Below are 72,089 nucleotides of genomic sequence, written 5' to 3'. Positions count from 1 at the left end.
TATTTCTTGTGGGTCATATTCTACTTCCTCCGTCGGGAATTCTACTAGATCCACATTCAAACAATTTTGGGAGATGTGTCCTTCTTCTCCACATGAATAGCATGACTTAGTACAGGGTTTACTCGGGTCTTCTTTAGGCGTGTCCTCCACCTCTTCCTTCATCACAGTTTCTTCTAAAATTTCCATAAAGGCTCCTTTCTTTACTTCTTTCTTCTGCTGGATGGTTTGTTGTACCATGGGGTAAATGTGATACTGAGTAGGGTAGTGGGTAGTCCCTTCACACAAGAAACAAGTAATCTGCCTAATTGGGCATTCTTCAACTGGGTGACTTCCTTCACAATTAGGGCATTCATCCTTGTGTTGTTTATGGGTGTGTCCTATTTCTCCACAAATCTTGCATGCACAAGGTTTCTTCATATCCTTTCCATAAGGCTTCAACTTCTGGGACACAAGCTGAGACTTTGGCAGAATCAACTTAAATTCTTTCCAAGTGGTTACTCCCTGCCATCCATTGATGGTTTGGTACATCCTCCACCAAGTAGCAGCACCTCTTTCAAAGCACTGAAGAGCATGCTGGGTCATATCATTTCAAACTATAGGGTTATTCTCCATGTGATCCTCCATGTTCTGAATCCATCGGTCTGTCTCCAACTGACTCATCGGTCCAGAAAATACAAGCTCATCTCCATTCATCCTCTATTGGGTCCATGTGGGTTTGGGGTAAGATAAGAGAGATAGAGAGGGATACACACAATACAAAAAAAAGTTTTGAAAAGACGGATTTTATTTGTGTCTATCGGAAAAATATCAAACAAATGACAGCTCACAAACGTCGCATCTAACGTAGGCATATAATAGGGGTTGGGTCTTCTAAAGGTCAATAAATCTTCAACGTCTCCAAACTCTTCAAGCCTTGTTCATGCCTCTGATGGCTTCTTCCAATCATGCTTGTCTTTCTCCAGTTCTTTTGCCAGATCAACTCTGTTGACGCGAAGTCTCTCGTGACGTCCTTTAATATTCTGGAGTTGTATTCCAAACTGCTGGGTTTCATCAAACTCGACCTGAACCATGATCCTGCTGTCCTTCAGTTCTTAACGAATCTCCGGTATCTCGAGGTTGTAGCTCCTCCAGCTTGGCTACTTTCATCTTTTGGTTCCTAAGTTTCTTCACGAAATGCTTCATGGTCTAATACGGCTTCATGGAGCTCCACCTTAAACTTCTTGATGTACTACTCCAGATCCTGGCGATACACCAGCTAAAGTTAAAACTTCGTCTTGCTGATAGGTGTTTTATTAGCCTTGTACCATCCAGTCCTTTCATGCATATGCATGCTTTAACTCAACACGGTGACAATAGCATAAGCGGGCGATAACCTCATGGATAGCCGTGTTTCTGCTCTTTCCATTTCCATGAGCTATCATTCCATAGTTGATATCTCCTGCCTTAGGGTTTCTTGACAAAAACTTTGAGTTCTAATGCTCCATGCTCCGGTCTTTCTCCGATACACCTTGATCTCGGGTATTGACAACTTCCATAGTTTGTCAAGTTCCATCAGGGGAGTCTTACTAGGTCATACAAATCTGGAAATTCTTCATAGCCTCCAATTCTCCTAGTCTTCGGAGTCTTCAGCTGTTGTAGTTTCCATTATTCAGATGCACGGAAAATACTCTTCATTCCGAAGTGGTCTTAGCTGTCCGATATCTTGTACTTCTTGGAGTAGTCTCATCAGTCGAATCTTCGTGTGGTCAAAAGGGGAAAGGGGTATGGTCTCACTAAAGGGAATTTTTTGAATAAGCTCAGAAGAGAAGAGAGGTAAAAGATCTTTTTGAAAGGGAAAGTTGTAGAGAAAAATCTTTGCTATGGGCTTGCCAGTTTCTAGGGTCACGTCCTACAGTCAACATGTGCTCTGATACCATCTTGTAGCGACCCGACATGAATGGATCAAGTCTCTGTGCTTAAGTGTCATCCCTGGATCGGTATGTTGACACACATAGTACTCAAGGATTTATAACAGAGGTAAATCACATGTAAAAAGTAACGTAAATAATATTACCTCAATCCAAAATAGCGGAAGTAACAAGGTTGTGGATTCCCATCAACACCAACGGCAAAGTTGAGTGTAGAAATCGTAACCCTAACGTATCACTTACTCGTCGTAAGATAATCCTGCAACATGAGACGTTGCAGCCACAAAGGGTCAGTACATTGAATGTACTGGCAAATTCACACCATAGAGAATGATGAACAATGGCTATCACTACATGCATATTTGGCTGGTGGAAAAGCTCTATGGTTATAAGGTTTTTGCGAAAAGCCAATTTTTCCCTACTGCAAAGGAATAAATTTTATTTCACTATCATGGTGGTTGTTGAACATTGAGAATGGTTGACAGCATTCTCAATCCCAATTAAGTGACATCATTAAAACCCAACAATATTCATTTAAAGTAACATGATGAGATCAACAGGATAATCCAAGAACTAGATACTCAAATTGTCCATAACCGGGGACACGGCTAACCATGATTAGTTTATCCACTCTGCAGAGGTTTGCGCACTTTCCCCCACAAGACTCAATCGCCTCCGTTTGGTTTCTCGCACTACATGGTGTTTGAGAAGACGGATGACCGAGACATAGTCTTTCAGAAGTGCTAGCACATTACGATCGGGTAGACCGTACCACCTACATCCCCTACATCTGCTAGTCTACCACTGTAAGAGTTCGCACGACTTAGTCAACTATGCTAGAGCCCATAATAGCTTGTGGATGCACACGGAAGTTTCTAGCATGAATAATCTCATGATCCCTTTGAGCCTGGGTGACGGTCCAAAAGAAAACAGGCAATCCTGGTCTACCCAGGTGCCTAGACAGGCAATCCTGGAATAACCAGGTACCTCAATCCACCCAGATGTGTGTTTAAGTTTCCACCTTAAGTAAACCATTAATTAACAAACTCACATCTATCATGAATACTCTCAAAACCCAATCCACGTCTAAGAGCATAGCATGGCACTATAAGCATAACGTAATAGTAACTCCCAATGGGTTTGACAATAAACAGGTAATAGGTACTACCTCAACTACTTCCCATCCCACAATTTAATTAGATCCTAATCATGCAATGTTTGGGGATTTGATCTAATGCAATAAAACTGGGTAGTAGAAAAGGTATGATCAAAGTGTGAACTTGCCTGCAATGTTGATGAGGATGATTCGCACTCATAACTCTTGATAGTTCTACTCGTCACACTCCGGTCAATCTATCGTAATCAAGCAATAGTAACCACACATAAGCAATCACTCAAAAGATCAGAAAGAATGAAGAAGGCGATTTAGAAAACTTCAAAACCAAGCAAATAACTCTTGCAACATAAAACAATTTCTAACAGTACCAAAATTATGTGAATTTGGCCTTATTAGAATGTTTAGATCAAGAGCTTTGATGTGCAAAAAGAATCAACTCAAACGGAGCTACGAAACTCAAGTTATGATCAAACGAAGTTTGAATTCAAATCTGATCTAATTCAAACTTTAAACTTTTCAAAAACATGTTTGAGTTGGATTACTGGATAGAGGGGATCGTAACGAAGACGTGAGCGTTGGTTTCGTTGGATTTGGATAAACGGGTAAAAAGTAATGATCATTTGAAAACCAGGGGCTGATCTGTAAAGGAAATATTCACGGATGGGTCCCTGGCTGAAAACTATAATAAAAAGAAAAAGAAAAATTCTACTGTACGAACGTTCGCTATGAAACCCTAACGAACAAAAATCGTTCACTGTGAATACCTAACCAGTGATCGTTCGTAAAATAAGTCTAACTAAAAAAATTAAACCGGCTAAAGAGAAAACTGAAGAAAACCTAAAAGGGATAAATCGGACCGGGACGGTTTATTACCGGTTCAGGGGTTTTCCGATGAAAACCAGGGCGGGCGGTTTTTGATGGGCGGTGGGGCGGATCCGGCCGGCGGCGAACTCTGGCGCGGGCGTCCGGGCGGCAGTGGCATTCGGCGATGCGGGGCGAGCGGCGACAGGCAACGTAGCAGAGCAGCGGCGCGGCGGCAGAGTGCTGCACCGGTGTAGCAGCGGCGCAGCACGGCGAAGCAAAGCGGCGGCGGCGACGAGCAGCAAGCAGTGGCAGAGGTGGCGGTTGCGGGGAGGGCGGCGATGCGGCGAGGAGGAGAGGAGAGAGGGGGTCCGGCTCCTTTTAAAGGGCCCTCGGGTGCGGCGCCTTGCGCGAGGGGACAGGGAAAGTCTGGCCTCGGCACGGACGCCGAGGTCGGCGCAGTGGCGCGCCGTAGCGCGGCTGGAAACCGAGTGGAGCTCGGGGATGAGCGGTATGGGCCGTTGGGCCTCGGCCTGGCTCGGGCGCTAGGCTGGCCCAGTCGGCGACGGAGAGAGTTTTAAAAAAAACATTTTCCAGACAAATAAAAATAATAAAAGCAAAATAAATAAAATATTATATAGGCATATAATATATCAAAAAATTTAGAAAAATATTTTCTACATTGTGGACATTTTTCTAGCATTTAATAAAATACCCACAAATTCTAATAATTCAAACAATGCTCCTGCTATAATAAAATCCAACAAAAATCATTTTAAAAATACCAAAATGATTTCAAATTAATTTTTCTCCAATTTTCTAATGTAGGGAATCATGTTACCCTATTTTCCATATATTTTGTTTTTTTGGAGAAAAATAATTTGAATAAAACTCAAATAACCCAAATTGAAAAATAATTTCAAATGGATTTTGAATTTGAGTTTCTTTGAAACTCCCAACTCATATTTCATATCATTTGAAGAAGTCATTTTATCTTCTCTCATGAAAATCATTGAGTTGCATAAAGTTTCAGAATTGGAAATGTTCTCCAATGGAATTCAAATATTTTTCAAACACCCTTTTCATTTATTTAAATGGAAGAAGTCATGTCATATTCTCTCTAGGGTTTTGTATTTGAAAAGAATTTGAATTCACGAAGATCAAAAATGAAAAATGAAAGTTTGGGAAAGTCCTTTTATTCCCTCTCATTTAACTTTCAAAAAGTTTCGAATTTCACTCAATCAATCACACAACAATCAAATCTATCTATTTAATATAACATTCCAAAATTTAGAATTTTGGGATGTTACACGGCATCTTCACTAGGAAGGCCGGTGAATTGATCTTCCATAACAAGATTCAACAAAGCAGTATTAATTTCACAAGATTCAGCATCGGTAAGAGGAGCAATCGAAGTGCTAAGGAAATCATTATTATTGGTATTGGTGAAGTCACACAATTTAGTAGTATCTTGAGCCATCGCGACAAACAAGCAATCTAACGCACGAGCAAACAAAAAGCAAGCGAAAAAAAGAGGCAAATAGAGAGGGAGGATAGAGAGAGAGGGTGAATAAAACGGCAAGGGTGAATTGGGGGGAGAGGAAAACGAGAGGCAAATGGCAAATAATGTAATGCGAGAGATAGGGGTTGTGATGGGTACTTGGTATGTTGACTTTTGCATAGACTCCCCGGCAACGGCGCCAGAAATCCTTCTTGTTACGTCTTGAGCTTGCGTTGGTTTTCCCCAAAGAGGAAGGGATGATGCAGCAGAGTAGCGTAAGTATTTCCCTCCATTTTTGAGAACCAAGGTATCAATCCAGTAGGAGCCCACACTCAAGTCCCTCGTACCTGCACAAAGCGATAGCTACTCGCAACCAACGCGATTAGGGGTTGTCCAGCCCTTCACGGTCACTTATGAGAGTGAGATCTGATATATATAATATTTTTGGTATTTTTGATATAAATATGCAAAGTAAAAAAGTAAAGGCAAAGTAAGTAGCAAAACAATATAAAAGTGATGGAGATTGATATGATGAGAACAGACCCGGGGGCCATAGGTTTCACTAGTGGCTTCTCTCAAGAGCATAAGTATTCTACGGTGGGTGAAAAAATTACTATTGAGCAATTGATAGAATTGTGCATAATTATGCGAATATCTAGGCATGATCATGTATATAGGCATCACGTCCGTGACAAGTAGATCGAAACGATTCTGCATCTACTACTATTACTCCACTCATCGACCGCTATCCAGCATGCATCTACAGTATTAAGTTAAAAACAGAGTAACGCCTTAAGCAAGATGACATGATGTAGAGAGATAAATTCATGCAATATGAAATAAACCCCATCTTGTTATCCTCGATGGCAACGATACAATACGTGCCTTGCTGCCCCTTCTGTCACTGGGTAAGGACACCGCAAGATCGAACCCAAAGCTAAGCACTTCTCCCATGGCAAGAACTACCAATCTAGTTGGCCAAACCAAACGGATAATTCGAAGAGACTTGCAAAGATGACCAATCATGCATAAAAGAATTCAGAGAAGATTAAAATACTATTCATATATAGACTTGATCATAAACCCACAATTCATCGGTCTCAACAAACACACCACAAAAAGAAGATTACATCGAATAGATCTCCACGAGAGAGGGGGAGAACTTTGTATTGAGATTCAAAGAGAGAGAAGAAGCCATCTAGCTACTAACTATGGACCCGAAGGTCTGAGGTAAACTACTCACACTTCATCGGAGGGGCTAGGATGATGTAGAAGCCCTCCGTGATGACGGCCCTCTTCCTGCGGAGCTCCGGAACAGGCCCCAAGATGGGATCTCGTGGATACAGAAAGTTGTGGTGGTGGAATTAGGTTTTTGGCTCCTGTTCTGATCGTTTGGGGGTACGTGTGTATATATAGGAGGAAGGAGTACGTCGGTGGAGCACCGAGGGGCCCATGAGGCAGGGGGCGTGCCCTAGGGGGGGCGCCCCCCACCCTTGTGACCACCTCTTTGATCCCTTGCAGTAGGGTCCAAGTCTCCTGGATCACGTTCGATGAGAAAATCACGTTTCTGAAGATTTTATTCCGTTTGGACTCCGTTTGATATTCTGTATATCCGAAACACTGAAATAGGCAAAAAACAGCAATTCTGGGTTGTGCCTCCGGTTAATAGGTTAGTCCCAAAAATAATATAAAAGTGGAAAATAAAGCCCAATATAGTCCAAAACAGTAGATAATATAGCATGGAGCAACCAAAAATTATAGATACGTTGGAGACGTATCATGCATCTCCTAGATAGATCTTGCGTGATCGTAGGAAAATTTTGAAATACTGCGTTCCCCAACACCATGTGCTTCCTTGGCTCCCAAGTTGTCTTCTGGTCCAAAACAAATCTCCAAAAAGTTTCGTTGCGTTTGGACTCCGTTTGATAGGGATATTTTGTGAAGTAAAAAAACAAGCAAAATATAGCAACTGGCACTGGGCACTATGTCAATAGGTTAGTCCCACAAAATGATATAAAGTTGCTATAAAATGATTGTAAAACATCCAAGAATGATAATATAACAGCATGGAACAATAAATAATTATAGATACGTTGGAGATGTATCGCACACCCGCTCGTATGTGCGGTCGTATGAACCTTCCACAGAAACAGAGGAGAAGTCCAGAGCGTTTGACGGTGTCTATGCAAGCATCCATGCTCGTATGAGCGACTGTATGACACCTTCGACCAGAAGATCAAATTCAACAAAATAGAAGACAACGTTCTATATGAGCACTCGCATGACTACTTGTATGAGGTAAGCACAGATAGAACTTTGGCTCCAGAGAGAATGGCATCATTCTACGCGAGCGGTCCCGCTCATATGAATGGACGTATGGATCTATGGCAGCCACAAAGAGCGCGAGGCAAGAAGTATTCCGCCCCCATCTCATATCTTTCTTATTCTTATTCTTCCTCCAAACCTCTCCAAACCCTACCACAACTTTGCTTGATCTCCCTATTCCTTTGATTTCAGTTCAAACTCTTCTACGTGATCGAACTACGGTATGTTTCTCCTCCGAGCCCCAACTTAGTTTTCGTAAATCCATGTTCTATGTGCCTAGCATTTCCGAGGGTATCCATATTTTTTATATAAATTTTGAGTTTGGCTTGGATTTGTTGATGTTTTTATAGGAGTATGATGTTGTAATTGCCACAGGATCACTATTGTATCCTTCTATTGGACTACAAAATTATTTTTTTAGATGTTCACGAGGAGGTCCGCACATGTCGCTCTCGGTGATGCATTGGGTTCATCCGCGAGTGTCGCATTTCAGCAACAAGTTTTCACGCACGGGATCGTCTTCACAGACCATGATGCATTGAGGAAATAAAAGAAGCTTCATGCAAGGAAGATGAAGACCACCAAGTGGTCTTGCGAGTCCACACTAACCAAGTTGAGCATCGGTAATGATTTCAATTTGCTTTGTGATAATGCTGGTTTGCATCATTTTTTTTATCAGGGATGTGATACATATGAACGAATGACGCTTGAGTTCTTATTAATCTCTTGCATAATGTTGGTCTCATGCCAAATGCTTATGAGGAAGAACGGATCACTTTCTACCCCATGGACCAAGACTTCAACATCACTCTAGATGAGTGGTGTACACACTTTGACATCACCAACAACAATGAATGCATCTGCAATGTTTATGATTTTACTGAACCACACTCGAGGTAACCCTTCTACCAGATGAGTTACCATGGTTCCAAACAAAGGGACAGTTGCATTGAAAGTCCTGCTATTCGATATTTCTATTATGTCATCACCAACTCATTGTAGGCATGAGGAGAAGTTTCTAAGGTGAATGATGAGAATATTCTAATTCTCGGGAAAACAACTAACCTTGGCATCGGTTATTCGCCCAACTTAGGGATCATACTTCTGCTACACTCGCGCACCAAGAAAATCATGCGCAAGGGGATATCGCATGTGGAGGAGTCATCACCATGTTGGCCAACTCTCGTGGCCTCAACTACAACCATTTCCGACCCATTGTCGGTAACAACCTTGTTAATATTAGAATTCTTTCTAGTGTTGGAATGGTAGTGGTTTGCCATGGTCGTCATTGTATTTGAATTCCTGGAGTTAGGTACTTGTTACCTACTCCTATGCTTGACCCTTTCTCCATACAAGATGGAATTTTGCATTATGTGCCATAGAAAGGAGATGCAGCTTTTGACCTAGAGGCCCGTGAAACTGAACAAGTTGATGAAGAAGACCTCACCGCCGATGCAGAAGAGGAGCAGCCCCAAGAAGAGCAACCACAACAAGAAGCCTACACCACCTACACGGGTCTCTGCAGTCTTTAGGGTTCCATAAATGACATGAGCAACCTCGCTAACGCAAGATTCTCCAACTAGAGGTAAGGATGGCCTCCTGACCAGCCACCGCCACAATGATCTCACTGGCTCGGGCTTGCAAAAGCTTAAGATTAGGGGAGGTCACTACCATGTCTACATCAAGATATGGCGATGTTATTTTTAATAAGTTGCAATGAAGTTGTACTACAGCTCGTTGAGCTTCAAACACTCATGTTGGTTTGTTCAACACTTTGCTTTCATTTTTCTTTTTTCCATTTGTTTTTTGTTTGCAAGTTAGCTTTCAAAAACCCAAAATTAGAATAAGTTTCACTTTGCTCTTTTCTTTTGCTCTTTTCTTTTGCTCTTGGATTTTGTTTGCATTCTTGTTTAAATTTCAGAGGAATATATCTACGTTGGACAATGCGGAATGCAAGCTAAAGGAAGAGAAGTGTGTACATTCATGATCATGAAGGTATGTCCTACGACTCCCATCTTTTGCACTTGAATTACTTAGAATAGATGTAGTAGTGTGTGTGATGAGTGCTAGTGAAGGAAATATGCCCTAGAGGCAATAATAAAGTTATTATTTATTTCCTTATATCATGATAAATATTTATTATTCATGCTAGAATTGTATTAACCGGAAACATAATACATGTGTGAATACATAGACAAACAGAGTGTCACTAGTATGCCTCTACTTGACTAGCTCGTTAATCAAAGATGGTTATGTTTCCTAACCATGAACAAGGAGTTGTTATTTGATTAACGGGATCACATCATTAGGTGAATGATCTGATTGACATGACCCATTCCATTAGCTTAGCACCCGATCGTTAAGTATGTTGCTATTGCTTTCTTCATGACTTATACATGTTCCTATGAGTATGAGATTATGCAGCTCCCGTTTGCCGGAGGAACACTTTGTGTGCTACCAAACGTCACAACGTAAATGGGTGATTATAAAGGTGCTCTACAGGTGTCTCCAAAGGTACATGTTGGGTTGGCGTATTTCGAGATTAGGATTTGTCACTCCGATTGTCGGAGAGGTATCTCTGGGCCCGCTCGATAATACACATCACATAAGCCTTGCAAGCATTGCAACTAATGAGTTAGTTGCGAGATGATGTATTACGGAATGAGTAAAGAGACTTGCCGGTAACGAGATTGAACTAGGTATTAAGATACCGACGATCGAATCTCGGGCAAGTAACATACCGATGACAAAGGGAACAACGTATGTTGTTATGCGGTCTGACCGATAAAGATCTTGTAGAATATGTAGGAGCCAATATGAGCATCCAGGTTCCGCTATTTGTTATTGACCGGAGACGTGTCTCGGTCATGTCTACATTGTTCTCGAACCCGTAGGGTCCGCACGCTTAAGGTTTCGATGACAGTTATATTATGAGTTTATGAGTTTTGATGTACCGAAGTTAGTTCGGAGTCCCGGATGTGATCACGGACATGACGAGGAGTCTCGAAATGGTCGAGACATAAAGATTGATATATTGGACGGCTATATTCGGACACCGGAAGTGTTCCGGGTGATTTCGGATAAAACCGGAGCACCGGGGGGTTACCGGAACCCCCCGGGGGGTTAATGGGCCTCATGGGCCTAAAGTGGAGAAGAGGAGGGGCTGCCAGGGCAGGCCGCATGCCCCCTCTCCCCCTAGTCCGAATTGGACAAGGAGGGAGGGGCGGCGCCCCCCTCTCCTCTCTCCCTTCCTTCCCCCTCTCCTAATTAGACAAGGAAAGGGAGGGGAGTCCTACTCCCGGTAGGAGTAGGACTCCTCCTGCGCGCCTCCTACTAGGGCCGGCCGCACCCCCCCTTGGATCCTTTATATACGGAGGCAAGAGGCACCCCTTGACACACAAGTTGATCCACGTGATCATATTCTTAGCCGTGTGCGGTGCCCCCTTCCACCATAGTCCTCGATAATATTGTAGCGGTGCTTAGGCGAAGCCCTGCGACGGTAGTACATCAAGATCGTCACCACGCCGTTGTGCTGACGGAACTCTTCCCCGACACTTTGTTGGATCGGAGTCCGGGGATCGTCATCGAGCTGAACGTGTGCTAGAACTCGGAGGTGCCATAGTTTCGGTGCTTGATCGGTCGGGCCGTAGAGACGTACGACTACATCAACCATACGCTTCCGTTGCCGATCTACAAGGGTACGTAGATCACATTCTCCCCCTCTCGTTGCTATGCATCACCATGATCTTGCGTGTGCGTAGGAATTTTTTTGAAATTACTACGTTCCGTAACAGTGGCATCCGAGCCTAGGTTTTATATGTTGATGTTATATGCACGAGTAGAACACAAGTGAGTTGTGGGCGATATAAGTCATACTGCTTACCAGCATGTCATACTTTGGTTCGGTGGTATTGTTGGACGAAGCGGCCCGGACCGACATTACGCGTATGCTTACGCGAGACCGGTTCTCCCGACGTGCTTTGCACATAGGTGGCTTGCGGGTGACAGTTTCTCCAACTTTAGTTGAACCGAGTGTGGCTACGCCGGTCCTTGCGAAGGTTAAAACAGCACCAACTTGACAAACTATCGTTGTGGTTTTGATGCGTAGGTAAGATTGGTTCTTGCTTAAGCTCGTAGCAGCCACGTGAAACTTGCAACAACAAAGTAGAGGACGTCTAACTTGTTTTTGCAGGGCATGTTGTGATGTGATATGGTCAAGACATGATGCTAAATTTTATTGTATGAGATGATCATGTTTTGTAACCGAGTTATCGGCAACTGGCAGGAGCCATATGGTTGTCGCTTTATTGTATGCAATGCAATCACGCTGTAATGCTTTACTTTATCACTAAGCGGTAGCGATAGTCATGGAAGCATAAGATTGGCGAGACGACAACGATGCTACGATGGAGATCAAGGTGTCGCGCCGGTGACGATGGTGATCACGACGGTGCTTCGAAGATGGAGATCACAAGCACAAGATGATGATGGCCATATCATATCACTTATATTGATTGCATGTGATGTTTATCTTTTATGCATCTTATCTTGCTTTGATTGACGGTAGCATTATAAGATGATCTCTCACTAATTATCAAGAAGTTTTCTCCCTGAGTATGCACCGTTGCGAAAGTTCTTCGTGTTGAGACACCACGTGATGATCGGGTGTGATAGGCTCTACGTTCAAATACAACGGGTGCAAAACAGTTGCACACGCGGAATACTCAGGTTATACTTGACGAGCCAAGCATATACAGATATGGCCTCGGAACACGGAGACCGAAAGGTCGAGCGTGAATCATATAGTAGATATGATCAACATAGTGATGTTCACCAATGAAACTACTCCATCTCACGTGATGATCGGACATGGTTTAGTTGATTTGGATCACGTAATCACTTAGAGGATTAGAGGGATGTCTATCTAAGTGGGAGTTCTTTTAGTAAATTAATTGAACCTAAATTTATCATGAAACTTAATACCTGATAGTATCTTGCTTGTTTATGCTTGATTGTAGATAGATGGCTCGTGCTGTTGTTCCGTTGAATTTTAATACATTCCTTGAGAAAGCAAAGTTGAAATATGATGGTAGCAATTACACGGACTGGGTCCGTAACTTGAGGATTATCCTCATTGCTGCACAGAAGAATTACATCTTGGAAGCACCGCTGGGTGCCAGGCCTGCTGCTGGAGCAACACCAGATGTTATGAACGTCTGGCAGAGCAAAGCTGATGACTACTCGATAGTTCAGTGTGCCATGCTTTACGGCTTAGAATCGGGACTTCAAAAACGTTTTGAACGTCATGGAGCATATGAGATGTTCCAGGAGTTGAAGTTAATATTTCAAGCAAATGCCCGGATTGAGAGATATGAAGTCTCCAATAAGTTCTATAGCTGCAAGATGGAGGAGAACAGTTCTGTCAGTGAGCATATACTCAAAATGTTTGGGTATAATAATCACTTGATTCAATTGGGAGTTAATCTTCCAGATGATTGCATCATTGACAAAATTCTCCAATCACTGCCACCAAGCTACAAGAGCTTCGTGATGAACTATAATATGCAAGGGATGAATAAGACTATTCCCGAGCTCTTCGCAATGCTGAAAGTTGTGGAGGTAGAAATCAAGAAGGAGCATCAAGTGTTGATGGTCAACAAGACCACTAGTTTCAAGAAAAAGGGCAAAGGGAAGAAGAAGGGAAACTTCAAAAAGAACAGCAAGCAAGTTGCTACTCCAGATAAGAAACCCAAACCTGGACCTAAGCCTGAAACTGAGTGCTTCTACTGCAAGCAGACTGGTCACTAGAAGCGGAACTGCCCCAAGTATTTGGCGGATAAGAAGGATGGCAAGGTGAACAAAGGTATATGTGATATACATGTTATTGATGTGTACCTTACTAATGCTCGCAGTAGCACCTGGGTATTTGATACTGGTTCTGTTGCTAATATTTGCAACTCGAAACAGGGACTACGGATTAAGCGAAGATTGGCTAAGGACGAGGTGACGATGCGCATGGGAAACGGTTCCAAAGTCGATGTGATCGCAGTCGGCACGCTACCTCTACATCTACCTTCGGGATTAATATTAGACCTAAATAATTGTTATTTGGTGCCAGCATTAAGCATGAACATTATATCTGGATCTTGTTTGATGCGAGACGGTTATTCATTTAAATCTGAGAATAATGGTTGTTCTATTTATATGAGTAATATCTTTTATGGTCATGCTCACTTAAAGAGTGGTCTATTTTTATTGAATCTCGATAGTAGTGACACACATATTCATAGTGTTGAAGCCAAAAGATGCAGAGTTGATAATGATAGTGCAACTTATTTGTGGCACTGCCGTTTAGGTCATATCGATGTAAAGCGCATCAAGAAACTCCATACTAATGGACTTTTGGAACCACTTGATTATGAATCACTTGGTACTTGCGAACCGTGCCTCATGGGCAAGATGACTAAAACACCGTTCTCCGGTACTATGGAGAGAGCAACAGATTTGTTGGAAATCATACATACAGATGTATGTGGTTCGATGAATATTGAGGCTCGCGGCGGATATCGTTATTTTCTCACCTTCACAGATGACTTAAGCAGATATGGGTATATCTACTTAATGAAACACAAGTCTGAAACATTTGAAAAGTTCAAAGAATTTCAGAGTGAAGTAGAAAATCACCATAACAAGAAAATAAAATTCCTATGATCTGATCGTGGAGGAGAATATTTGAGTTAGGAGTTTGGTGTACATTTGAAAATTTGTGGAATAGTTTCGCAACTCACGCCACCCGGAACACCACAGCGTAATGGTGTGTCCGAACGTCGTAATCGTACTTTACTAGATATGGTGCGATCTATGATGTCTCTTACTGATTTACCGCTATCGTTTTGGGGATACACTCTAGAGACGGCCGCATTCACGTTAAATAGGGCACCATCAAAATCCGTTGAGACGACGCCTTATGAACTGTGGTTTGGCAAGAAACCAAAGTTGTCGTTTCTGAAAGTTTGGGGCTGCGATGCTTATGTGAAAAAGCTTCAACCTAATAAGCTCGAACCCAAATCTGAGAAATGTGTCTTCATAGGATATCCAAAGGAGACTATTGGATACACCTTCTATCATAGATCCGAAGGCAAGACTTTTGTTGCTAAATTCGGAAACTTTCTGGAGAAGGAGTTTCTCTCGAAAGAAGTGAGTGGTAGGAAAGTAGAACTTGACGAGGTAACTGTACCTGCTCCCTTATTGGAAAGTAGTGCATCACAGAAAACTGTTTCTGTGACACCTACACCAGTTAGTGAGGAAGCTAATGATGATGATCATGAAACTTCAGAACAAGATACTGCTGAACCTCGTAGATCAACCAGAGTGAGATCCGCGCCAGAGTGGTACGGTAATCCTGTTCTGGAAGTCATGCTACTAGATCATGATGAACCTACGAACTATGAAGAAGCGATGGTGAGCCCAGATTCTGCAAAATGGCTTGAAGCCATGAAATCTGAGATGGGATCCATGTATGAGAACAAAGTATGGACTTTGGTTGACTTGCCCGATGATCGGCAAGCAATTGAGAATAAATGGATCTTCAAGAAGAAGACTGACGCTGACGGTAATATTACTGTCTACAAAGCTCGACTTGTCGCAAAAGGTTTTCGGCAAGTTCAAGGGATTGACTACGATGAGACCTTCTCACCCGTAGCGATGCTTAAGTCTATCCGAATCATGTTAGCAATTGCCGCATTTTATGATTATGAAATTTGGCAGATGGATGTCAAAACTGCATTCCTGAATGGATTTCTGGAAGAAGAGTTGTATATGATGCAACCAGAAGGTTTTGTCGATCCAAAGGGAGCTAACAAAGTGTGCAAGCTCCAGCGATCCATTTATGGACTGGTGCAAGCCTCTCGGAGTTGGAATAAAGGCTTTGATAGTGTGATCAAAGCATTTGGTTTTATACAGACTTTTGGAGAAGCCTGTATTTACAAGAAAGTGAGTGGGAGCTCTGTAGCATTTCTGATATTATATGTGGATGACATATTACTAATTGGAAATGATATAGAATTTCTGGATAGCATAAAGGGATACTTGAATAAGAGTTTTTCAATGAAAGACCTCGGTGAAGCTGCTTACATATTAGGCATTAAGATCTATAGAGATAGATCAAGACGCTTAATTGGACTTTCACAAAGCACATACCTTGACAAAATTTTGAAGAAGTTCAAAATGGATCAAGCAAAGAAAGGGTTCTTGCCTGTGTTACAAGGTGTGAAGTTGAGTAAGACTCAATGCCCGACCACTGCAGAAGATAGAGAGAAAATGAAAGATGTTCCCTATGCTTCAGCCATAGGCTCTATAATGTATGCAATGTTGTGTACCAGACCTGATGTGTGCCTTGCTATAAGTCTAGCAGGAAGGTACCAAAGTGATCCAGGAGTGGATCACTGGACAGCGGTCAAGAATATCCTGAAATACCTGAAAAGGACTAAGGATATGTTTCTCATATATGGAGGTGACAAAGAGCTCATCGTAAAAGGTTACGTTGATGCAAGCTTTGACACTGATCCGGACGATTCTAAATCGCAAACCGGATACGTGTTTACATTAAACGGTGGAGCTGTCAGTTGGTGCAGTTCTAAACAAAGCGTTGTAGCGGGATCTACATGTGAAGCGGAGTACATAGCTGCTTCGGAAGCAGCAAATGAAGGAGTCTGGATGAAGGAGTTCATATCCGATCTAGGTGTCATACCTAGTGCATCGGGTCCAATGAAAATCTTTTGTGACAATACTGGTGCAATTGCCTTGGCAAAGGAATCCAGATTTCACAAGAGAACCAAGCACATCAAGAGACGCTTCAATTCCATCCGGGATCTAGTCCAGGTGGGAGACATAGAGATTTGCAAGATACATACGGATCTGAATGTTGTAGACCCGTTGACTAAGCCTCTTCCACGAGCAAAACATGATCAGCACCAAGGCTCCATGGGTGTTAGAATCATTACTGTGTAATCTAGATTATTGACTCTAGTGCAAGTCGGAGACTGAAGGAAATATGCCCTAGAGGCAATAATAAAGTTATTATTTATTTCCTTATATCATGATAAATGTTTATTATTCATGCTAGAATTGTATTAACTGGAAACATAATACATGTGTGAATACATAGACAAACAGAGTGTCACTAGTATGCCTCTACTTGACTAGCTCGTTAATCAAAGATGGTTATGTTTCCTAACCATGAACAAGGAGTTGTTATTTGATTAACGGGATCACATCATTAGGTGAATGATCTGATTGACATGACCCATTCCATTAGCTTAGCACCCGATCGTTTAGTATGTTGCTATTGCTTTCTTCATGACTTATACATGTTCCTATGACTATGAGATTATGCAACTCCCGTTTGCCGGAGGAACACTTTGTGTGCTACCAAACGTCACAACGTAAATGGGTGATTATAAAGGTGCTCTACAGGTGTCTCCAAAGGTACATGTTGGGTTGGCGTATTTCGAGATTAGGATTTGTCACTCCGATTGTCGGAGAGGTATCTCTGGGCCCGCTCAGTAATACACATCACATAAGCCTTGCAAGCATTGCAACTAATGAGTTAGTTGCGAGATGATGTATTACGGAATGAGTAAAGAGACTTGCCAGTAACGAGATTGAACTAGGTATTAAGATACCGACGATCGAATCTCGGGCAAGTAACATACCGATGACAAAGGGAACAACGTATGTTGTTATGCGGTCTGACCGATAAAGATCTTGTAGAATATGTAGGAGCCAATATGAGCATCCAGGTTCCGCTATTGGTTATTGACCGGAGATGTGTCTCGGTCATGTCTACATTGTTCTCGATCCCGTAGGGTCCGCACGCTTAAGGTTTCGATGACAGTTATATTATGAGTTTATGAGTTTTCATGTACCGAAGTTAGTTCGGAGTCCCGGATGTGATCACGGACATGACGAGGAGTCTCGAAATGGTCGAGACATAAAGATTGATATATTGGACGGCTATATTCGGACACCGGAAGTGTTCCGGGTGATTTCGGATAAAACCGGAGCACCGGGGGGTTACCGGAACCCCCCGAGGGGTTAATGGGCCTCATGGGCCTAAAGTGGAGAAGAGGAGAGGCTGCCAGGGCAGGCCGCGCGCCCCCTCTCCCCCTAGTCCGAATTGGACAAGGAGGGAGGGGCGGCGCCCCCCTCTCCTCTCTCCCTTCCTTCCCCCTCTCCTAATTAGACAAGGAAAGGGAGGGGAGTCCTACTCCCGATAGGAGTAGGACTCCTCCTGCGCGCCTCCTACTAGGGCCGGCCGCACCCCCCCCTTGGATCCTTTATATATGGAGGCAAGAGGCACCCCTTGACACACAAGTTGATCCACGTGATCATATTCTTAGCCGTGTGCGGTGCCCCCTTCCACCATAGTCCTCGATAATATTGTAGCGGTGCTTAGGCGAAGCCCTGCGACGGTAGTACATCAAGATCGTCACCACGCCGTCGTGCTGACGGAACTCTTCCCCGACACTTTGCTGGATCGGAGTCCGGGGATCGTCATCGAGCTGAACGTGTGCTAGAACTCGGAGGTGCCATAGTTTCGGTGCTTGATCGGTCGGGCCGTAGAGACGTATGACTACATCAACCATACGCTTCCGTTGCCGATCTACAAGGGTACATAGATCACACTCTCCCCCTCTCGTTGCTATGCATCACCATGATCTTGCGTGTGCGTAGGAAATTTTTTGAAATTACTACGTTCCCTAACATCTAGTGGGAGTAAGTCTTCATATTTAAAACAAAGGTTTTGTTCTAGTAGCCAAAATAATTTTGTAGCCTTTGTTCTGTTTAATCTAGATAACCAAGACTTGGCGCGGGACTGTTTTTAGAAGAAAGTGATCTTAACCAAGAATAACCATGCACAAGGGAAAGTATTCAAAGAGTTGGGTGTTGATAAAATTTGTAGAGAAGATGATGTTAAATATACTCAACCCCATATTATTAATTTGAATAGACTCAACATCACTTGTGGATTAATTTGTATAGAGGAACTTATTTGAACGGTGATGAGATTATGCCAAAAATCGGTTATCTCTTACATGGTGCTTCAGCTTCTCACTGGTTGATACGTCTCCAACGTGTCTATAATTTTTGATAGTTCCATGCTATTATATTATCTATCTTGGATGTTTTATACACATTTATATGCTATTTTATATGATTTTGGGGACTAACCTATTAACCTAGAGCCCACTGCCTGTTTCTGTTTTCCCTTGTTTTTGAGTTTTACAGAAAAGGAATACCAAACGGAGTCCAAACAAGTTGAAACTTTACGGCGATTTTTTATGGACCAAAAGAAGACCACAGAGTATCGGAGATGGACCAGAGGAGCCACGAGGCATCCACAAGGGTGGAGGGCGCCCCCCTAGGGCGCGTCCCCCTGCCTTGTCGTCGCCTCATGGACCCCCTGACTTGTTCCCGACGCCAAAAATTCCTATAAATATAGAAACCCCCAGAAATAAACCTAGATTGGGAGTTCCACCGCCGCAAGCCTCTGTAGCCATGAAAAACCAATCAGGAGCCCGTTCCGGCACCTTGCCGGAGGGGGAAACCATCACCGATGGCCATCTTCATCATCCCGGCGCTCTCCATGATGAGGAGGGAGTATTTCACCTTCGGGGCTAAGGGTATGTACCAGTAGCTATGCGTTTGGTCTCTCTCTCTCTCTCTCTCGCTCGTGTTCTTAATATGGCACGATCTTGATGTACCGTGAGCTTTGGTATTATAGTTGGATCATATGGTGTTTCTCCCCCTCTATCTTCTTGTGAATTGAGTTTTACCTTTGAGGTTTCACTATTATCGGATTGAATACTATTATGTATTTGAGAACACTTGATGTATGTCTTGCATGGGATACCCGTGGTGACAGTGGGGTGTTCTACTGATTCATTTGATGTATGTTTTGGCACTCAACTCGTGGATTCCCGAGGTGACATTGGGGTAATCTATGCATAGGGGTTGATGCACGTTTTCGTCCTTGTTTCTCTGGTAGGAATCTTGGGGCACTCTTTGAGGTTCTTTATATTAGATTGAATATTATGAATCTGAAGTTGTTTGATGCATATCATATAATTGACCCATGGATACTTGTGGTGACATTGGAGTATCTAGCTGACATTAGGGTCGATTGATGTGTGTCATATGGTGTTATTTTACTATGAACTCTTGGGTTGTTCGTGACACTTATAGGAATTGCTCAATGGATTGATCGGAAAGAATAACTTTGAGGTGGTTTCTTACCCTACAAGCAATTTCAACTTATGTTCTCCGCGATAGGAACTTTGGAGTGACTTTTTTCACACGTTGAGGGATTGCCATATGATCTAATTATGTTATCATTGTTGAGAGAACTTGCACTAGTGAAAGTATGAACCCTAGGCCTTGTTTTCAAGCATCGCAATACCGTTTTTGCTCACTTTTACCACTTGCTACCTTGCTGTTTTTATATTTTCAGATTACAAAAACCTATATCTACCATCCATATTGCACTTGTATCACCATCTCTTCACTGAACTAGTGCACCTATACAATTTACCATTGTATTGGGTGTGTTGGGGACACAACAGACTCTTTGTTATTTGGTTGCAGGGTTGTTTGAGAGAGACCATATTCATCCTACGCCTCCCATGGATTGATAAACCTTAGGTCATCCACTTGAGGGAAATTTGCTACTGTCCTACAAAATTCGCGCTTGGAGGCCCAACACGAGTCTACAAGAAGAAGGTTGCGTAGTGGACATCAAGCTCTTTTTTGGCCCCGTTGCCAGGGAGGTGAGTGCTTGAAGGTATATCTTTAGATCTTGCAATTGAATCTTTTAGTTTCTTGTTTTATCACTAGTTTAGTCTACAAAATAAAACTACAAAAAATGGAATTGAGGTTGCAACATATGCTTCATCTTTTTAATATCTTTCATGAAAATGATGGAAAGGAAAATTGTGCTCAAATGTTAGAAGAAGAAGTCCATAAAATGTTTGGCATAAAATCTTTGAATGATGAGCATGATTGCAATGTTGTTAGTATGAATTCTTTGAATATCCATGACGCTAGTGATATGCAAAGCTATAAGCTTGGGGATGCTATGTTTGATGAATATGATATTTTTTTAGTCCCCCAAGTTTTGATGAGAATATTTATTATGATGAAAGCATGCCTCCTATTTTATGATGGTTATATTGATGAAAGTCGGTTTGGAAGAGTGTCAACTTTAGGAAGTAACGATCCCACTATTTTGGAGGGTGTTGAATCTTATTGTGATAATTATGGAAGTGGATTTGGAAAGTTCAAGACTTTATTTAGTGATGAATCCACTATTTCGGAGGAGGTTCCAATTGATTATGAGAACAAAGTTGCTATCTATGATGATTATTGTGATGACATGTATGCTATAAAGAATAATGATAACCATGAAACTTGTCATCTTGATTTTAATTTTCAATTGGATTATGCCTCACATGATAGTTATTTTGTTGAGTTTGCTCCCACTACTATTCATGAGAAGAATTTTGCTTATGTGGAGAGTAGTAAAATTTCTATGCTTGTAGATCATGAAAAGAATGATTTATGTGATGGTTATATTGTTGAATTCATTCATGATGCTACTGAAAATTATTATGAGGGAGGAATATATGCTTTTACATATTGCAATAATATCAAATTTCCTCTCTATGTGTTGAAAGTTTTGAAGTCATGCTTGTTTTACCTTCCTATGCTAGTTGATTGTTGTTCCCATAAGTTGTTTGCTCACAAAATCCATATGCATAGGAAGTGGGTTATACTTAAATGTGCTAGTCATATTCTTCTTGATGCTCCCATTATGTTTCAATTCTAATCCTTTATGTGAGCATCATTGACATCATCATGCCTAACTAGAAAGGCATTAAAGAAAAGCGCTTGTTGGGAGACAACCCAACATTTACCCCTACTGTTTTTTTGTGTTCACATGATTATGATATTGTATTAATCATGTTTTATAGCTTTTGTTTCAATAAAGAGCCAAGTAAGACCTTTGGGATTGCTTACGGTGATAGTTGATTTGATCTTGCTGAAAAATAGAAACTTTTGTGTCCAGTTGCAGAATTTTGGAAACTCACTAGAGCATGATAAAATTCTGAATTTACAAAAGATTGATATACAAATTGCCTCTATTGTACTAAATTTTCAGAATTTTTGGAGTTACAGAAGTATGGAAAGTTTCCAGGTTACTACAGACTGTTCTGTTTTTGCCAGATACTGTTTTTTATGTGTTGTTTGCTTCTTTTGATGAATCTATGAGTAGTATCGGAGGGTGTGAACCACGGAGAAGTTGGAATATTGTAGATATAACACCAATATAAATTTGGAATGAGTTCACAACAGTACCTAAGTGGTGATTTGCTTTACTATACTAACTGAGCTTACTAGTTTTATGTTGAGTTTTGTGTTGTGAAGTTTTCAAGTTTTGGGTGAAGTTTCGATCGACTACGGAATAAGGAGTGGCAAGAGCCTAAGATTGGGTATGCCCAAGGCACCCCAAGGTAATATTCAAGGACAACCAAGCATCTAAGTTTGGGGATGCCCCGGATGGCATCCCCTCTTTAGTCTTCGTTCATCGGTAACCTTACTTGGAGCTATATTTTTATTCACCACATGATATGTGTTTTGCTTGGAGCGTCATTTCATTTTATTTTGTTTTGATTGCTGTTTGAATAAAGTACTTAAGATCTAAATTTTATTTATGAGAAGGAGTCTTCACATAGTTACATAATTATTCAACTACTCATTATGCTTCGCTTATATCTTTTGGAGTAGTTTGTTAGTTGCTCTAGTGCTTCACTTATATATTTTTAGAGCACGGTGGTAGTTTTATTTTGAAGAAATTGTTGAACTCTCATGCTTCATTATATCATTTTTAGAGTCTCTAAACAGCATGGTAATTTGCTTAGGTTATGCATTTAGTCCTAATATGATGGGCATCCAAGAGGGATATAATAAAAACTTTCATATAAAGTGCATTGAATACTATGAGAAGTTTGATTCCTTATGATTGTTTTGAGATATAAAGATGGTGATATTAGAGTCATGCTAGTGAGTAATTGTGGATTGTAGAAATACTTGTGTTAAAGTTTGTGATTCCTGTAGCATGCACGTATGGTGAACCGTTATGTAACGAAGTTGGAGCATAACTTTTTTATTGATTATCTTCCTTATGAGTGGCGGTCGGGGACGAGCGATGGTCTTTTCCTACCAATCTATCCCCCTAGGAGCATGCACGTAGTACTTTGCTTCGATGACTAATAGAGTTTTGCAATAAGTATGTGAGTTCTTTATGACTAATGTTGAGTCCATGGATTATACGCACTCTCACCTTTCCGCCATTGCTAGCCTCTAGTGCCTCGCAACTTACGCCGGTACCATAAACCCACCATATACCTTCCTCAAAACAGCTACCATACCTACCTATTATGGCATTTCCATAGGCATTTTGAGATATATTGCCATGCAACTTTCCACCGTTCCGTTTTATTATGACACGTTCCATCATTGTCATATTGCTTTGCATGATCATGTAGTTGACATCGTATTTGTGGCAGAGCCACCTTTCATAATTCTTTCGTGCATGTCATTCTTGAGTCATTGCACATCCCGGTACACCACCGGAGGCATTCATATAGAGTCATATTTTGTTCTAAGTTTCGACTTGTAACTTTTGAGTTGTAAGTAAGTAAGAGTGTGATGATCTTCATTATTAGAGCCTTGTCCCATGTGAGAAAATAAATAAAAGGGAGGCCAAATAAGCCAACAAATGAGATAAAAAGAGAGAAGGGGCAATGTTACTATCCTTTTTTCCACACTTGTGCTTCAAAGTAGCACCATGATCTTCATGATAGAGAGTCTCCTATGTTGTCACTTTCATATGCTAGTGGGAATTTTTCGTTATAGAACTTGGCTTGTATATTCCAATGATGGGCTTGCTCAAATTTCCCTAGGTCTTCATGAGCAAGCAAAGTTGGATGCACACCCACTTAGTTTCTTTTTTGAGCTTTCATAAACTTATAGCTCTAGTGCATCCGTTGCATGGCAATCCCTACTCACTCACATTGATATCTATTGATGGGCATCTCCATAGCCCGTTGATACACCTAGTTGATGTGATACTATCTCCTTCTTTTTGTCTTCTCCACAACCACCATATTCTATTCCACCTATAGTGATATGTCCATGGCTCACGCTCATGTGTTGCGTGAAAGTTGAAAAGGTTTGAGAACATCAAAAGTATGAAACAATTGCTTGGCTTGTCATCCGGGTTGTGCATGATTTAAATACTTTGTGTGATGAAGATGGAGCATGGACAGACTACATGATTTTGTTGGGATAGCTTTCTTTGGGCATGTTATTTTGAGAAGACATGATTGCTTTATTAGTATGCTTGAAGTATTATTATTTTTATGTCAATATTAAACTTTTGTTTTGAATCTTATGGATCTAAACATTCATGCCACAATAAAGAAAATTACATGGATAAATATGTTAGGTAGCATTCCACATCAAAAATTCTGTTTTTATCATTCACCTACTCGAGGACGAGCAGGAATTAAGCTTGGGGATGCTTGATACGTCTCCAGCGTATCTACAATTTTTGATTGTTCCATGATGTTATATTATCTATCTTGGATGTTTTATATGCATTTATATGCTATTTTACATGATTTTTGGGACTAACCTATTAACCTAGAGCTCAGTGCCAGTTTTTGTTTTCCCCTTGTTTTTGAGTTTTATAGAAAAGGAATAGCAAACGGAGTCCAAACGAGCTGGAACTTTATGACGATTTTTTATGGACCAAAAGAAGCCCACGGAGTATCAAAGATGGACCAAAGGAGCCACGAGGCATCCACAAGGGTGGAGGGCACCCCCCCCTACCTTGTCATTGCCTCGTGGACCCCCCTGACTTGTTCCCGACGCTAAAAATTCCTATAAATATAGAAACCCCAGAAATAAACCTAAATTGGGAGTTCCGCCACCGCAAGCCTCTATAGCCATGAAAAAACCAATTTGGAGCCCGTTCCGGCACCCTGCCGGAGGGGGAAACAATCATCGGTGGCCATCTTCATCATCCCGGCGCTCTCCATGACGAGGAGGGAGTAGTTCACCCTCAGGGCTGAGGGTATGTGCCAGTAGCTATATGTTTGATCTCTCTCTCTCTCTCGTGTTCTTGATATGGCACGATCTTGATGTACCGCGAGCTTTGTTATTATAGTTGGATCATATGGTTTTTCTCCCCCTCTATCTTCTTGTGAATTGAGTTTTACCTTTAAGGTTTCACTATTATCGGATTGAATACTATTATGGATTTGAGAACACTTGATGTATGTCTTGTGTGGGATACCCGTGGTGACAATGGGGTGTTCTATTGATTCACTTGATGTATGTTTTGGCACTCAACTCGCGGATTCCCAAGGTGACATTGGGGTAATCTATGCATAGGGTTGATGCACATTTTCGTCCTTGTTTCTCTGGTAGGAATCTTGGGGCACTCTTTGAGATTCTTTATGTTGGATTGAATATTATGAATCTGAAGTTGTTTGATGCATATCGTATAATTGACCCACGGATACTTGTGGTGACATTGGAGATCTAGGTGACATTAGGGTTGATTGATGTGTGTCATATGGTGTTATTTTACTAGGAATTCTAGGGCTGTTTGTGACACTTACAGGAATAGCTCAATGGATTGATCGGAAAGAATAACTTTGAGGTGGTTTCGTACCCTACAAGCAATTTCATCTTATGTTATCCGCGATAGGAACTTTGGAGTGACTTTTGTCGCACGTTCAGGGATTGCCATATGATCTAATTATGTTATCATTGTTGAGAGAACTTGCACTAGTGAAAGTATGAACCCTAGCCCTTGTTTTCAAGCATTGCAATACCGTTTTCGCTCACTTTTACCACTTGCTACCTTTCTATTTTTATATTTTCAGATTACAAAAACCTATATCTACCATCCATATTGCACTTGTATCACCATCTCTTCGCCGAACTAATGCACCTATACAATTTACCATTGTATTGGGTGTGTTGGGGACACAAGAGATTCTTTGTTTTTTGGTTGCGCGGTTGTTTGAGAGAGACCATCTTCATCCTACGCCTCCCATGGATTGATAAACCTTAGGTCATCAACTTGAAGGAAATTTGGTACTGTCCTACAAAACTCTGCGCTTGGAGGCTCAACACGAGTCTACAAGAAGAAGGTTGCGTAATAGACATCACCGATGCATTGGCCTTGCTAGTCTATGCATGTGTATGTGTGTAAATGTGGCTTTGTCACCTTTCTTGATGTTACGCTGAGAACTCTGCTACCCAATCAATGATGGAACAGAGGTTTGGCTTGGATTTCGGCTCTGAGTTTGTTACCGTACGTAGTGGCAACATTACATCGAATATTATTCGGCTTTCTCTTGAATGTGTGTGTATGTGGTAAATACCGAGTACTGATCACAAGAGCTCGAAAGATACAAATATATTGGTCCATAGAACACAAAATTAAGACCCTGCAAAACCTTATACATGATCCCTTATTTGGCATAATCCTGTCATGTGACAACCAAAGTCTCAGCAAACAATGATAGAAACAAAGTGCTTGAGAGTCTCGATGTTGAGACATTCGTGGGTGTTTTAGTGAGCAAATCTAGAATCATGTTCTCTTTACATACCTTTCACCCCCTAATCTATGTTTTCATTGCTCTAAGAAAGAAAAACTCTTCCATGCATTCCCTACAAGCAAGTGTTAACTAGAGGAAATAGAATTAAGTGCTAGCATGTTATTTATCTAGTCGAGCAAGAGCTTTGATTTAATTATCTTTGCTTCACGGACACTTCATAATAACCATGCCACCGCTACAGCCATGCTAAGTTTTCAGGTGAAGAAGCCGACGGCTATCTAGGCGTACCGGTCTTAAGTGAACCAATACCTTCTCATTATTTCGGTCTAAACAAACGAGTTCCTTATGATTCGGATTTATCTCTATGTTGCTGGAAAAATATCAAGTTTAAATTTGGGGGAGTTGATGAGTATTATTTTTATTCTTCTCTAACCCGAGTTTAACCGAAATATCTCATTATAATCGAGATGTTCGCTTTGATATTGCTACTAATGACTAATGAATACAAATAATTTCAAATATCCCATCTTTATCTTTTCCCATTGGAAATTGACTGTTTATGGACGAAATCAAGCCAATACATGGAAATGAGTAAAGTGAAGATAGAGGAGATCAAGTGGGAGGCGCACTAGAGGAAACAGAGCAAAAGGCGGCCTTTCATGCGACCGCGCTCGCTCATATGGGCGGACATATAGCATGGCAACCAAGGCGTCTGATCCACCTAAATAACCCTTTATAAAGGGGACGACGCCAAATGAGCACCACAAGATTGCAGAACAAGCCATAGCCATCTCATCGCGTGTGGGTGAGGAACGAGTGCAAAACGGGGTGGCTGCGGTAAAGACAGGGGCAAAAGGGATTGCCATATGGATGGCGGCACCATTGGCCGAGCTACGCGCGAGAGGAAGAGGTCGAGCTAAAACTTCCCTCTCGCATGAGCAATTGCGGATGGAGACCGCTCGATATCAACGCCTCGTAGCCTCCAAAGATGGAAGCTTGCAGACTCGATATAGAGTGCATTCCATAAATAATGTCGACCCGACGACGTATAACAACTCTAGCACATTGTCATTTTGACCCAAAATCATCATATCGGTGGTTATTATGCTGATCATGCCGATATAACGATTCCCCTAGAGTTGCTCTATACCTAGCTCACCCTACCTCCCATGCACTAGGAAATCCCTATGTGATGCACGTTGTGTCGAACTATTAGCGCACCGCATAGGGACAAGCGAGCGGCCAAGTAAGCTGGCTCATTTCAGCGGTAAGCAAAGGGGTTCTAGTCTCGCTTTTGGAAAAACCTTCTAGAAGGTTCCAAGCCGGAACCGCCTTTCTACTTTTTGTTTATTTCATGACTAGTTTTTTATTTTTTTTATAAATTAACATTTTTTTAAAAAGTTAGTAATCTTCAAAAAGTTGCTCACTTTCCAAAAATGTTTTGGAATGTGGAAAAATGTTTCAGATTTATAAAAAATGTTCACGTCTTTAAACTTTGTTCACAAATTTTAAAAATGTTTGGGAACTTCAATAAGTGTTCACTTTTCAAAATCTCTTTTGCAATTTTCAAAAATGTCCTCGTTTTCTGAAACTGTTCACAAATTGAAAAATTGTTTGTGTTTTTAAATAGCGCTCAACATTTTCAAAACGTGTTCGTAGTCTAAAAAATTATTCCCAATTTTAAAAATGGTTGGAGTTACAAAAAAGTTTGCATTTTTTAAGTGTTCAAAAATGTCAAAATGTGTTCATGTTTTCAAAAAAAATTCATTTTTACAAAGGGATATTTCATATTTTAAAAATTGTTAGGAATAAAAAAAAGGCTGCTACAGTAACATGGCCTATGGTACCCAGTCCGCACTGGCGACAACACATGGTCTAGAGTGTCGCTGCAGTGACGCGTTAAAACCCCCCCAGAAAAAACACATAGCAGGGAATCACATTATGTGGGCCGGCCCGCTCGTACTTGCCTATGCGAATGCTCGAGTATTCATCGCAGCAAGCGTCAAAAAGGGGGATCACCTAATTAAGGGGTGCCCACTTGGAAGGCACCCACAAAGGTCACTTTATTGGCCTTGGAGCATGTGAAGTGTTGCGCTAGGCGCACCCTCGGGAATTTGTTTTTTTACACATGTTTTTTGGGTTTTATATATGTTTTTAGGTTTTTTGGATTTTCAGTTTTTTCCTAGGTTTTAGTTGGATAAAATTGTTTTTCTTCAAGAAGCTGTGCTTTTTCACGAGAAGCACAATTGTGCCTTCCCTTTTCGGGAAGAACAGTTGTGCTTCTCGCGGAAGCACACGCTGTGTTTTTTCCCTTTTCGAGACGCTGTGTTTGGATGCTTCCAAACACGGTGTCCTTGAAATGGGAAGAAATTGTTCTTCTCAAGAATGGAAAACATAGCATGTAATTTCACGAGAAGCACAACATGTGAAAGCATAGCTGTTCTTCCCATTTTTGGAAAAGCACAATTGTGCTTCTTTTTGGTTTAGTTTTTCTTTTGATTTTTGTTTTTCTTTCCTAATTTTGGTTTTTATTTTTTATTTTTCTGGTTTCCACTTTTATTTCATTTCTTGTGAAATGTTTGTCAAAATCTATTAACATGGGATGTAGTTTTGAAGAATTCAATGCGAGAAATATAACGATGAAAACGGTTTGTGGTTTGGATGCTCTGTTCAACAGATAAACCGTTTTGAAGAAACAAATCTATAAAAAATGGAAAACCCCATGTTGCGTCAAGTGGCATACATCACGAGTGAAGGTGAGGGTGACCTTTTTAAGGGGTGCCCATCACGAGTGAAGATGAGGGTGACCTTTTCAAGGGTGCCCTTTTCAGCATATAGGAGCTCCAGCTAGACATGGAGGTGGTACTTAAGCAACACGCTCCGTTATGTATCTCTAGCCCGAGCAACAACATTGCAAGCTGCGAACCAACCTGTGGTTGGATGGTTAAGAGGAGGGTGGTATCCCCACTCCACCAGGGTTCAAGTCCTAGACTTGACGTTGGTGGTCGCATTTTTCTGAATTTATTTCATGCCTCCCGGTGATGTGCGTTCAAGGGAGGAGGCTGTGTCGACTACGAAGACGTCTGTAGCGATTTCGTCAATCTCAAGATGATGTGCCGGCACAATCTCTCGGAGGTGCTCATAGGGATAGGGTGTGCGGGCATGCGTTCATAGCGGTGAGTGTATGTGCGTATGTATGAGTGTCTGCGTGTGTAGTGCATGGGCTCAAGCTTCGACTGAGCTAAAAGGGTCGCACGTTGTAGGCTTGTGTTGGAAAACTACTTATCATTAATGGGCAGGACCTGTTATCATATGTGCAGTTATCAAGAACGATCATCTTTCTTTGGGTGTTTTGATTTGCTAGAAAAGGCCATCTATAAAGACATCTTCCAAAATCCAGCTTCTACGCACCAGTTCTTTGAAACATATCTTGCAGAGGTACAAACGTTGAAACAACCGACTATTTCTAAGCCCAGAATCATCCTTAATACCCAAAATAGGTGGCTTCTACGTACGCTGGACCATGTGGAAGTAAATGTTGATGGTTCCTTTGTCCGAGGAGGCGCAAGAGGTACGACAATGGCATTTTGCAAGAATGCTTCTAGAGTGTATGTTGGTGCATCGGCAGTTGTTGTCAAAGATATCAAAGACCCATCTTGCTTAGAAGCTCTGGCTTGTCGGGAAGGTATAGCTCTAGAGGAGGATGTAAACCTCAAGAAAGTGGAGATTGCTTCTGATTGCTTAGTGGTGGTAACAGATAAACAAGAATCTAGTGGAGCCTATGGTGCAATCATCAAAGAGACCAAGGGGCGGAAATCATCTTTTCATAGTTGTATTTTTGTTAATATAGAAACTTTAATTTCTAGGCGCATAGCCTTGCAAAGCACGCATCGTCTTAGGTATAGGTTGCCATGCTTGGCTGCGTCCCCCTTATGACCCTATCTATGTAGCTATAAACATTCTTACATTCGGGTAATGAAGTTGTGTGTGTTTGCCTAAAAAGGGGCAGGACCATGCTAACACGTTGTAGCATTCTAGAACCATTTCACCAAAAAGCAAACTGTTGACACACGAACACGTCACGTGTACCCTCGACGCCGGGGGTGATGCACCGCAGCTCACGTCGAAGGAGACCCGACCGACAGCGCGATACGCAAGACAGTCGACGGGCGCTTTTGCAGACCCGAAAACCCCACACCCCCGGGAGGGACCCCGTCAGGGAGTGCAGCGGCTATGGGCTGCCCTAGGTCGATTCGCTCGCCCCTAGAGCCTCGGGATTCGCAGCTCTCAAACACGAAGAACAGCGAAGAACGAGATAGAAAAACGGTGGAGAGATAAAACGTAGATGAAAAAGTAGTATATTGATTTGTTCGATTGTGTGTTGTTCAATCGGCCGTCACCCCCAACATATATAAGAGGCGGCTGGACTTCCCATACAAGTAAAGGATTCATCTAGGCTTTCCTTACAAGAAAAATTACATCTATTCACGTCCTAGAGTCCTAATTCTATTCCAACTCGGATTCAGTCTGAATCTGGCCCAAACTCTGTCTTCCTTCTTGCGCGGGCCGCCGGGCTTGCATATGATCTCCGATCGAGATGGCCCAAATATCAAACTTGTGCGCCTCGACGATACGAACAACTCTCATGTTGATCGCTTTTTCAAATAAGGCCATCTTGAATACTTTTCGAGGTCATCTTTATCTTCCAGTCGGACTCGGCCTTGCAGTAGACTGGATTATCCGAGTCTCGTAGTGAATTTGTAGGCTATATGTTATCTCTGATAATGATGACTCCAAAATCAAAGTTTACCATCTTGATGATACACACAACTTCTGTATTGAACACTTCTTCATCCAAGGTCATTTTGATAAACTTTCGAGCACATGTTCAATTTCACTCGGACTTGAGCTCATCCACTCGGATATTAGATACTTTCACTCGGATTGTCCGATTGGACTTTTTCACTCGGAAGACAATCTTTCACTCGGATGACTATATTTCCACTCGGATGACTATATTTCCACTCGGAAGGCACTATCTTATTCAATCGGCAAGTTTTTCTCCCGATGGTAATCTTTTCACTCAGAATATTTTCACCTGGACGACAATTTCACTCGGATGATCATATTTCCACTCGGATGACTATATTTCCACTTGGATAATAATAAGTTCATTCGGTCAGCAAACTTTCACTCGACCGGTAAATTTTCACTCGACTGTAAACTTTCATTCGGATGGTAAACTTTTCACTCGGATTTCCGACTGAAAACATAGCCCGATCTTGATTTGTCTCTCCAGGCCTCATACGACCTCGGATTGAGACGAATTATATATGAAAATCAATCGGCTCGACGAGACGAAACTTTTCCATGTTGAAGGTTTTTCGATTCAAGGCCGTATTGATGGTCGAATTACTCGCGCAACCTATCAGACAAGTGTCTGGCACCTCGCGCCATATTTCCGTTGAGATTCAGTCTGCAGTATATTGCCTCTAACTTTTGCATATGAACTCGGATTGAAATGATTTATATATCAAAATCAATTGCCTTGACGAGACGAAGACAATTCCTTAAGAGTGCTCCTTCATCCGAGGTCATCTTGAAGACGTGATTGGCCAAAAACCACTCGGAACATTGAACTATGCCACTCGGAGTATAGTTTCGGTCCGTAAGATAAAGTCGAATGAATATAACCGAAACATCTAAGTGGTTCCACTCGGTGACGTGAATATTTTTATGCTGAAAACTCATTCACTCGAGACCATCTTCATTGCAATCTGTATCTTGCCAAAATCAGGTGTCAACACATGCCCCCCTGTTTTTCGGCAAAGCTTGCACGCCGAAAAATAATATGCATAGTGTTTGTTCTAAGGACGATATCAACACTCCATCGGCCATTTATTTTTCTTAGGGTGACAATTATGTATCGGCCATGTTTGTGCTAAGGGCGATAATCGTATATCGGCCATTGCCCACTTAGGCTTCCTACCACACACTCGGGTGGTACTTCTTCAAATATTTGCCATTGAGAGCTCGAGGTAACAATGCCCCTTGTATTGATTCCACCAAATATGAATTTCCAGGAACAACTCTTGCAATTCTAAAAGGACCTTCCCAACTTGGAGATCACTTCCCGAATTTTCTATCTCTTGAACCAATCGGCAGAATCATTTTCCAAACGAGATCACCAACTTGAAAATTCTTCAACTTGACTTTCTTATTGTAAGCCCTTGCCACCCTCAACTTATCTCTCTCTGTGGCATTCAAAGCAGCCAAACGTTTATCAGCAACCTCATCAATGTTGTCCATCATCAACTTATAGAAGTCTATTGTCGATAAATCATTTTGTTTGGCTATTCTCAAAGCATTCAAATTTACTTCCACCGGTAAAACAGCCTCCTGACCATATACTAGCTCATATGGAGTCACTTTCGTAGCACCATGCCTTGAGATTCTATGTGCCCATAATGCCTCAGACAACAAGTCATGCCATCTCCTTGGATTATCCTCAATCTTCTTCTTGATGAGCTTGATTAAAATTTTATTGCTAGACTCAGCTTGTCCATTAGCTTGGGCATAATATGGAGAGGAATTGAGCAACTTTATTTTATAAGATTCGGCAAACTCTCTGACTTGGTGTGACATGAAAGATGAACCTTGATCTGTAGTTAACGTTTGAGGAATACCGAATCTATGAATAATGTGCTCGGTTATGAATTGAATTACCTCCGTATGCGTCATGTTCTTGAGAGGTACTGCTTCAGACCATTTAGTGAAATAATCAGTTGCCACCAATACGAACCGATGCCCTTTTGAGGAAGACGGATGGATTTGTCCAATGAAATCTAAACCCCAACCTCTGAAAGGCCACGGTTTGATAATAGGATGTAACATAGCAGCAGGAGCCAATTGAATATCACCAAACTTTTGACAAGCTTCACACCCCTTATAATATCTGAAGCAATCATTAATCATAGTCGGCCAATAAAACCCAGCACGTCACAATAACCATTTCATCTTGGGAGCCGACTGGTGAGTGCCACAAATACCTTCATGTACTTCTCCCATAGCAACTCTTGCCTGGTCCTCGTCCAAACACTTTAGAAGAACATCATCGACGGTTCGGCGATAAAGACCATCATCTCTCATTGTATACTTGAAAGCCATACGCCAAACATCCCTGTCCACCCTTTCACTCGGATTGCACAAGTAATCAACAATGAGCTTCCTCCAGTCGGGATTGTCACCTGCACTAGACTTTTTGTTAATGGCCGAATCAGTGGGTTCAGGTTCGGCCTCTCCCATATTGGCAAGACAAGACATCGGTCTTTGAGAGATATGAAACATGCCATGATCAACATGATATCCGGATGCTTGTTGTGCCAATTCATTTGCTTTCCAATTGTCATGTCTAGATATATGAGCAATGCTAAAGCAATCCAAAGTAGAAATTATATCTAGACATCTATCAAGATAAACATTAAGTGATTCGTCCAAACACTGAAAGACTTTGGATATTTGCTGCACCACTAGTAACGAATCACCATAAGCGTCAATATGTGTAGCACCTATAGCAAGTAACATCTCTAGGCCGAATAATAATGCTTCATATTCGGCTTGATTGTTTGTGCAAAAGTATTCTAAGCGGCATGAGGCTTCAAAAACAGCACCATGAGGAGATATATAAACAATACCAACACCTTGGCCATTGCTACAAACTGAACCATCAAAGTATAATCTCCATGGTACTAATGAAACAAGGTTCATATCAACATCATGCTTGTTATTAATCCGATGTTCAACAATGAAATTAGCAACAATTTGGCCTTTCATGGATTTTAGAGATTCATAAGCCAAATCATATTCAATCAAAGCATAAGCCCACTTGCCAATTCTACCACTATGAAACATGTATTTAATGACATCGGTTTGACAAGCTACTACACAAACACTCGGCACTAAATAATGTCTCAGTTTTGTGCAAGCATAATATAAGCATAGACATAATTTCTCAATAAATGTATACCTTGTCTCTGCGTCCAATAAGCGGCGGCTCAAATAAGTGATGGCATGCTCTTTTCCTTCGGTCTCTTGAGTTAGAACATCACCAATAACTCCTTCCTCTGCTGCAATGTAAAGTCTGAAGGGTTCCCTATGCTTGGGTGCTCTCATCACCGGAGGAGTGCATAAATAATTCTTGATCATATCAAATGCTTCTTGCTGTTTTTTCCCCCAAGTGAAATCAGCATCATTCTTTAACCGAAGGATAGGAGTAAATGCATCAACTTTCCCTGATAGATTAGCGATGAACCTTCTCAAATAATTGACCTTGCCAAGGAACTTTTGCATATCTCTCTTGCATGTTGGAGCCTCCACCTTCTGTATAGCCTCTATCTTTTTGGGATCAATCTCTATACCGTCTTCATGAATAATGAAACCCAAAAACTTGCCAGCTGACACGCCGAAAGCACACTTCAAAGGATTCATTTTCAATCCATACTTTTTCATTCTTTCAAAAGCTAAACGCAAATCAGCCAAGTGAGATTCAAAAGCATCCGATTTGACAACAATATCATCAATATAAACTTCAAGTATGACACCGAGTAAATCATGAAAAATCAAATTCATAGCCCTTTGATACGTGGTGCCAACATTTTTTAATCCGAATGTCATCACTATCCACTCGAATAAACCGAGGAAACCAGGGCATCGAAAAGCTGTCTTGTACATGTCCTCTTCGGCCATAAAAATTTGATTGTATCCGGCATTACCATCTAGAAAGCTAATAACCTTATGTCCAGAAGCATCATTAATAAGCATATCGGCTATTGGCATAGGATACTCATCTTTGGGTGTAGCCCTATTCAAATATCTGAAATCAATGCACACCCTCAACTTGCCAGATCCTTTCTTCTCTACTGGGACAATGTTAGAAATCCACTTGGCATACCTGCAAGGTCGAATGAAATTAGCTTCAAGCAGTCGACCGATCTCTTCCTTGATCCGGTCATATGTTTTCGGATTAAATTTTCTGGCCGACTGTTTATAAGGTCTAAAACCGGCCTTTATAGGCAACCGATGCTCCACTAGCTCTCGGCTTAACCCTGGCATCTCATGATACTCCCATGCAAAGCAAAAAACATATTCTTTCAATAGCTCGATTAACTTAGCCTTACAATCGGCTTTTAAATTTTTGTTTATAAATGTCGGTCGAGTGACTGAACCATCTCCAATATCTACCTCTTCTAATGGATCGGCTGATGTAAAACCTTGTCCAAGTTTATCCATGTCATCCAACTCCTCTATAGACTCATACATATCGTTCTCATTGGACCGATACTTTACAAGACATTTTCGTAACCACTCGGAATTAGGATCCATTTAAACATATCATACCTTGGAGCCGATTGCATTCACTCGGCTTTAAAGAGACGGGCAAAAAACCATTCTTGGTTGCGCTGAGAAAATCAAATTCTGACAAGTCACGTCCCGTCAAGCAAGTAGCATTGGGATGTTGCCAATCCACCGATGCATCAGCCAAAGCAACACAGGCCGAGTTATCCGCGTGAATAACTTCCACTTCATCATCAACCCACTGAATCAAAAACTGGTGCATAGTGGATGGCACGCACTGGTTTGCATGAACCCAATCGCGGCCTAGTATGACGTTGTAGTTACCTTGCACCTCAGCGACAAAGAATGCAGTAGCCAAAGTTTTGCTTCCAACTGTAAGCTCCACATACATCATACCTTTGGCTTCAGTTTTCTCTTTGCCTTCAAATCCATTGAGCACCATATTGGTCTTGATCAATTCTTCATCAGGCAAACCCAATCTCTTGAAGACCGAATAGGGCATAAGATTTACCACAGCACCACCATCAACAAGCATCCGAGTGAGCGGTGACCCATTGATATGACCTCTGAGATATAATGGTTTAAGATGCGTTATTGGTTCTTTTGGCTTCTCGAATATTGCATTTTAGGGCCAAAATCCAGCTGAGCCACCTCCCCTTCTTCATCTACAGCACGAAACTCAGCAGGTAAGTAGTACACCATATTGATATCCATACCTTCATGAACCGGCATAGACTCATAGTCCAACATATCAGCCTCCTCCTCGAGTGCATCCACCGATTCTGAAATTTGTCCGAGTGAAGGATAAGTAAGAAGTGTCGCAGACGATGTCATATCTGTTGCATCGTCCTCCTTTGGTGATGTAGGTATTGCTGTGATAGATGTAGAAGCTGTTGTATCTTGTATTTGTTTAGGCCTCCACACTTGTTTTAGTGGAACCATGGGTCGAGTGTCATTGAACAACTTATCCCTTTGTTTCTCGGCCTCTTGTTCTGCCATCTCTCGACTCCTTAACCTCTGTAGTTTCCTACTTTGTGTCTTTGTTAGCCCTGGAGGACACCACTTCGGCTGAGTGTATTTAGGATCTCTCGTCTTTACATGGCTGGTGCTTGCCTCATGGTCATTAGCCGAGTGCTTTGGCGCGATAGCAAGTATCGGCTCAGTCGGATTGCTATGCACAATCGGCTGCTGTATGGCGAATGTTTCGGTGCCCAAGATAAGTGAGTCGACATCCATTTTCTCCTTGCCTTTTCCCGACTCAACTGCTGCAACACTTGGTGATTTAACACGCCATTCTTTTCGACTTTCCAGATGCATGAAATTTCCACTCGGGCGCACCTTTTTACTCTAATGGAATACACTCGGATGGATATCACTCGGATGGAATTCAGTCGGATGGAATCTACTCGGCCACATTTTTTCACTCGGATAGCTTCCACCTGGGTGCATTCTTACACTCGGATAATTTCCATCCGGTCGCATGTTTTGACCAGCCGACCGATAGTTACCGATGTTCATTCGGCCTCTATATGAATAGTCAAGTCGATCCCAAACAGATTGCGTATGCTCTTCTGGAAACGGCACCCTTGGTCCACTCGGTTCCATATACTGACTGAACATATCAGTTGATGGTGACCTTGGTTGCTTCAGATGAGTCGGCCGATTAAAGCTAGAACCGGCCGACTGGTTGGTGTACTTGGACAGCAACATATCAAAAGTTGGCTTGATCCGCTTGCGCTGTACTTTAACTTCATTCCTTTTCCACTTGCCAATTTCTGGACTCTTGGGCTTGACAAATCTCACACGAGCATTTTCTTGCACTTGCAGTTGCCCCCCGAGTGTAGGATTCTTGATGGTGATTTTGATCACTTCCTTGCCATCGAGTTGCTTACCAAGCACAACCTGTCTCCCCAAGACCTTGTTGTCCTCCTTGTCTTTCCTGGGCTCACCAACAATGACATTAGCTTTATTAGCAGATTCGGCTACCTCCGGCCGAATGAGTAGCTTCTTCCCCTCCAAATCCATGGTATTCATTGGAAAAGGCTGTTTATCAACTTGCATCTCAGAAAAGTTCAATCGTCCGTCATTAATGGCCGATTGTATCTGTCGTCGAAAAACATTGCAATCGTTAGTAGCATGAGAAAAAGAATTATGATACTTGCAATAAGCACGCCGTTTTAGCTCTTCAAACGGCGGTAAAGTATGAGATATTCTAATAATCTTAGCCTGCAGCAAAGCATCAAATATTCTATCACACTTAGCAATGTTAAAAGTGAACTTCATCTCTTCATCACGATTCTTATGAATCGGTTTCAGATCATTGCAAGTAAAGGGTTTGGCCTTAGATGGCCAAACAAATTCAGTAGCAAAAATATCACCCTCATCGTCCGAATGATCACTGTCATATTCCACCATATTCATCTTCGGACGATCGGCTTTGTATCTATGTACTTCTTTGAGATCTTTGCTTCGGCTTTCCTGAGCCAAATCCCTTTGTAAGACTTGGTTGATATTTAAGAACTCATAACCTTCTAGCTTTTCTCTAATGGGAGTTCTCCAACCACTCAGCACTAGGTCTGCCAAGTCTCTTTCGGTTATCACCAAACTAAAACACCAGTTTTTTGTTTCTCTGAATCTCTTGACGTAATCGGAGACCGATTCATCATGCTTCTGTTTAACCGATGTTAGATGTGATAACTTGAGTTCATTGTCGCCGCTATAAAAGTGATCATGAAATTTCTGCTCTAGCTGTGACCAAACCCGAATGGAACCATGTGGTAAAGAAGAAAACCATGAAAATGCAGTACCAGTTAAAGATAAAGGAAACAAACGCACTTTCAACTCATTTAATGAGCCTGCTTCACCTAGTTGTGCTAAGTATTGACTAACATGCTCCCATGTGGTTTTTGTGCCCTCTCCATTGAACTTAACAAAATCTGGAATCTTATATCCCGGAGGGCACTGGATGGCATCAAAGTACTCGGGGTACGGCTTTTGGTAAATCCGATTCCGAGGTAACTCAACTCCAAAATTATCTCTAAGCATCTTAGCCATCTCCTCTGTAAGATTAGCTAGACCATCATCCGTAGTGGACAATGAAGCTTGTGGCAGTGATATAGGAAGAGTATGGTTACTAGTTGTAGGTAGGAATTGTGGCATGTATGTCGACCCATAATTTGGTAGTGGTCGAGTGGTTGTAGCTGTAGGTAGAATTTGGTTCGGCGTTGCCACCGAACTTGTCATGCTTGTAATAGGATTAATGGGTGTAGCCACAATCTGATTTGTTTGGGTAGGATAATAAGTCATCGGCACGGGAGGCGCCGATGCAATAGGTAAAGTTAGATTAGGGTTTTGCACACTAACAGCTACACCATTATTACCACTAGACGATTGAGATATATTCTTCTGAGCATTAGTATTTTCTATAAAAGTTTGATAGACTAGATTGTTACCATCAGCAATACGACTTTCAATCTCAGCCCACTGCTCAGGAGAAAAGGCAGTACTTACAGAAGGCTTAACCTGTTCAGTTTGAAGAGGAGGGAACTTGATTTCTTCAATCGGAGTGATGTTGCCTTGGCGATCTTTCTTGAATTTTGCAAGGAACTCCTGCAGGTCCTTCTCCTCGCGCGCCTTCTTGTACACCTCATATACTTGGCGATGATCGGCCGATATCTCATCAAGACTAGGCTTAATGATGTTATCGGCGTCTACCTCAGATGGCTTGGGAAGATCGGACATGGTGGATGATGACGATTGATCTTCGGTCCCCAGCGGAGTCGCCAAAAAGTGTGTTGACACACGAACACGTCACGTGTACCCTCGACGCCGGGGGTGATGCACCGCAGCTCACGTCGAAGGAGACCCGACCGACAGCGCGATACGCAAGACAGTCGACGGGCGCTTTTGCAGACCCGAAAACCCCACACCCCCGGGAGGGACCCCGTCAGGGAGTGCAGCGGCTATGGGCTGCCCTAGGTCGATTCGCTCGCCCTTAGAGCCTCGGGATTCGCAGCTCTCAAACACGAAGAACAGCGAAGAACGAGATAGAAAAACGGTGGAGAGATAAAACATAGATGAAAAAGTAGTATATTGATTTGTTCGATTGTGTGTTGTTCAATTGGCCGTCACCCCCAACATATATAAGAGGCGGCTGGACTTCCCGTACAAGTAAATGATTCATCTAGGCTTTCCTTACAAGAAAATTACATCAATTCACGTCCTAGAGTCCTAATTCTATTCCAACTCGGATTCAGTCTGAATCTGGCCCAAACTCTGTCTTCTTTCTTGCGCGGGCTGCCGGGCTTGCATATGATCTCCGATCGAGATGGCCCAAATATCAAACTTGTGCGCCTCGATGATACGAACAACTCTCATGTTGATCACTTTTTCAAATAAGGCCATCTTGAATACTTTTTGAGGTCATCTTTATCTTCCAGTCGGACTCGGCCTTGCAGTAGACTGGATTATCCGAGTCTCGTAGTGAATTTGTAGGCTATATATTATCTCTGATGATGATGACTCCAAAATCAAAGTTTACCGTCTTGATGATACGCACAACTTCTGTATTGAACACTTCTTCATCCAAGGTCATTTTGATAAACTTTCGAGCACATGTTCAATTTCACTCGGACTTGAGCTCATCCACTCGGATATTAGATACTTTCACTCGGATCGTCCGATTGGACTTTTTCACTCGGAAGACAATCTTTCACTCGGATGACTTTATTTCCACTCGGATGACTATATTTCCACTCGGATGACTATATTTCCACTCGGAAGGCACTATCTTATTCAATCGGCAAGTTTTTCTCCCGATGGTAATCTTTTCACTCGGATGATCATATTTCCACTCGGATGACTATATTTCCACTTGGATAATAATAAGTTCATTCGGTCAGCAAACTTTCACTCGACCGGTAAATTTTCATTCGACTGTAAACTTTCATTCGGATGGTAAACTTTTCACTCGGATTTCCGACTGAAAACATAGCCCGATCTTGATTTGTCTCTCCAGGCCTCATACGACCTCGGATTGAGACGAATTATATAAGAAAATCGATCGGCTGGACGAGACGAAACTTTTCCGTGTTGAAGGTTTTTCGATTCAAGGCCGTATTGATGGCCGAATTACTCGCACAACCTATCAGACAAGTGTCTGGCACCTCGCGCCATATTTCCGTTGAGGTTCAATCTACAGTATATTGCCTCTAACTTTTGCATATGAACTCGGATTGAGATGATTTATATATCAAAATCAATTGCCTTGACGAGACGAAGACAATTCCTTAAGAGTGCTCCTTCATCCGAGGTCATCTTGAAGACGTGATTGGCCAAAAACCACTCAGAACATTGAACTATGCCACTCGGAGTATAGTTTCGGTCCGTAAGATAAAGTCGAATGAATATAACCGAAACATCTAAGTGGTTCCACTCGGTGACGTGAATATTTTTATGCTGAAAACTCATTCACTCGAGACCATCTTCATTGCAATCTGTATCTTGCCAAAATCAGGTGTCAACACAAACACACCATGCACAATAAAAATATTTAATTAAAATTAATCGGGCAATCCGTGGGTAACCCACATGCGCAAAGTTGTGCCCTTATCCTACGATGAATAATCAGGTTACCATGCCCATTCGGGTCGGATTGCCAAGTTGATCTGCAAGCCATTGGTTTTCAATTCTTTGAGTTACTTCCACTAGGTTGATTTGTGTTATAATTTTCCTATCCATTCCCTTTGTTCTTTTCCCTTTCTTTTCTTTTCTTTTTCATTTTTCCTACACCTAAATTAACTTTGCAGAATTTGCTAGAACCATATAACTATTGTTTGAAGCTAGTATAAATTACTCACGAACAAGTTCATATTTTATTTCCATTTTTACTACGGTTTAATGTTCTTCTCCTTAATATTTTTGTCATGACCATGTAAGGTTATTGACTGATGTTGATGAACATTCTTCGATGGAAGATGCATTTTTTTAATGAAATATTTTCGTGACCACTTGGCATACTTTTATGTGATACATGAACATTTTTGTAACCATTACAGCAATTCTCGTGAGACACGTGAACTATATTTGTGAACTATCGAAACATATCATGTGAGGAATGTGAACATACTTGTGGACCTTCGGAACAGTTATTATGATAACATGAACATTGTCTAAACTGTGTAAACATTTCTTGTAGGCTACATGATATTTTATGAACTATATTTACGTTGATATGAGAAACGTAGGCATCTTTTGTGGATCAAAACATTTTATAGGCCCACATGATTATTTTAAATTATCTACATACAAGTAATATAGTGTTTTAAAGGTCCAGCTGTCATAAAAAAATAAAAGTTACAAAAGACCATAATTCTTGATACATAGTTTGAAATTATGATATTTTATTTTAGATCCAAAAAGCATAAGCGTACAGGTACAACAACAAAAGTCTTGCCTAGTGCAGAAGTATCATGCCTTAAGAACTTAGTTTGAAATAGCGACGGTTTCTTAAATAAATTTTCTGGTTTGCCTTTTTTTCTATTTCCACCATTTTCTTTCGTTTTCTATTTTTTGAAAATATATTAATATTTTTGAAAATTATATGGACATATATTTGAACATACATGAATAATATTTGTACATACATAACAATTATTCTCAAATGCATGAACTTTTGCAAAACAAACGATTTTTTCTTATGCAGTGAATGATTTATAAATATGATATGAACATTTTTTGTGTGTGTACATGATCATTATTTAGTTTTATGCCATGATGATTATTTAAAATGGTGTGAAGATTTTTTTTCAAAAGCTTGAGAATTACTATAAACTGCAAATAATATTTGAGATCTGACATAAGAACAAAAAAACATCGTACCTTTTTTGACACGCAGTGACCAGCCCATTTTCAGCTTTCAATAGACGGAGCGAGTGTAGCATATCGCCTCTAGCGAGACACCGCGGCGACTATATGTTGCTTATATCAAGATAAATGGTACAATCGCCTGAAGGGTATCCACCAGGTGTAGCTATTGTTCTTTTTTTCATTTTCTTTCGGGTTTTTCCTTCTGTTTTTTCACTGTTTTTTCTATTTTATGTTTTCTTCCATGTTTTACCGGGTTTCTTCTTTCTTTCACAGGTTTTCCTTCTTGTCAATTTTTTCCTTTTTTTTTGCTTCTTTCTCAGTTTCACTGTTTTTTTCCTTTTCTTTCGTTCTTCATTTTTCTTTGTTTTCATTTTACCTTGCTTTTTTTTCTTTGCTACTTTCTTTTCTCTGGTTCCATAATTTTGCATTGGTTTTCTTTGTTTGCTTTTTTTGTTACTTTTATGGCTTTTATCAGGGTTCTCCATTTTTGTTTGTTTCTCAGTCAATTTTCATCAATTTATTGATGTCTACTTTTCCACACACATTATATATTTCTTGTATATATGTAATACATTTTAATACATATTTAACTTTTTTAAAATACATGTTTAAAAAAAAATACATGTTCAACATTTTTCAATACAAAGTGAACATGTTTTTATTGGCAATAATGATATTTTCACAACAAAATGAATTTTTCATGTTTAAAATTTCTAGACACATAATCATTTTTTGTCAAATATTTTCTTGATTTAATGCAAGTTATTTATTTTTCGTATACAATAATAACATGTTTTTACCCACGTTTAACATTTTCTAAAAACATGATTATTTTTCCATTTAGAAAACAAATAGAATGTGTATAGAAAGCAAAATGTTGACCATGTGTTCAAAAAAAATTAAGCCTCTATTTGAAAAATATTTAAATGTGTATTAAAAAATGTATGCGATATATACTAATAATGTACTATGTGTATGGAAAATCATAAATCGATAGGTTTTCAAAAGAAATGTTATCCATGTATTTTAAAATGTTAAACTTCTATACAAAATTTGTTTCTGATATGTACAAAAATATGTTGAATGTGTATTGATAAAAGTTGGCATATGTTGAACAACAATGAAACAAAAAAAAACCGACAAAGAAACAAACAAAACAAAGAAAGACAATAAAAACCAAACAAGAATAACAAACAATACAAAAATTGTTTGTTACCCCTAAAAAAGTTTTTCAAAAAAGGGTACTTTTTTTGTTGTGTGTTCAAAAAAAGCATATTTGTGTTAAAACGAGAAAACTGACAAAACAAACAAAAAAGATAACATAAGAAAAAAAGAAATAGAGATGAATAAAGTAAAACAAGTGAAAACCAAGAAAATGCACGATAATCGGTGAAAAGAAAAAAACAATGAAGACCCAGAAAGAATCAAAGAAACCTGGTGAATTAAATGCAAACAAAAAAAACTTGTTTGGTTTCTTCTCTCTCTCTCCTCGGTTTCTTTGGTTTTCACAGCTTTTTCTTCTGTTTTGTTTTTTTGTTTCTTGTTTTCATCGATTTGTGTGTTGTCTCGTTTTTCACTGTTTTTATACACATTTATGGTATTTATCTAATAATATTTTCTTATACAAGTAATTATTCGAATAAAAGATCAAAAAAGTTTGAATACATGGTAAAGAATTTTGTATACACATTTAACGGTTTCAAATGCTGGACTAACATTTTTTAAATACAAGATTAACATTTTTTTTCTATACATATTTAATGTTTTTCAGATGTTTGATTAACATTTTTTCAAATAAAAGTTTAACATTTTTTGAATACATGGTCAACATTTATTCTACGCACATTTAACATTTTTCAAATGCTAGATTCACATTATTCAAATACAAGTTTATCTTTTTTTGGATACATGGTCAATTGTTTTCTATAGATGTTTTTCATCAGTTTTAAAATGCTTATTTAATACTCCATGGTCAAGATTAATATTTTTTGAAACCATGGTCAAGATTTTTTCATCATTTTTGAAATACGAGATTAATAGTTTTTGAAACCATGGTCAAGATTTTTTCTATACGACCTTTAATATTTCCAAATGTTTGATTATGATTTTGCAGCTACAAGATTAATATTATTTGAATACATAGTCAACATTTTTGTTATACACATATAATATTTTTCAAATACAAGTTTGACATTTTTTTATACATGGTCAACATTTTTTATACACAATTGACATATTCCAAATGCTTGATTAACATTTAGAAAATACTTGTTTAGCATGTTTTCAAATGGTTGATTGAACCTTTTTAAATACATGATCAACTTGTTTACCACATATAGCATTTTTTTTGTATATGTGAGAAACATTTTATCTTTACACACATTTAACATTTTGAAATGCTTGGCTAATATTTGCTGCCAATGTTTTATGTAAGTCTTTTTTTAATATATTGATTAATAATATTTGGAACTATAAACGAAAGTAAAATAAAATAATACAAAAAATGTGAAAAAACAGAAAAATGATGACATGGCCTCACACACGCCTAGGCTGGCCCATTTATGGAGGCGCCAGATGCGAGAGCACGTTATGTCTGGCCTTGAGCAAGAGATAGCGCTGCCTGTGAACTGGCACTCATGCGCTCACTAGCGTGGGCGGGCCCATCTATGCTGCTGTGCACTATCAGTCGGTGTTCGCCTTGAGCAAGAGATAGCGCTGCCTGTGAACCGGCACTCATGCCTGTGAACCGGCACTCATGCGCTCACTAGCGTGGGCGGGCCCATCTATGCTGCTGTGCACTATCAGTCGGTGTTCGCCCCCCCCCCCCCCCCCCCTAAGCTGCATCGTCTGATAAAAAAACACACACTCCTTCAGTCAATTAATAGTTGACCCACTGTTCACCGCCTGCCAATCGTCTTTCTCCAAAAACAAGGGGCACATTAACATAAAATTCCCTATCCTTATTTTTTTCATATTTCTTTGATTTTTCTTTACTTTAGAAAATGTTCCAGAAATATATGTTTGGATAGGTATTCTCATTAACGGCTTGTGTATTTTCATCATGCATCTCTAATAAGTGTTCACCTATTTTTAAAAATAATCATTAATTAAAAAGTTGTCAGTATTTTAAAAGGCTCGTGTCACTAAAATTTTCCACTCACATATCCAAAAATAACTCTAAGTTAAAAAGTTTCTAAATGAAAGAGCTAACATTTTAACAATTACACAATTTTAAAAAATGAGAATAATTTTTGAAATAAACCACATTTTCTAAAAATATGAACATATATTAAATTAATATTGGGAAATTCTTAATGTATGATGATTATTTTCTATATGCATGATGAAATATTTTCAAAGACACGATGGCTATTTTTTATATGAAATATGTGTTTCTTTTTTTCCTTACAGAATAAACATTTTTATAATGCACGATGAACATATTTTATTAGACGTTGAGAAAATTTCGAAAATAGATTTATATATTTGAAATACGGAATGAACATTTTGTAAATACGTTATGAACGTCCTTTAAGACATGATGGGTACTTTTTAGGACCATAATGAATATTTATAAAGTAAGCCATGATTTTTTTAAATACGGCAAATGTTCTATGGATGGAGTTAAAATTTTCAAATTCATTTGATCATTTGTAACAAACTGAGGAACCTTTTTCGAGTACACCATTTACAATTTTTGTACACAACAAAAGTTTTCTTTCATACATACGAATATTTTCTAAAATACGTGATGAATAGTTTTTTAAAGCATGTTGAACATTTTGGAGAACACAAGGCCCATATTTTAAATACACTTCAACATTTTAAACTCACAATAAATCTATGCTAAATATTATTTCTTTTGGAAAATATAAAAACATCTCTAATATGGATTTTACATTTTTCAAAATAAACGTTAGAATTTTACAAATAGAGATGATTTTTGTATATTTATGGTGAGTAGTCCCGAATACCATATATTTATTGAAATACATGTGAACATTTTGAAATACACATTAATATTTTTGAATAACCTTTGAAAAACTATTTATAAATCATACATAATTTAATTCATGAAGAATGTTTTTATTGACCGCTGAATATTTCTACTTACATTATGTACATTTTATTATACATGATGGAATAAATAACCAAGGTAAAAGTTAAACAATCAGAAAGCGAACGGGAAAATAGTTTACAAATTTGGAAGTAAAAAAGAATCATAAAAATAACTAGAAAAAGAGCTAAATGAGAATAAAACATGGCAGAAAGAAAAGAGAAAAAAAAGCAAAACCAGAGGAAAAATGCTTTTTTTTTGCAAGGAAGAGAAAGAGGGAAAATGCTAATAGAGCAAAACACTATTTTTTTGTTTGAGCAAAACACCATTCCCAAACAAAACCCCATAAATATGCCGAGATGCTAACTCGGGGAAAAGTGTTAAACATTTTGAATAAAAAAGTATGTATTTTTTCTAACTTAGAAATAGTGTATTTAAAACAAAACTGGTAGCATTGTATTTGTATTTTTAAAAAGATAGCCTAGAAAATTGTAAAACGTTTAAAGAAAAATAAAAAAGAAACAGCAAACAAGATAAAGACCAAGAACATGAAATGAAGTGTTTTTCTATTTTTAAAACAGACAACTGTAAAATGAAAAGAAATATAAATAGATTAAAGGAAAGTAAAAGAAACAGAACAACAAGAAAAAGAGGAATAATAACGTAATCATGAAATGTAAAAAATAAAAGAAATCAGTTAAAGAAACCTAAACCAAACAACCAATTACCAGGGAGATATTCGGACACAGAACCTAAAAGAGCTCATTGAAAATCGGACCAGAGAACTAGTGAACAAGAAAATATTAAAAACCACGTTGGCCTGGCCCAAGCTGCTTGGGGTCTGCAGCGAGTGTTATGTAGGTCTCGCTGAACAAGAAAACAATAAAAGCGCAATTTTTGAATTGCGTGATTTTTTTAATTTTTTGACAAAAATTAGAATTTCAGAACATTGTTTTGAATGCACTGAACATATTTGAATTCCAATAACATTTTTTGAATTTTAGAACCAAATTTGAATGCTAGAACATATTTTTGGGTGCCTTGAACATATTAGAACCAAAATTTTGTGCTCTAAATTCAAAAAATGTTTTTGATTTTGTTCACACGATCTACTAGAAAAATGTTCGAATTTTTTATAAAAAATTTAGGATTTTCAATTTTTTTGTTCACATGCGTCTTATTTGATTGAAAATAAAAAAATATTACAATTTTTTTTAAAGTTTTGTCGTGTTTTGGCAAAATTGGTCGCAAGTTTTTTTTTGCGTTTGTTTTTGAAAATTTGGTAGTGATTTGTTTGCAAGTGTTACATTTTGTGGCTCTATATTACATGTTTTTTACTTCGTTCAGTAGAACTCGATAGACAAGTTGGCTAGTAGATCGCAGGTTTGAATCCCCCCAGCTTCCTTTTTCTCTTTTTTTTGGAGTGCCTCCTTTTTCTCGTGTTCATCATTTTTCCACCTCACGTCTGTGGGCCAGCCCAGTTTGCACGCCCCCTCTGCGTCAGGTTCAACGTAGAATGCTTCCGGAGGTCTCACCTGGTGGTGCTTTCACGGAGGCGAGTCCGAGAGCTCCTTATTGGACGCTCACGGGCGTCCAACAGTCGAGCTTTCGCTGAAAAGCTCGCGCAAACGGGCCGGCCCATAACTAGGCAACTAGCGAAAGTAAAAATGACTCGAAAAACAAAAGCACAACTCGGAGCACCTTCACGAGCGTCAAATAGGATCCACCTGCGCGTCAAATAGGATCCACCGGCGAGTCCAGCCGAACGGAGCTGGCTGCAGGTGCCGTTATTTTCAGCCCAAAGCGAGCTATCAACTTGTTCCATTTGGGCTGGTCTAATAAAATGTACCAACATCCTCGAATTATTTTAAATGAAATGTATCAACTACTACCAAAATCATGAAAAAACTTGAGTTGGAAGCGCAATCCCTTCCTCCCTTTGTTAGTTTTTTTCTTTTCATGAGGCACGGCTGTGCAATACACGAAAGCAAATCTGTGCCTCCACGCGAAGTAAATCTGTGTCTCTCGCGAAGAAAAAAATCTGAGTTTTTCCCCCTTTTTCCATGAGCCAAAACTGTGCTTTTCATGGAAGTAAATCTGTGGCTACACGGGAAGCAAATTTGTGGAAGAAAGAAAACACGTGTTTTTTTTTCTTTTCGAGAGACACAACTGTTCCTTTAATGGAATCAAATTAGCGCCTCCACAAGAAGCAAATATGTGCTTATAGTAAAAGAAAAAAACACGGAAGCAAACATGTGCCTTCACAAAAAGAAAATTTGTGTCTCACGTGGAAGACAAAAACAAATGTTTCTTTTTTCATTTTTCGAGAGGCTCACTCGTGAAAGCAAACCTGTGCCTCTTTAGGAAGAAAAATAGCGTATTTTTCGTGCATTTATTTCTTCTGATTTTTTATTCGAAAACCTATGAAAGACAGGGCAAAAACTGAAAAGAAAGCCATCTAAAACTCGAAAACACGTGCATAAAAAATAATCCTGACGAAGCGCCCAACACGTGACACGTGACGACGACCAAGAACGCACTATCAACGCCCCAAAGTGTGTAAACCAATTTATGGTTGGATGGTTAGGAGGACAGTGATATCCCCTGCCCATCAGAGTTCAAATCTCAGGCACGACATTGGTGCTCGCATTTTTCTGGATTTATCATAGTCCTTCTGACGATGTGCGTTTAGTGGGAGGCGACATTCCCGTTGATTACAAAAGCGTTTGTGTCGACTTTGTCAATTCCTAGAATATATGTCGATTCAATCTCTTGAAGATGTTCATAAAATAAGGCGTGCGTGCGTTCATAAAATAAGGCGTGCGTGCGTGCGTCCATCGGATGAGTGTAAACTCGTATATGTAAGCGATTTTGATTGTATTGTGTTTAAAAAATACCCATAATAAATGACCTTTGCGAGACTTCCGCAATGGGCAGCTAACTACTACTCCTAAAAAGAAACTATCTCCCATGCGTTCCTCAAAATCAAAATTAAAAAGGAGTACAATACCACGCACACAAATAAGAGTACGCCGTTCACAAATCAGAGGCATACGAGTGTTCATTCCTGAACAAAATACGGCACGCGGTGCAAATTCTAGGAATGGAATCAAATCTGGGTCAACGAGGATGAACTGGCCCAAGAAGATAAGTACGGCTCCCTACTGCTCATGGTAGAAATTCTCCACATCTGACCACAAGCAATCGCAAGCACGTACTCGGCCGAAAGGCGAAACCAAAACCGTGGCACAAGTCAAAACACGCAGGGCAGGAGCTGGTCAAAGGTTTTCTTGGCGACATTTATACCCTTGGGGTAAACGTATCAACGGTCCCTTTCCCGTTCCGTCCCACGGCCACGGGAATGTGCCCACGGTACAGTGAAGCAGTTCCGGGTGGTCCATCCGGGCCTACCCCTGTAGCCTAGCCACGAGCAGCACGCACGTAACGCTACACGGCGCGGTCCAGTAACAGTAGAACTGCCAGGTACGTACGTATGCCGAGTACCTTTCGCATTTACAGCTCCTTTGAACGTATCGACCGATCGATCGGTGTCCGGTGAGCCCCCTGGCTGTTACGTGCTTAATTACACACGCAATAACCGATCGGTGGTGACGATCATGCGTGTCAGCCTTGGTTCCTGAGTGTATATGCATACCCTATATAAAAATAAATAAAAAGAAACTGAAACAAGTTCAGAACTAACTTGATTTTCTTTTGCACCAGTGTATAAATATTCATGAATAAAAACTCAGCGTTGACTTCAGGAAAAAACAAAAAATATTGCTATATAGTACAACTCACTATTCACACTATTTTGACAATTTTTTTGTTTTTACCCTGAAGTCCGCGGGTTTTTTTTGTGGATTTTTTTATGAGTGCAATGAAAAGTCAAGTTTAGGTGAAAAATATTTTCAGTTTTGTTGACAATTTACTTAATTACTGTTCTTTCACATAGGGTGTATATACCTCCATAGACCAAACATCCGCGCCCCATCTTTTATCCTCTAAAACAGACACAGTATTTATCCGCACATTAGTTCGGAACACGAATACAGGAGCTAGCCATCCAACCATGTACTCTGAAGGTCTGTCCCTATTCTTTCTTCTTCTTTTATCCGCAACACTCAAAATAATAATAGAAAATGACACATTTCATCCATATAAATAGCTTACAAATATTCCTAGTACAATAATTCGCCTTGGGTAGGCCCAAGTGTCAAGTCCATTTGAATTGATTCAAAACTCCAAATTCAAAGCAAATGCAAATGAAAGTCCGGAGGAAGAGAGAAGGCAAATCCAGGCTGTCACAAACCTCCCCCACTTAAGATGAATCTCGTCCTCGAGATTCAGTTTCTTGGGAAAACAATTCTGGGTTGGTTGTCCTTCAAAATTCCTCTCTTTCCCATGTTGCTTCTTCTTCGGTGTGATGCTCCCACCGGACCTTGTAAAATTTGATCGCTTTGCTGTGTGTGACCCTTTCTGCCTCATCCAAGATTCTAAAGGGTCTCTCCTCATAAGTTAAATCTTTGGCAAGCTCAATTTCTGACATATCAGTCCTCTTCTCGGGTGGTGAAATACACCTTCTCAGCTGTGATACGTAGAACACGTTGTGTACTTCCGACAATTCTAGTGGCAATTCCAACTGATAAGAAACTGTGCCAACTCGTGTCATGACCAGGAACGGACCAATATGTCTTGGTGCCAATTTGCCCCGGGTCTGAAATCTCTTGACCCCCTTCATGGGTGTGACTTGGAGATACACGTGTTCACCAGGTTCAAAACTGACTTGCCGATGTTTGGCATCATAATAACTCTTCTGTCATGACTTAGCCAGTTGTAGTATATCTCGAATTTCCGTGACTTGTTTCTCTCCCTCTAATATCAGATCAGTACCGAAGATACGGCTGTCTCTGGTTTGGGACCAATTTAATGGAGTGCGGCACTTACGGCCGTATAAAGCTTCAAAGGGTGACATTTTCAGACTGGTTTGAAAATTGTTATTGTGTGAGAATTCCGCATATGGCAGACAATCTTCCCATTTGGGTCCATGGGCTAAGGCACATGCTCGAAGCATATCTTCAAGGATTTGATTTACCTGCTCAGTCTGTAGATGATAGGCGGTGCGATATTTGAGAGCGGTCCCCAAAGCTTGATGGAGTCGGGACCAGAATGCGGATGTAAACAATGAACCTCGGTCCGAAGTGATTGTTTTTGGCACTCCATGCAAACCGACAATCCGGGATACATATAATTGTGCAAGTTGATCAGCCCAAAACGTGGTGTAGATGGGAATAAAGTGAGCCACTTTAGTCAGTGTGTCCACTATGACCCATATAGCATCATTGCCTCGGTGAGTCCTGGGTAGACCGCTGATAAAGTCCATGCACACATCGTCCCATTTCCATTGCGAGACGGGTAGATGTTGGAGAAGTCCGGCGGGTTTTTGGTGTTCCGCCTTTACTTTGTTGCAGATGTCACAACAAGTGACAAAATATATGATGTCCCTTTTCATTTCATCCCACCAAAATATCTGTCGAAGGTCTTCGTACATTTTAGTGTCGCCTGGGTGTATTGAATATGAGGATTCGTGTGCTTCTGCCAAAAATTTCTTCCTTAAATCTGCTTGCTCAGGTACGCATATCCTTCCTCGGAACCTGAGTGTACCCAGTGCATCCCTTTAGAAATCCTGAGTCTTGCCTTCATGCAGACGTTTGAGATATACTTGCAGAATCTTGTCGTCAGCCTGTGCTATGCGAATCTCCTCTTCTAAAGTAGGAGTTACCTCCAAAATATTCGCAAGACCGGCATTTATAATTACCATGATGGAGTGCACAACAACGGCTAGTTCCAAATCATGTGTAGGATACTTTCCTTCATGAGGTCGTAGCTGGCGAGATGCGTAAGCTACCACCTTGCCATCTTGCATAAGTACGCACCCAATGCCCTTTCTGGATGCGTCGCAATACACATCAAAGCTGCGGTAAATGTCTGGGAGAGTCAGTACTGGTGCTGATGTCAATCTGGTTTTTAGCTCGTTAAAGCTCTGCTCGCAATCCTCAGTCCATTCAAACTTCTTGTCTTTCTTGAGGAGTTCTGTCATTGGCTTGGCAATTTTGGAGAATCCTTCGATGAACCGATGGTAATACCCGACTAATCCAAGAAAACTTCGGACTTCAGATACCGTCGTGGGTGCTGCCAAATCAAGCACATCTTTCACTTTGCTGGGATCCACTGTGATACCTTCTGCTGAAAGAACATGCCCCAGAAATCCGACTTGTTTGAGCCAAAACTCACACTTGCTGGATTTTGCATACAACTGATGGTCATAGAGTCTCTGTAAGACTGCTCGGAGGTGTTCAGTGTGTTCTTCGTCACTTTTAGAGTATATGAGAATATCATCGATGAAAACCACCACAAACTTATCCAAGAATTCCATGAACACCTTATTCATCATATGCATGAAAAAGGCGGGGTGATGACCCACAAGTCTAGGGGATCTATCATACCTTTTCGATAAGTAAGAGTGTCGAACCCAACGAGGAGCAGAAGGAAATGATAAGCAGTTTTCAGTAAGGTATTCTCTACAAGCACTGAAATTATCGGTAAACAGATAGTTTTGTGATAAGGTAATTTATAACGAGTAGCAAGTAATAAAGATAAATAAGGTGCAGCAAGATTGCCCAATCCTTTCTGTAGCAAAGGACAAGCCTGGACAAACTCTTATATGATGTAAAGCGCTCCCGAGGACACATGGGAATTATCGTCAAGCTAGTTTTCATCACGATCATATGATTCGCGTTCGGTGCTTTGATAATCTGATATGTGGGTGGACCGGTGCTTGGGTTCTGTCCTTACTTGCACAAGCATCCCACTTATGATTAACCCCTGTTGCAAGCATCCACAACTACAACAGAAGTATTAAGGTAAACCTAACCATAACATGAAACATATGGATCCAAATCAGCCCCTTACGAAGCAACGCATAAACTAGCGTTTAAGCTTCTGTCACTCTAGCAACCCATCATCTACTTATTACTTCCCAATGTCTCCCTCTAGGCCCAAACAATGGTGAAGTGTCATGTAGTCGACGTTCACATGACACCGCTAGAGGGATGACAACATACATCTCATCAAAATATCGAACGAATACCAAATTCACATGACTACTAATAGCAAGACTTCTCCCATGTCCTCAAGAACAAACATAACTACCCACAAAGCATATTCATGTTCATAATCAGAGGGGTATTAATATGCATAATGGATCTGAACATATGATCTTCCACCAAGTAAACCAACTAGCATCAACTACAAGGAGTAATCAACACTACTAGCAACCCACAGGTACCAATCTGAGGTTTGGATACAAGAGATGAACTAGGGTTTGAGATGAGATGGTGCTGGTGAAGATGTTGATGGATATTGACCCCTCCCGATGAGAGGATCGTTGGTGATGACGATGGTGATGATTTCCCCCTCCCGGTGGGAAGTTTCCCCGGTAGAACAGCTCCGCCAGAGCCCTAGATTGGTTCTGCCAAGGTTCCGCCTCGTGGTGGCGGAGTCTCGTCCCGAAATCTTTCTTATGATTGTTTTCCTCGATAGAAGACTCCATATAGCAGAAGATGGGCATCAGAGGGCCACCAGGGGGCCACGAGGCAGGGGGGTGTCGTGGTTCTAAGCCTGACAGTAGAATAGGGGGGTAAGAATATAGAGGCAAGATCCTAGCTATGGAGGAGTTGTACACGCGAGTTTTATGAGTTCAGGCCCTTCTCGAAGGAAGTATCAACCCTACGTCTCAGAGCCCTAAGGCGGTTGACTGGATATATGCGCGTGAATTACAAAAGGTGCGAACCCTTGTCTCGGAGGAGGGGGGTGGCTTATATAGAGTGCGCCAGGACCCCAGCCAGCCCACGTTACGAAGGGTTCAATGTACATTAAGGCAGGGCGTTACTGGTAACACTAGTAATAAAGAGATATAAATGATCTTTAAGGTTGCAGAGTGAATGACCGACCGTTGTCATCCTGAGTGACGTTAGGCCTTCTACACTCCGAGTGGTTTCTCGTATCGTCGAATGGTTGTTCGCATAGTCGAGTGTCTTCTATACTGTCGAGTGGAACATAGCTTCACGGTCGAGTGGATGATGATTTTGCTTCGACCGCTTCTGGTTCCTTTAGAGATGTCCTTGGGGAGGGTATCTTGGACAGATCCATGACCCTACCCTAGGTACATAGCTTCATCATTAGCCCCCGAATGGATCAGGGTTTGAGTGAGGAAGGAGTTGGGAACACTTCTGACTCATTCTTTGTGCTGTGAGTATAACTTGTTCTGGAACAATGAATTGAGGAGACAACATCAACTTCTTTTTCAGTCGCCTTGGTCCATTCTTAGTTTTTGTTGAGTGAACTTTCACGATAGAATTCCGAATGATAATGTGGAGGATGTTTTCGGTCTGACCACTTGCTCTGCTCTCCGCGGATTTCGCGGGATTCGAATTTCGGGAAGCCCGCCAGACGGGCAAGGCCGTGGTAATCGGGACGGATTAGGCAGGTCTCCTCGATCTCCGTGCCACCTTTTTCGTCACGTACTATGCGCGCGACTGTTGCGGGATTTGTTTAGATCGTCTGGGCCTACCAGTCAGTCACTCGGGGAATGATCTTATAAAAGGCACCGGACCGGGTCTCTGCACCGTGCGCTCCCATTCTCTTTTCTTCTACCTCCGACCTCTCCGCCACGCTCGCTTCTACTCTCGTTGTCGGACCCTCGCTCGAACTCGATCTGCCGCCATGGGGAAAGAGAAGACGGTGGCACTGGAGCGCGCGAAGAAGGCAACCGCGAAGGTGAAGGGCAAGCGGACCAGCTGGGGCGGATCCTCATCGAGATCCGGCCTACCGTCGGGCTGGATCCAGGGCGACTGGATCCGCTCAATGATCAGCCAGGACGACCTCGGCGACCTGGTGGAGGGGGGGCTGATCCCCCACAAATCGGCGCGGCTCCCGGGGAACGAGACCGAGCCGCAGCCAAGGGAGGGCGAGTGCGTTCTCCTCGCCACCCACGTCGATCACGGATTTTCTCTGCCTCCCCATCCTTTCTTTCGGGGCTTTTTGAACTTCTTTGGGGCTCATCTCCACCACTTCACTCCAAACACCATAGTCTATCTGGCCGCTTTTGTGTCAATGTGTGAAAATTTCTTGGGCTGTCGACCGCACTGGGGCCTCTTCAAACATATCTTCACCTGTCGCTCCCAGTCGGTTAAAAAGGCCAATCCGAGTGATGAGAGGACGCATGTGATCCCGATGTGCGGGGGCCTGGGGATCCAGATGAGGAACAAGAGCACCTTCCCGGCGATGATCCTTCCCGACTTGGTCCGCGGCTGGCAGTCGACTTGGTTTTACTAGAAGGATCAGCCGACCCTGGGTCAGTCGACCGGAGTTCCTCCCTTTTCCCTGGCTCGAGTGGAGAAGCCCTCCTCCTTGAAGGTGGTCCCCGAAGAGAAGGCACAGGTCAAGGTGTTGGTCAAGCGGGTCGTCCAACTCGTTCGCGACGGGGTGACTGGGATGGACCTGCTGGAGGTCTTTCTCGATCGACGCATCCAACCGCTCCAGGCCCATGATCATCCGATGTGGATGTACTCTGGACTCGAGGACTCCACTCGGATTCAACCGGAGGACGTCAGTGAAGACATCTTGGAGAAGTGGCTGATGGGAATCACCAGCAACAAAGACAACCCCCGGGGGTCTAGGTGGGTGATTCCATTCGACCACTCATGCCAGCCGGAGCAGGTATGATTCTATTTTCCCAAATATATTTCCGATTCACTGTGTGACACCTTGTTGATGGTCGACTGTACTCCTTTTGCTCGTTGTTCTTTCAGGCTCTCATTGACATGTACTCGATGCCCAATGGAGTTCAGGAGCAAGACATTGAGGAGGGAGCGAGCGGGGGCGAGAGCGGCGAGTGGCGCTCGGATGCAGAGGAGGATGAGGAGAGCGACGACTCGAGCGATGACGAAGAAGTCGACTCGCCTCCTTGCAGAGAGAGGAGATCCAAGCACACACACGACCCGGCGAGCACCCCGGACCTGGCGACCGCGCCGACTGGGTAGTCTTCGAAGCGCCCCCAGACGTCTTCTCCAGCGCCGATTAAGAAGGCCCCAAAGCAGCCCAAGGTTGTGCCGCCTCCAGCTCCAAAAGCACCGAAGGCCACCTCCTCCAAACTGCCCAAGGTTTTGCCCAGGATCAAAGTGACCGTCCCTACCATCTCTGGGTAATCATCTGACTTGTTCTTTTCGTCGACTCGAGCAACAGAACGTAACCGACTGAGTACGGACACTTGCAGTGCTGCTACATCGGGAACCTCTTCCCTCTAGTATCGAGACGAGGAGATGGAAGACGCGGTTACCTCTAACCTAGGTAGAAACTCTTATGATCTTGTTCTTGATTCTTTGGACGATTGCATTCTAGTGGTTCACTTGGGGTCGAATGATCTGTCTTGCAGCTCCACCCAACGTCATCGATCTTCCAGATGACGATGAAGATGTGGCTCTTAAGCCCAGGAAGAGCAAGAAGGTAGCAGCTGGCAAGATGTCTCAGCAAGGGCCAACAACAACAACCCGTCCGTCAACCTGAAGATGCGGGCAGGGCCTCTGTAACCTTCGCTGCACCCTTGTCAAGTGAGCACCCCGCACCGTCGACTGCACCGGTGATTCCTTCAGTCGTCCAACTCCATGCCACGAAGCTCCAAGCTGCCACACCTGGGTCGTCTGCTCTCTTTTTCACCAGCTACCCATTCCAGATAACCAGTCGGAAGTGGCTGCGGAAGCCATCCGTCAAGCTGACGTGATGATGGAGCAGATGAAGACGGTGCATGAGAATAGCCAGGCTGCTTATGATGCCAGCGCTGCTCTCCGGGCCAATGTCCAGGTAAGTAGACTTTCAACCGACCTTGCTCTATCAGGATATACTACCCGAAAAATTTTCTTCTATACAATCTCCTGTTGTTTGCGTCGAATCAGTGCACCCACTGGGTGTTTTATCTGAGTTTTACCTTCCTTTCTTTTCTTCCACTCGACCCGGGCGGACCAGTTGAATGAGATCGAAACCAGTGGGGGCACGCTAAGTGCACCCACTGGGTGTAGTCCCCGAGACCGCAGTCGAATGCTTGCAGTCGACTAGGGTCTGAACAGTTTTTTTTAACTTGACCCGGGCGGACCGGTCGAGTTGGGTCTTAATCAGTGGGGGCACACCAAGTGCACCCGCTGGGTGTAGCCCCCGAGACCGCGGTCGACTGTGTGAAGTCGGCTGGGGTCTAAGTGAACTTCTTTAAGCTTTATCCACTCGGAAGTGAACAACCTTTGATCTTGTCGATTGACACGTCTTTTGCCTTCTGCAGAAGTCTTGTACTCTCATTTCCAAGTTTGCTGAACTTGAGGAGAAGTAGAGGCAACTCAACCTCGACTTGGAGTTGGCCCAGCAGAATCTGAAGAAAGCTCGAGACAAAGCTGCTGGTATGGAAGGTAACTGCCCATCGACTATTTTTCTTTAAAACATTTCTTCAAGCTCTTGTCTGATCTGATTGCTTCTTTTGCAGAGAAAATGAAGTTGGCTCTAGAGAAGAAGGACTCGAACCTCGCCGCCGCACAGAAGGAAGCCCAAGATAAAACTGCCCTCGCAGACCAGAAGCTGGCTTCAGTCGAAGCACTGGAAGGGGAGGTGACCAAGCTGAAGTCCTGTCTCAACGAGTCTAACCGAGAGGTGACTCGTCTGAAGAAGGACAAAATTACCCTGAGCGAAAAGCTGGAGTCCGTGGTCCACAAGAGGAATGACACGGAGGCCTATTTCAGAACTCTCGCCAAGAAGCTTTATCTTATGCTAGAAGGTATTTCTTTTAAACCGACTGTGTTGATGCTTGCGAACGGATCCTATCCGGTCGACTCACTAATTTTTGGCTGCAGAATTCTGCCAAGACTTTGACGAGGAAACTAGGAAGGTCGAGACGGGTCTAGACCCTATCGCTTCTCCAGTTTGCGATGAAACTACAATGAACGTGCTCTGACTGGAGTCTCGTGTCGCCAGCGTCACAAGCTACCTCACGCGCCTGAAGGAGGCAGTCTCACGAGTCGACTCATTGCTCTGGCCAAGGGCGACACTTCAAAATGACCTGGAATCCCTAATGGCTCGACTCAACGAGATCCCTGACCGAGTGCAGGAATGGAAGAAGTCCTCCGCCTGGTGTGGTGCTGACGTGGCGCTGTCCTTGGTGCGAGTCCACTGCAAGGAAGCTCGTGAAGACAAGCTGGCGGCGATCAAGGTCGCTAACACCAAAAAGCATGACTTCCAGTCCTTCATGGAGACTTTCATCGCTGCTGCCACTCGGATCGCGGATGGGATCGACCTGGACGAATTCGTCGAGCCTGCCAGCCCTCCTCCTGCCGAGTGAACAAACTTATGAGACTTGAATCTGCTTTAAATTTGCCTCGGAATGTCGAGTGGTTGCTGTAACCGTTAAACTCCTTTGGGCTTGATGCTCGAATCCTGTTGGTTTGCTGCTTGGAACCTTAGGATTTATCCGAATTTAGTTTATTTCCAAATATGCTCGCGTTTTGCCTTCAAGTGGAGTTTGTTCTCTGCTCGGAATAGTCTTTGTGCTGGAGATGCAGCTCTGAGGTGGCGACCCCAGTCGACCTGCGCTTCATCGTCCTTGCGGATAGGGATGGAGCGCATGTTGTACTTGTGGCGTAGCTCCGAAGGAGAAGGTTGCAGTCGACCTGCACCTCATCGTCCTTGCGGATAGGGATGGAGCGCACGTTGTACTTGTGGCGTAGCTCCGAAGGAGAAGGTTGCAGTCGACCTACACCTCGTCGTCCTTGCGGATAGGGATGGAGCGCACGTTGTACTTGTGGCGTAGCTCCAAACCTCCGAGTGGGAGGGTTGCTCCCCACTCGGTAGGATTTTACAAACTTAGGCGAGTACTGGACTGCAGCTAAGCCTCCGAGTGGGAGAGCTTAGGCGAGTACTAGACTGCAGCTAAGCCCCCGAGTGGGAGGGTTGCTCTCCACTCGGTAGGATGTTTTAAACTTAGGCGAGTACTGGACTGCAGCTAAGCCTCCGAGTGGGAGAGCTTAGGCGAGTACTAGACTGCAGCTAAGCCCCCGAGTGGGAGGGTTGCTCTCCACTCGGTAGGATGTTTTAAACTTAGGCGAGTACTGGACTGCAGCTAAGCCTCCGAGTGGGAGAGCTTAGGCGAGTACTAGACTGTAGCTAAGCCCTTGAGTGGGAGGGTTGCTCTCCACTCGGTAGGATGTTTTAAACTTAGGCGAGTACTGGACTGCAGCTAAGCCTCCGAGTGGGAGGGCTTAGGTGAGTACTAGACTGCAGCTAAGCCCCCGAGTGGGAGGGTTTCTCTCCACTCGGTAGGATTTTTTAAACTTAGGCGAGTACTGGGCTGCAGCTAAGCCTCCGAGTGGGAGGGCTTAGGTGAGTACTAGACTGCAGCTAAGCCCCCGAGTGGGAGGGTTGCTCTCCACTCGGTAGGATTTTTTAAAATTAGGCGGGTACTGGACTGCAGCTAAGCCCCCGAGTGGGAGAGCCTAGGCGAGTACCAGACTGCAGCTAAGCCCCCGAGTGGGAGGGTTGCTCTCCACTCGGTAGGATTTTTTCAAACTTAGGCGAGAACCGGACCGCAGCTAAGTCTCCGAGTGAGAGAACTTAGGCAAGTACTGGACTGCAGCTAAGCCCCCGAGTGGGAGGATTGCTCTCCGCTCGGTAGGATTTTTTTCAAACTTAGGCGAGTACCGGACTGCAGCTAAGTCTCTGAGTGAGAGAACTTAGGCGAGTACTGGACTGCAGCTAAGCCCCCGAGTGGGAGGATTGCTCTCCACTTGGTAGGATTTTTTCAAACTTAGGCGAGTACCGAACTGCAGCTAAGTCTCCGAGTGAGAGAACTTAGGCGAGTACTAGACTGTAGCTAAGCCCCCGAGTGGGAGGGTTGCTCTCCACTCGGTAGGATTTTTTCAAACTTAGGCGAGAACCGGACCGCAGCTAAGTCTCCGAGTGAGATAACTTAGGCGAGTACTGGGCTGCAGCTAAGCACCCGAGTGGGAGGATTGCTCTCCACTCGGTAGGATTTTTTCAAACTTAGGCGAGTACCGGACTGCAGCTAAGTCTCCGAGTGAGAGAACTTAGGCGAGTACTGGACTGCAGCTAATCCCCCGAGTGGGAGGATTTCTCTCCACTCGGTAGGATTTTTTCAAACTTAGGCGAGTACCGGACTGCAGCTAAGTCTCCGAGTGAGAGAACTTAGGCGAGTACTGGACTGCAGCTAAGCCCCCGAGTGGGAGGGTTACTCACCACTCGGTAGGATTTTCTCAAACTTAGGCGAGTACCGGACTGCAGCTAAGTCTCCGAGTGAGAGAACTTAGGCGAGTACTGGACTGCAGCTAAGCCCCCGAGTGGGAGGATTGCTCACCACTCGGTAGGATTTTCTTTCGAACTTAGGCGAAACGGATTTGCGGCTAAGCCCACCCACTGGGGGATTTCAGAGGTAAATAATAGCAACAACAATCATGCGAGAAGACTGAAAAGCTCTTGTCTTTGATGAACAAATTACAAAGGTACTTCTTATTACATTTTATTCGAATGAGTGCTTAAGTATAAAAGGGGCGGAGCAGCTCCGCGTTCCAAGCCCGTGGCTCGTCTTTCTGATGCTCAACACTGTAAAGATGGTATGCTCCATTGTGGAGGACTTTGGTGATGATGAAGGGGCCTTCCCAAGCCGGGGCGAGCTTGTGCGGTTTCTGTTGATCCACTCGAAGAACCAGGTCTCCTTCTTGAAAGGCTCGACCCCTCACATTTCTGGTGTGGAATTGACGCAAGTCTTGTTGATAAATGGTCGACCGAATCAATGCCCTCTCTCTTTCCTCCTCTAAGAGATCGACTGAATCTTGCCGGGCCTGCTCTGCTTCCTCTTCGAAGAAGAGCTCGACTCGGGGTGCGTTGTGGAGCAGGTCACTTGGCAGAACAGCTTCGGCTCCATAGACCAAGAAGAAAGGAGTTCGTCCAGTCGACCGACTAGGAGTTGTCCTTAAACCCCACATAACTGACGGAAGTTCATCGACCCAAGCGCCTGCTGCATGTTTGAGATCACGCATCAGTCGGGGTTTCAGTCCTTTGAGAATTAGGCCATTGGCTCTTTCTGCTTGTCCGTTTGACTGCGGGTGAGCGACTGAAGCATAGTTGACTCGTGTGCCTTGAGAAGCGCAGAAAGCTCTAAACTCATCAGAATCGAAGTTCGACCCGTTTTCCGTGATGATGCTGTGTGGAACTCCATATCTAAATGTCAATTCTCTTATAAAACTAATAGCGGTGCTGGCCTCAAGGTTCTTGATAGGTTTAGCTTTGATCCATTTGGTAAACTTGTCGACTGCAACGAGCACATGAGTGAAGCCGCTCCTACCAGTTCTCAGTGGTCCAACCATATCCAGTCCCCAAACAACAAAGGGCCAGATGAGGGGGATGGTCTTCAGGGCTGACGCTGGCTTGTGAGACATGTCGGAGTAAAACTGGCAGCCTTCACATCTATCGACTATATATTTCGCCATTTCATTTGCTCGTGGCCAATAGAATCCAGCTCGGTACGCTTTAGCCACGATGGCCCGAGAGGACGCATGGTGACCACAGGTCCCCGAGTGGATGTCATTGAGGATCATTCGACCTTCTTCTGGCGTTATGCATTTCTGACCGACTCCAGTTACGCTTTCCCTGAACAGTTGTCCTCTTATCATAGTAAAGGCCTTGGATCGATGGACGATCTGTCGAGCCTCTTCCTCGTCCTTTGGGAGTTCTTTCCTAAGGATGTACGCCATGTACGGCATTGTCCAGTCGGGAGTAATGGCCAGAACCTCCATGACCAGGTCGACCACGGCTGGGACCTCGACTTCAGTTGGGTCTGTGGCGCTCTTAGGCTGCGGGGGCTCTTCAGTAAAAGGATCTTCCTGAACTGTCGGCGTGTGAATATGCTCCAAAAACACATTGCTGGGAATGGCTTCTCTCTTGGAACCTATCTTTGCCAAGTCATCGGCTGCTTGATTTTTCAGTCGGGGTATGTGATGGAGCTCTAACCCCTCAAACTTCTTTTCCAGCTTCCTCACCACGTTGCAGTAACCAGTCATGGCTGGGCTTCTGACGTCCCACTCCTTCATCACTTGATTGACTACCAAATCTGAGTCGCCATAGACCATGAGGCGACGGACGCCGAGTGAGATGGCCATACGCAACCCATACAGGAGTGCTTCATGTTCAGCCTCATTATTGGAAGAATCAAAGTGAATCTGGAGGACGTATCTGAGCTTGTCTCCTCGGGGGGATACCAGAACCACCCCAGCACCGGAACCATTTAGCATTTTGGATCCATCAAAGAACATGGTCTAGTGCTCCGAATGAACTTGAGTCGGCAGTTGTTGTTCAATCCACTTGGCGAGGAAATCTGCTATTGCTTGGGACTTAATGGCCTTCTTTGCCTCAAACTTGATATCTAAGGGAAGGAGTTCAATCGCCCATTTTGCCACTCGACCAGTTGCATCTCTGTTGTGCAAAATCTCTGACAATGGAGCGTTGCTGATGACTATAACAGAGTGATCAGAGAAATAGTGTGCAACCTTCTTCGTGGTCATGTAAATCCCATAAACGAGCTTCTGATAGTGCGGATATCTCTACTTTGACGGAGTTAGAACTTCAGAAATGTAATAAACTGGGCGCTGAAATTTATAGGCTTTTCCCTCTTCTTCCCGCTCGACCATAAGTATTGTACTGACGACTTGTCCAGTGGCTTCTATATAAAGCAGTAAAGGCTCTTTGCTGATTGGGGCAGCAAGCACCGGCCGGGTGGAAAGCAGGGCTTTTAGCTCTGCAAATGCTGCATCAGCTTCAGGAGTCCACTCGAACTTATCTGATTTCGTCATCAGTCAGTAAAGAGTCAGTGCCTTTTCACCGAGGCGAGAAATGAACCGACTTAGGGCGGCCAAGCAGCCAGTAAGCTTCTGGACATCATGCACACGCACAGGGTGTTTCATTCGGAGTATAGCACCCACTTTCTCTGGGTTAGCGTCGATCCCTCGTTCGGAAACGAGAAAACCGAGTAATTTTCCGCCCGGAACTCCAAATGTGCACTTTGATGGATTGAGCTTGATATCATACCTTCTGAGGTTGGCAAAGGTTTCAGCAAGGTTAGTCAGTAGGTCGGAACCTTTACGTGACTTGACCACAATGTCCTCCATGTATGCTTCCACATTTCGACTGATCTGAGTGAGCAAGCACTTCTGAATCATCCGCATGAATGTGGCTCCAGCGTTCTTCAAGCCGAATGGCATAGTGACATAACAGAAGCATCCGAATGGGGTGATGAAAGCTGTTTTTATCTCGTCGGGTCCGTACAGACGGATCTGGTGGTACCCGGAGTAGGCGTCCAAAAAGGACAAACGCTCGCACCCCGCAGTCGAGTCAACTATCTGATCGATGCGAGGGAGAGGAAAGTGATCTTTCGGGCAGGCCTGATTGATATGTTTGAAGTCGATGCACATGCGAAGTGAGTCGTCCTTCTTTGGGACCATGCCAACATTAGCTAACCACTCGGAGTGGTAAATTTCACGGATAAACTCAGCTGCCAAAAGCCGAGCCACCTCTTCACCGATTGCCTTCCTCTTCTGCACGGCGGACCATCGAAGATGTTCTTTGACTGGTTTCACTTTTGGGTCGACTCGCAAACGATGCTCATCCAGTCCCCTGGGAACACCTGGCATGTCCGAAGGTTTCCATGCAAAGATGTCCCAGTTCTCACTGAGGAACTGGATGAGCGCTTCTTCCTATTTGGAGTCGAGTGTGGTTGAAATGTGAGTCGGAGCAGCATTGGGGTCTGTCGGGTGAATGTGAATCGATTTTGTTTCACCAAACGACTGGAATGCTGAATCTGTGGCTGGCTTCTTGGCTCGTAACAAATCACTCGGATCTACATTTTTCTGATATTCTTGCAATTCTGCTACGACCATTTGTGCATCGGTGATCTTTGAGCCCTTCTGGAAGCACTCCTCTGCCTTCTTCTGACTACCAGTGACAGTGATCACCTCTTTGGGACCATGCATCTTCAATTTGAGGTACACGTAGCATGGTCGAGCCATAAAATGAGCATAAGCTGGCCTGCCCAGAATAGCATGATAGGCACTCTGGAAATCCACAACTTCAAATGTCAACCTTTCTTTGCGTAATTCTTGGAATCACCGAAAACCACGTCGAGAGCAATCTGGCCGAGTGATGCAACCTTCTTGCTTGGAATGACCCCATGGAAACTCATATTGCTTTCGCTGAGTCTGGACATCGGAATGCCCATTCCCTTCAACGTCTCTGCATACAGTATGTTCAGGCCACTGCCACCATCCATCAGGACCTTTGTCAGTCGGGTGCCTTCGACCACCGGGTCGACCACCAGTGCTTGCCTCCCAGGGGTGGCTATGTGCGCTGGGTGATAAGACTGGTCGAATGTAATGGCAGTCTGGGACCATTTCAAATAACTGGGTATCGCCGGAGCGACCATGTTTACTTCTCTGTTGTTGGTTTTCAATCGACTTTTACTCTCAACGTCAGCAAAAATCATCAGAGTGGAATTCACGTGGGGATAACCATCATCATCCTCTTCCTCATCCTCAGCCTTGTCTGCTCCCTTCTCCTTTTCCTTGGGGTGTTTCTCTCAGAATTGCTGAATTAGGAGTTGACACTGCCGAGTGGTGTGCTTCGGATAAATGAAATTACCCTCTTCATCTTTTTTTGGTGTGGATGTGGCACGGCAGATCCAGCACATCATTTCCATCTTGATCTTTTACTTTCTTGGGGTTCCACGGACCTTTGGGTTTCCCCTTGAACTTTCCTTGAACCATAGCTAAGGCTTCACCAGGAGCAGCTGGCTCGGCCTTGCGCTTCTGTTTCCGACCGGAGTTTCCTCCTCCGGCTTCATGGGCGACCGCTTTGTGCTTGCCACTCTGGAGTCGTTCTTCTTCTTCACCATTGGCATATTTGGTGGCAATCTCCATCATCCGAGTCAGAGTCATATTTCATGTCCGACCGAATTTCAGATTCAACTCTCGATACTTGACACCTTACTTAAAGGCACAAATTGCCTGACGATCAGACACATCCTCCACTGTGTGGTGTAGGGTGATCCATCTCTGGATATAATCCCTCAAAGTTTCATTTGGTTTCTGAACACAACACTGTAATTCTGTCATACCTGCCGGCCGTTTGCAAGTGCCCTTGAATGTTCTGACAAACACTCGGGCGAGATCTTCCCAAGTATAAATACTGCTAGGTGCCAACTGATTCAGCCATGCTCTAGCCGAACCCTCCAACATCAGAGGAAGGTGTTTCATGGCCACTTCATCATTGCCACCACCAATCTGGACAGCCACTCGGTAGTCTTCAAGCCAAGTGTTAGGCTTGGACTCACCAGTGAACATACTGACTCCAGTCGCCAACCTGAAGTTGGGGGGAATCACTGCAGCCCTGATGGCTCTGCTGAAGCACTCTGGACCTGAGACATGCACCCTGCTGCTGGTTTGCGGATCTCTGTCATGGCCCTCTCGGTGAGCTCTGTTTCTGTCGACCAAGCCCTGAACGAGAATAGATCTCGCATCAAAGCCTGGCTCCCTGGGGTCGACTGGAATCCCTCGCCCAACACTGTGAGGGCGCCTGTCATCATGTTGCCGAGGCAGATACGACCCACTCTGTGGGGGAGGCGTGGGCACTCGACGACGATCATCGCGATCGACTCGATGATCATACTGCTCATGGTTTCTGTACTGATCTCGTCGATCTCCACATCCCTCACGCCTCGGGGGCGATCTTGGGCTGTGAGCCAACTGAACTGTGTCCGCAACCACGGATCTGCTATGGATCCTATTCCGCGACTGAGATATGGTTGTATTCTGTTCTCCCGCCGCCCGGAGCAAAGCTCGGATCTGTACCAGACCTCGGCCAGCTTCTGACTGGGAAGGTTGGATCGACTCCGCTATCCGGGCAGCAGCTGCTAGATTCTGGATTGGGGTTCGGTATACCTGAGTCGGAGGTGGAAAAAGTTGGCGTCGACTGGATTCGGGAGCACGCTGCCGAGCGCGATCGTCGAGTGCGCGCTGGAGGTTCTCCAGTCGAGTGTGCTCAGCCAAGTTGGCCAGGCGCGCCTGCTCCAAGGCCTGGGCCTCAGGGGTTTCTCCAACTATAGGAGTATGCAGTGCATCCATGCTCCGGCGGAAAAGTTCCTCCCTCTGCTGCGAAGAGAGGGGTTCGGGGCGGTACTCTTCATGAACGCGTGACGGATCACCGTCCCCACCACCTCCGTCTTCAGGGTGAAGCCAGGAGGACTGCATGGTCCATTGACCATCAAAACTTCTACCGCTGGGTTGCTGCTGTCGCACTCGGATGCAGTCTCTACGAAGCCAGTCGACAGATCGAACAGGCCGTAGAGAGTTTCGTTGGGCTCGATTGCCGCGACTTGAGGGGTGGCCGACTGGCGAGCCGCCGCATGCCTCACCCACCGCTGAAGCTTCAACCGACTGGAACGTTTGCTCCGGCAGGCCACAGGGAGGGTGAAAGTTGCTGGAGCCGACTGATACTGGGTCGACGGCTGCCACAGGAGGACGCCGCAAACGCACGCGCGAAAGTGCGTCGCCCCGCGGGCGGGGAGTGCGTCGACATCGAGTGGATCCTCCTGAAGCCAAGCGGAGTCATCGGCGACAAACACGAGCGCGCCGAGACGGATCTCGCGGCCCTCAGCCAAACCACCACCTGAAACCATGATGAAGGGGATCGAAAAAATTGCAACTTCTCCAACAAGTCGCTAAGACACCTGCCCCAAGGTGGGCGCCAACTGTCGTGGTTCTAAGCCTAACAGTAGAATAGGGGGGGTAAGAATATAGAGGTAAGATCCTAGCTATGGAGGAGTTGTACACGCGAGTTTTACGAGTTCAGGCCCTTCTCGGAGGAAGTAACAGCCCTACGTCTCGGAGCCCTGAGACGGTCGACTGGATATATGCGTGTGAATTACAAAAGGTGCGAACCCTTGTCTCGGAGGAGGGGGTGGCTTATATAGAGTGCGCCAGGACCCCAGCCAGCCCACGTTACGAAGGGTTCAATGTACATTAAGGCAGGGCATTACTGGTAATGCTAGTAATAAATAGATATAAATGATCTTTAAGGTTGCAGAGTGAATGACCGACCATTGTCATCCTGAGTGACGTTAGGCCTTCTACACTCCGAGTGGTTTCTCGTATCGTCGAGTGGTTGTTCGCATAGTCGAGTGTCTTCTATACTGTCGAGTGGAACATAGCTTCATGGTCGAGTGGATGATGATTTTGCTTCGACCGCTTCTGGTTCCTTTAGAGATGTCCTTGGGGAGGGTATCTTGGACAGATCCATGACCCTACCCTAGGTACATAGCTTCATCAAGGGGCGTGCCCAGGGGGGTAGGGCGCGCCCCCACCCTCGTGGCCAGGGTGTGCCCCCCCTCTGGAACTTCTTGCGCTCAGTATTTTTTGTGTATTCTGGAAATAACTTCCATGAAGTTTCAGGACTTTTGGAGGTGTGCAGAATAGGTCTCTAATATTTGCTCCTTTTCCAGCCCAGAATCCCAGCTGCCGGCATTCTCCCTCTTTATGTAAACCTTGTAAAATAAGAGAGAATGGGCATAAGTATTGTGACATAATGTGTAATAACAGCCCATAATGCAATAAATATCGATATAAAAGCATGATGCAAAATGGACGTATCAACTCCCCCAAGCTTAGACCTCGCTTGTCCTCAAGCGAAAGCCAAAATCGAAAAATATGTCCACATGTTTAGAGATAGAGGTGTCGATAAAAATAAAATACAGACATGAGGGCATCATGATCATTCTTAGAACATCAACATATATATATATATATTGTCATATAATCTCTTATGCTAAAGTAACAATTCAATCACAATTTCAAATATGAATCATAAACTTCATTGAGAACCAACAAACTCTAATCTCAGTCATTGAGGAAATTGCAATTTATCATAACATAGGAAAGAGTCAATATAAGAGCTTTTCAGCAAGTCCACATACTCAACCATCTTTTAGTCTTTCACAATTGCTAACACTCACGCAATATTTATGGGTATGAAGTTTTAATCGGACACAGAGAAAGACAGGGGCTTATAGTTTTGCCTCCCAACATTTTACCTCAAGGGTAATGTCAACAATAATAGTTCATGAAGACTCACATCCAATTAGCTATATATATCAGGATCTTCCCAACACATTGTTCTTGCCAAAGGATTAAATGTAAAAAGGAAAGGTGAAGATCACCATGACTCTTATGTAAGGTAGAAGATAAAAGTAAAAGATAGGCTTTATTACTTTAATGAGTGCTCACAATCATAAAAGATGTCCGAGATAGTATATTTATATGAGAACCTCTCTTTCTTTATTACTTCCTATTAATTGCAATGATGACCAAAACTATGTTTGTCAACTCTCAACAACTTTTATTCATCATGCTCTTTATATGTGAAGTCATTACTCTCCCTAAGATCCATATGATCTCTTTATTTCTTTTTATTTCTTCTCTTTTATTTTATTCCCTCAAGATCATAGCGAAATAATCAAGCCCTTGACTCAACACTAATCTTTATTATATAGCTCACAGACTCGATTACATAGAGGGATCATAAAGCAAAACTCACAACTAGATCATACTAAAACTTTATTCTACTGGATCAAGATATTATCAAAAGGATCGAACTAAGAAAAACAGTAAAGATAAAAGTGATGGTGATACGATACCGGGGCACTCCCCCAAGCTTGGCAGCTGCCAAGGGGAGTGCCCATACCTGTGTGATTATGTCTCCTTCTTCGGGGGTGGTGATGTGATATTCTTGGCGATGATGCCCCTCAGGATACGATTCTCTTCCTCGAGCTTATTGACTTACTGCTTGAGGTTCATTATTTCCTTACGGAGCTTGCCAGTGACGGCTAAAGCTCCTTTTACCCAAGGATGTTGCATAGCTGCGGGAGAACAAGTAACACTCTTTTTCATATTTTCATAAGAAAGAAATCTAACATTGGAATGGATAACCGAGTTTGGAATAGCTGAGCTCTGTGGTTCCCCCATCGTGAATCCTTCTCGGAAACGAGAAGTAACTTCTTGATCCTCCTCCATGGCATCTATCCTTTTCAAGTCAGCTTCCATCTCTTCCTCCGTTGAGGGCCCAAAGTGATATGCATCGCTGTTTGCCCCTGGACCTGGTGTCAGATGAGACACCTGACTCTCCCCGACTGACTCTTGAGAAGACATCTTGCTCTAATCCGCGGCAGAAATAGCTCGAAACAAAGACAGGCGATATTTGCGTGATACGGTGGTCAAAACCTTCGGGAGATTATATAATGAATTTTTACCGACCAAAAGAAGTATCGTGTAAGAAAACGGAGTCCGAAGAGCACACGAGGTGCCCATGAGGCAGGGGGCGCGCCCAGGGGGTAGGGCGCGCCTCCCACCGTGGTGGAAGCCCCGTGTCCTTTCTGGTCTGCTTCTTATTTTCCTATTTTATTAAATATTCCAAAACGAATAAATATTGCCATTAGAACTGTTTTGGAGTTGGTTTACTTACCGTACCACATACCTATTCCTTTTCGGAGTCTAAAACGTTCCGGAAAGTGTCCCTTATGTATTCCTCCGGGGTTACGGTTTCAATAATATTAGTTTCAACATTTATAGGATTACCTAAGATATAATGTTTAATTCTTTGACCGTTCACCACCCTCGGATTTGTGCCTTCGAAGTTGTTGATTTTTATGGCACCGGAACGATAGACCTCCTCGATAACATCAGGACCTTCCCATTTAGAGAGAAGTTTGCCTGCAAAAAATCTTAAACGAGAGTTGTATAGCAATACACAATCACCTACATTGAACTCACGCTTTTTTATCCTTTTATCATGCCATCTTTTAACTTTTTCTTTAAACAACTTGGCATTTTCATAAGCTTGGGTTCTCCATTCATCAAGTGAGCTAATGTCAAATAACCTCTTCTCACCGGCAAGTTTGAAATCATAATTGAGCTCTTTAATGGCCCAATATGCCTTATGTTCTAGTTCAAGAGGTAAGTGGCATGCTTTACCATAAACCATTTTATACGGAGACATACCCATAGGATTTTTATATGCAGTTCTATAGGCCCATAATTCATCATCAAGTTTCTTGGACCAATTCTTTCTGGATCTATTAACAGTCTTTTGCAAAATTAATTTGAGCTCTCTGTTACTCAATTCTACTTAACCACTAGATTGTGGGTGATAAGGAGATGCAATTCTATGATTAACATCATACTTAGCAAGCATTTTACGAAAGGCACCATGAATAAAATGTGAACCACCATCAGTCATTAAATATCTAGGGACTCCAAACCTCGGGAAAATATCTTCTTTAAGCATCTTAATAGAGGTGTTATGATCAACACTACTAGTTGGAATAGCTTCTACCCACTTAGTAACGTAATCAACAGTAACTAAAATATGTGTATACCCATTAGAGGAAGGAAAAGGTCCCATATAGTCAAAGCCCCAAACATCAAATGGTTCAATAACAAGTGAATAATTCATAGGCATTTCTTGACGTCTACTAATATTACCAATTCTTTGACATTCATCACAAGACAAGACAAACTTACAGGCATCCTTGAAGAGAGTAGGCCAATAAAAACCGGATTGCAATACCTTATGTGCAGTTCTATCTCCAGCATGGTGTCCTACATAAACCTCGGAGTGGCACTTGTGTAGGATTTGTTCCTGTTCATGCTTAGGTACACAATGTCTAATAACACCATCTACTCCTTCTTTATAAAGATGTGGGTCATCCCAAAAGTAATGTCTTAAATCAAGAAGAACTTTTTCTTTTGCTGGTATGTGAAACTAGGTGGTATAAATTTAGCAACAATGTAATTAGCATAATCAACATACCATGGAGCAGTTCGAGAAGCATTTATGACATTTAATTGTTCATCAGGAAAGCTATATCAATAGGTAGTGGGTCATCAAGAACATTCTCTAACCTAGACAAGTTGTCTGCAACGGGGTTCTCAACTCCCTTTCTATCAATAATATGTAAATCAAATTCTTGTAGCAGAAGAACCCATCTAATAAGTCTAGGTTTAGCATCTTTCTTCTCCATAAGGTATTTAATAGCAGCATGATCAGTGTGAATAGTTACTTTAGAATCAAGAATATAAGGTCTGAACTTATCACAAGCAAATACAACTGCTAAAAATTCCTTTTCAATGGTAGCATATTTTCTCTGGCTTTGTCTAGAGTTTTACTAGCATATTGAATAACTTTTAATTTCTTATCAACTCTTTGCCCTAGAAGAACACCTACAGCATAATCACTAGCATCACACATAATTTCAAAGGGT

This window comes from Triticum urartu, chromosome 5A (genome assembly GCF_056163025.1).
Source record: "Triticum urartu cultivar PI428250 chromosome 5A, HENAU_Tu73, whole genome shotgun sequence".
NCBI classification, from domain to species: Eukaryota; Viridiplantae; Streptophyta; class Magnoliopsida; order Poales; family Poaceae; genus Triticum; species Triticum urartu.
The sequence above is the reverse complement of the archived record's forward strand: the minus strand, read 5'-3'. Positions refer to the sequence as shown.